This window comes from Microcebus murinus, chromosome 8, assembly GCF_040939455.1.
Source record: "Microcebus murinus isolate Inina chromosome 8, M.murinus_Inina_mat1.0, whole genome shotgun sequence".
NCBI classification, from domain to species: Eukaryota; Metazoa; Chordata; class Mammalia; order Primates; family Cheirogaleidae; genus Microcebus; species Microcebus murinus.
This window is the reverse complement of record NC_134111.1, coordinates 31,666,626-31,738,714: the sequence shown is the minus strand read 5'-3', so window position 1 is coordinate 31,738,714 and position 72,089 is coordinate 31,666,626. Positions and strand designations below refer to the sequence as shown.

General features: G+C 37.7%; 1 long non-coding RNA gene across 1 annotated transcript; it reads right to left on the bottom strand.

The window, feature by feature from the left end:
- Positions 1-16,438: 16,438 nt before the first annotated feature.
- On the bottom strand, positions 16,439-23,862 carry LOC105868165 (uncharacterized). The gene is made up of 4 exons (XR_012920496.1): positions 23,692-23,862; positions 23,289-23,355; positions 21,999-22,148; positions 16,439-16,655 (listed from the first exon to the last, which is right to left on the bottom strand). It is a non-coding gene; the product is annotated as an uncharacterized LOC105868165 (long non-coding RNA).
- Positions 23,863-72,089: the final 48,227 nt, after the last annotated feature.

Here is a 72,089-nt window from a genome sequence, read left to right as displayed (position 1 = left end):
AAATATTATTTATCTCAATTGCTGACTTTCTGGTGCCCCCTTCAATTTTGTTCTCAAGGTTAGTGCCTTGATTATTTCACCCCACTGTGGAGTCCATTCTGAATCACCCTTTCCTGAATTCTACTCCCCAGGATCAATGGTGGCAGGACAGTTTCTCCAGTGTAAAGCATCACTGGTTCTAGAGAATGTCACGGTGAAAAGGATAACACCCTCTGATTTTCATTCTTAACAACCTTTTTTGGCCGAGCGCAGTGGCTCATGTCTGCAATCCTAGCATTCAGGGAGGCCTAGGCTGAGCTCAGAAGTTCAAGATCAGCCTGAGCAAGAGTTAGACTCCATCTCTACTAAAAATAGAAAGAAATTAGCCGGACAACTAAAAATATATAGAAAAAATTAGTCAGGCATGGTGGCGCATGCCTGTAGTCCCAGCTACTAGGGAGGCTGAGGCAGAAGGATTGCTTGAGCCCAGGAGTTTGAGGTTGCTGTGAGCTAGGCTGCCGCCACAGCACTCTAGCCCGGGCCAAAGAGTAAGACTCTGTCTCAAGAAAAAAAAAAACAGCCTTTTTCTAAATTTCTCAGGCCAGATTCAACAGGAACAAAGGACTGCTATAATAAAGCAACTTCTCTGTCTTCAGTTGTAGAGGAAAGCTCTGTTTCAGACGTATGGTCTTATTATAACCTTAAATACATTCACATACTTCACAGCACATGCCTTGATTTTTAGTTAGGAAAACGTTTGCCATACTCAGAGCTTCTATTCTTATACAAGGGACATTAAGGCATGTTTTTTACAAACTTAAATCCTTCTACACTAAACCTGTGCTTAGGTGGGCAGAAGCAGAATGGTGCTGAGTAGTGTGCACACTCACTCTGCATTGGGCACTCATCCCCCTAGAGTTCCCACGCCTCTGCACCCCAAATTCTAAACACGCTGTCCCCTTCATGGGCCAAGTGAATAACCATATAAACACTAACACTCAATAACATACTAATTTCAAAATAGAGCTTTGAGATGCAGCTCTGCTGCTAAAGGTTGAACCCTTAATTATTACAACTGCAAAATGAAGGCATTAAGATTATAATAAATGAATTTTGGGGAATTGTCCAGTTCTACCATGCTGCTTGTAATATTGAATTTCTCAGGTGTTCCAGATTATTTATGGTTGTCTGTCCTCACTACCTTCTTGCAAGAATTTTATCCTTTAAATGGAGCAAAGTTTACTTAGGTCTGACTAATCATAGCTGGGGAAGAGTCCCTATAAAGTATGTGCTATTAACTGAGCACATTATGTTCAAATAAGAGTTTTGCCTAGCAAATAAAGGCTTCAAGTTTAAAAACTATTACATTGATGTCAGAGAAAACTCCAGGAGGGCCAGATAAGTGTATTGATCCAGATGCATATCGAGCCTCAGTGTCCCTTCTTCAATTTAAAAGGATAGAGAAACAATCCTGGCAAATAGCCCATTACTAAATATAGCCTTTGCATTTCCTCCTCTTTGCCTAATTGTTTTTGCTAATACGACCAAAGTAACAAAACTTACTGTTAGAATTCCTCCCATTTCTAGCACTTGCGTCCCTATGATTCTGCAGAGCATAATTGAAACTTCAAAATTAAAGTCACTTAATTTTAAGTCATTTAATTTGAGACTTAATCCCTTGCTAAATTATTTTTTTGTCAACATTAAAACCATCAGGGTGTACACTCGTACCCGTGACTACTTAAATGCAGGCTTTTGTAAATAAGGAACAATGCTTCCCAAGTGGTGAGTGGCTATTGCTTGCATACATATAATGCAAATACATCGTGAGGGCTTTGTTATTTGTCTCAGAAGAAAACATCTTCCTTTTCCTTCTAATTAAAACAATAAGACATATGATGCCATATTAAAATTTAAATAGAATGGTAGCAGGTGAGGTATGATCCCTAGATCTACCCATTTGGAAGCAGAAGATCCAGACACTCCATACTCAGCCCCAAGAGGAATGGTTCCAGGGACTTCGTGTTCTCAGAGCACAGCAGTGCATGCTCACTGTACCTTTCTAATTACTTGGACTCTCCCACACCTATGAGGGGAAGATTGCCAAAGAGCAGAGAAATAGCAACCAGCCACGCATAAGAAAATCATTACATTCCTAAGTAGAGTGCAATTTCTGTCACACCTGGGTTATATGACTGTAGAGGGAAACAAACACATGCACAGGTATTACCAGTGTCTAAAATGTGTTATCCTTTTAGACATTTATAAGAGCTCTTTACTTGAGAAAACACTTGCTGCCATATTACCATCCAAAGAGAAGCTAATAATCTATAAAATCTGTCATGTTAAATGCTGGGAACTGGAAGGTATACTTGGTAATTTCCTGGAATTTACTTTTCCAAAAATCACTTTAAGAACTAAACCTTCCCCAAGCTAATCTTCCTCGCTTGTGGGTGAGAGGATATTCAGTTAGGAAATACCATTCTCCTGTGGCATAACAAGGTCTCAGACTTGTCTTTATTACTTGAAACCTAAGAGCAGGTGACACCTTGTCTACTCATTTCAGTTGCATACAGTGGTGCTACTGTGTGATGACGTACAAAAACACCCTCTCCCCTTTCCCTCGGTGCATTAATGGAAGTAGCAAAATCCTCTAGGAAAAGGTTTTAATTTTTAAATCTGATATCCTGACCATAAAAATAGAAACCAGGCTATTAAAAGATATTAATAACTGAAAACTAGTAGAACAATCAACATATCTACTTCCTGAATCGTCTGTCTGGGAGAGCTCTGCTGAAGCTCTTATTCTGAGATATTTTTTTTTTCCGGCATATTATGGGGGTACAGATTTTAAGGTTTCAATAAATGCCCTTTCCCCCCTCCCCCCACAAGTCTGAGTTTCCAGCATGACCATCCCTCAGATGGTGCACCTGTCACTCGTTATGTATGTATATACCCGCCCCCTTCTCCCCTCCCCCCTCCCCAATACTCTATTACTGTAGTACCTATGTGTCCACTTAGGTGCTACTCAGTTAATACCAGTTTGCTGGTGAGTATATGTGGTGCTTGCTTTTCCATTCTTGGGATACTTCACTTAGTAATATGGGTTCCAGCTCTAGCCAGGAAAACATAAGATGTGCTATGTCACCATTGTTTCTTAGAGTTGTATTCTGAGATATTTTAATCGAAGGCCAACAATCTCTCCAAAGTTTAAGAATATAGGGTGATTAGAAGTCTTCTCATTTGACAAAGAAAAGTTAAGCATGAAGGGCACTTCCAGCTATTGATATGCCTTCTCCTCTTCTTAAGATTTGTGTCAAACCTCAGTATTATTTCTCAGATGAAAAGAGTAGAATCTGATTTGCAAATTAGTTTTTACTGTGAGATTTCAGTCAAGTAAATATATTCAAGCCTGTGTTATTGTCCATAAATGGGTGTAATAATATTTATCTAAGGGCTATTGTGAGTAGAAAGCAGTAAACATTGAATAAAAATTAATAACCCTCAGATGTGGGTCTATCCCCTCAACCCCCAGATGTGGTGAGCATTGTGGAGGGGAAGGGCATACCTCTAACCCTTGCTAGGGAGAGGCAAAGATATAAAATGTAACCAAAATGTTTAAAAAAAAAACAAAAACGTTTATCGGGCACTGGGCAGATGGGAGGGAGGAGGAGGGGATGGGTATATACATACATAATGAGTGTGATGCGCACTGTCTGGGGGATGGACACGCTTGAAGCTCTGACTCAAGGGGGGAGGGGAGGCAAGGGCAATATATGTAACCTTAAAATTTGTACCCCCATAATATGCTGAAATAAAATAAATAAATAAAATACATAAAATAAAACATTTGATGTTAAAAAAAGTTAATAACCATCTCTTATGTTGAATTTTTTCTTTGAGCTGATGCTATCATTTAAAAGCATATCACAAGATCTTGAAGAAAAGCCAAGGATATAATGTTCGTGAGCCTATCAGTCACCATACAGTCAGGAAAATACAAATACCCTGAATATTTCAAATAGAAGTGAGTTTAATACAACAGACCACTTACAAAGATTTTGGCTGGTTGAAGGAGTACAGAGAGAAAGAAAAGAGTCCAGAAATAAGCATTTGCCCTTGAGGTTGCTATCAATGCCATTGGAACTCATGGTCATGTGCCATGGCCACTCCTGTCTCTTGCTATTCCCAGATCTGTGGACACCACTGGAGGTCACAGTGACCTACAGTCACCTGCAAGTTTTAGCTACTGCCCCTGCTGGAGCCAGAAGTACAAACATGTCCTTCATTTTTTTGTCCTTGCAACCCCACCAAAATGCTTCCTCCTGGCAGAACTTAATAGGAACTAACCAGCATGAGAGTTTGGGAATGTAGTCTCCAGGCTGCCAGCCCCTCAATACAGAGAAGAGCACGGAAGGAAAGGAGGGAATGGGCTTAGCACCAACAGATATTATCCAGAAGAATAAATAATCATGTTAGTTACCACTTGAGCACCAACCAGGAAGCTGACAATAATTCTGGTTCAAAAGGATGAACTATGATTATTTCCCCTCCCTTCCAAAATCCCATGGAAATATCACAAAAGATATGATGGAACTGCAAATGAGAAAGGAATCTGTGATAGTTAATTTTATGTGTCATTTTGACCGGGCCACCGGGCGCCCAGGTATTTGATTAGACATTATTTTCTGTGTGCTTATTAGGGTATTCTGGGGAGAGATTAACATTTGAATCAGTAGACGAGTAAAGCAGATTGCCTTCCCTCATCTGGGTGGGCCTCATCCAATCTGTTGAAAGACCAACTGGAACAGTTAAGAGAGAATTGGCTCTCTCTGTCTGACCATTTTTGGATTGAGACATAGGCTTGTCCTGTCTTAGGACTCAGACTTAGACTGGGATTGGAACTTACACCATCAGCTCTCCTGGGTCTCCAAGTTGCTGATCTTGGCACTTCTCAGCCTTCATAATCACGTGAGGGCAATTCCTTTAATATATGATATTCTATTGGTTCTTTCTCGGAAGAATCCAGTCTAATTACAGGATCCATCAGCAGATTAGACATTTTGGTAAGTTCCTAGAAGAAAGAATGTAGCTAGTATCATACTGATGAATAGGTCCCAACGGAGAAGACTGTAACCCAAAGATGCACCCGAGCCCACCCCATTGGGAGAGGCAGCTGTCCTCTCTCCCAGGTGCCCAGCGGGTGCAGCTGATGCCAAAGCTGGAAAGCAGGGAGGGGCTGTAATCAGGACAATTGCTAATGCAGTGTCCGTCGAATAGTTTGGGTGAATTGTTCTACACCAACTTCTGTATGAAAGAAAACACATTGTTTTCCAAGAAAGGTATGGTCCAGATATGAAGCTAAATAAAATTTAACATGACTTTGTACCAGTTACAGAGTCTATAGCAAGAAACTCTCTATTTGACTTTGAAACATGAAACATTGTTTCTAGTGAAGAGCTTAATTACACCAGATCACATTTCTTTGTCTATGCATGTAAACACACTGCTCAGTTCTTGCAAACCAGTTCTTTACTGGTTTTCAATCAATTTAAAGTAGAAAACTACATTGCAGTTACAGAGCAGAATACGTGAAATAAATTTTGATGATGGAAAAACCAAGGTTGGGGGGGGAGAGATGAGGAGAAGCAGAAGAAAATACTTTTAAAGAAATTTTGAAATTTTTAAAATTTTAACACTCTTTTGCTATTTGATGTTTTCACTCTATGTACTTACTATAAGTTTTGGAATAAAAGTAAATGGATAGAAGGCTAATTTTCCTGTCAGTGGAGGAGGTGGGGAGGGATCTGTCTAGAAGCAGCCCCCTGCTACCCAGCTCAGTGCTCAGCTACAGTGATTTTAGGAAGGTAGAGCAGCTACAAATGCAAATTGATAATATAGGAAAATGCCACTGATCGATGAAATGGAACCAAAAGATAGATGCTACTAGGTGCACTGTACCTAAACAATCATTTGGGAGTGAAACTTTTACTAGGGAGTTAACTGTTAGAAGCAGCAAAGACTTTTCAGTCTATTTTAACCCTTTCCCCTTCTTTTTCCAATGTTTAATTATAATACTTAAATTTGAAAAGAATTATTGGAAAGACAAACATGAAATTTTCTCAATAGAAAGTACTTCTCAGTTCCTTATGGAAAAACATCACCATCCATCCATCCATCCATCCATCCATCCATCCATCCATCCATCCATCCATCAAAGGCATTATGCCTGACAAGGTTATATGGTCAAAGAGTTATATTGGTTTTATACTAAGGAATAAATCAACTTGGTAGCACTTTTATCACTTATAGTTGCACAATTTGGGGGGAAGTTCATTTGTGTTATATGTAAGTCTCCATTAGAAAGATACTTGAAATGAAGTCCTAACTTCTTGACCATGAGAAGCAGCCCTCAATGCATACTTAAGTTTCTGGCAATTGGACTTCTGCCAATTCCTAGGATCTTGTAATAACTCAAATTCCTAAGATATTCACTTCTTAACTAATGCATAAGAAAATGGGGAGCAATCTCTCTCAAATTCAGAATTGCCATGAGGCCAAAATGTCAGGGTCAAAATTTTCGTCAGGGCTCAAATGCCAAGCCAATGTATCCTTCTTGTTCACCTTCCTAATCCACTCGCCTTCACTTCCTTTAGTTAAATCTTAGCTCAGCAAGTTCTTTTGACAGTTTACAGTTCATCTAGATTATCCATAATCTTCATTTACAAAAATATTTTCAGTCCCTTCTTTAAGATAAAAAACCACTACCTCCAATCTCACCAAGTTATTTTTCCCTAGATGCATAATGACCTTAATATTTAGCTTTCCAACTAAAGCTCAGAGCCCAGAGGTCCTATTTAGAGTGGGTCCTGCTTGTCTGAAGTTCTCACACAAGTTTCTAAACATTTTAACAAAATTAACGTGGTCAGAGAACCCTTGGAAATTCATGTACCCTTTTGAAAAACAAAGCCTCTCTCTTTAAAAATGAAACAGCCCAAACCACAGCCTATGTTGACCCATAAGCAAAATAATCTAATTGCCTGTGTGTGGAGAATGTCCAACTTCTGAGATAGTTGGTGTTCCCACATGGTCAAGATTAATGTCAGTCCGTTCTGATTGGCTTCTCCTGTCCCCACGGGTGGAAGTGTGCTTGGAAACATGTTGGATGAAGAAATTTCCCAGTGTATCACAGTTACCAAGCCAGCTGTGCAAAGTCGTTTTTACCCGGATACAGTAGAAATATTACAGATTTCCAACAACCTTAACTATCGCATGTATCTTGTGAGCTCTGGGATCTGGGCCAGGCTACAGAAAATATGGCGAGTTTTCTGGACAGAGGAAATGGATGCTCCCGTGTGTCATAAAGAACTTTTTACTTTGAAACTCAACAGTTCCAGCTTCTCATCAGCACAAAGAGAAAACTCTTGGTCTTTGTTGTTTGTCAGAACATGCATGGCAATAACAATTAACCACAATGCTGAAGAATTAGGGGTTTGGGTTTCCATTTAATTTAATTTTCTGGTTGACTTGGGATTAAACAAACAAACAAACAAACAAAAACACTTTACTTATTTAAACATGGGGAAAAGAAGAAAATAAACTCAATTTATTGAATATTGTGGCAAATATCTTGCCAGATTTTTAAAAAAATGTTATTTGTCTTTACTACAAGCCTATAAAGTCTGAATTCTTTTTACAGCTTTTATAGAGAAAGAAACAGCCTCAGAAAGATGTACTAAGTTGCTCAAAACCACAAAGTTAGTGTTTGGAAAATGTAAAATTAAAACTCAAGTCAGTTTGCCTATAAAAGACTAGGTCCATCAAATACTTTTACAACGTGAAATTTTATGTTCTTTTACGTGTAGATTTAAAATAACTCGCGTATTTGAATTTTTCTTGAGTCATTATTTTTGAGCATCTCTTGAGTGCTAATCTCTGGGCTCACTGGGAAAGATGGAAAGGTAAGTTCTATGTATTATATTAATGCCTTTGAGAAACTCTCAGCAGAATAGTTATTATTTAATGATAAACATGTAGAATACAGAGTCTTTATCTCCATGAAATAGTTGTTTTCATGGTGCTATGGGGACTAGGTAGCAGACACTGCTACTAATAGCTGGAGGTGAGTGGGGGGTGTCAAAGCAAGCTTCAGCGAGAAGGGTTTCAGTTGAGTTTATCGGTGAGAAAGGCCCCCAGGTAGGGGACAGCACGTGCAACTGTGCAATCATAAAGACACAGGGAAGTATGTTGACATACTTGAGACTCTGCAATTCAGCACCATGAGAACCAAGGTGACATAGAGAACACTGATGAAAAGTGAGCTTAGAAATGAAAGGACAGACCCATAGCACATATGCAATATTAGATGATCTGAGTTGTACTGTGGGGGACATTGTGACAGAAAGCAGAAAGACGTTAGATTTGTGTTTTTAAATGATCTCCTCAAGATGGAGGAGGGGGGAGGATAATTTAAAGTAACTTAAGAAAGAGACTTCAAAAAAAGTGGTGAAGGATTCTCAGCCTCAGAGTGCGGGAGGCTCCTGGTTTAAATGAGGACATTGCACATCTTTGGAGTCATCTGGAGGAGTCTCAGTTATCTTTGGAAATGCTATACAGGTGTAGAAGACACATGATACTGGATTGAATCTCGTTGTCTCCCAGGCATACTCTGAAAGTTAAAATTAAAAATATATATATATATATGGTATTAGATGAGATATCTATACAATTTGCTTTTCTAATAAGTGAGGAGTGCAGAAAAGCTGTTGGAGTGCTTCCATTAATAAAGCTTTCACTGTACATTTCCAAAGGATCAGTTGCAGTTATTTCTCCTGATCCTGTCAGTCAAATCCCCCATGAAAGTGGATCTTACTCTTTATCTGCAACATGCCCCTAACAGGAGGGTGAGTGGCTACAGCACGATTTCTGTCAAGAAGCCCCCAAAAGCTTGACACAACTTGATATTTCTTTGAAGATCTATTTATTTATTTGTCATGTGAATCTTGTACTCTTCTTGATAGTACATTATTTTTAAAATTATAAAATACTATTATAAATTCCTTAATTCTCCCCCGCCCCAGTCCTTGAATACATTTGAAATGCCAGGAAAATGTTTATCAGGTGAATTCTTGTTGCTTTTCTGACAAAACTCCAGAAGTAAGAACACTTTGGTTAGAGACCCTGATACTATTCTATTTTGTTACCCAAAGGGAGAGTTTAGGACATGAAAAAATGAGTCTTCATTTGTCATGTCAATATGACACAGTTACTCATCCTCAAACTTTAATATTCACAAGAATCACATTAGTTGTTAAAAAGAAAAATCAGGTTCCCAGGATTCAACCATGGAGGCTATTTTAATTTAATGTGTCCATGGAATTGACATTAAAAACACAACAGAAATGTAAGTGATTCTGTTGGTGTTCTGTAATCCATGCACTGAGAAACTCAGCCCCAGTGAAACTCTAGACCAAGGGCAATACCACATGGGCCATAATCCCTGTTATCTTCCACTTTGTTGTGTAACACGCTAACCCTGCAGCTGCCCAGATCGTATATCCCTGCAACCTCCCATCCAACACAAATGGACCCCCCAGGTAAAGCAGCCAGAATTTTCACATCCTCTGGACTGTGAGTTGAATGACCTCAGACTAGAGCCACTGGACAGCAAATCATAAAAGCAAATTATACTATATCCAAGAATATTTTAAAAGCATATAAAAGTGTATATTCTAAAATAGTGCTGAAGTGAAAAAAGGCAAAGAAAATAAATTGAACCTAGCAATCTAAAAATAGTTATGAGGTACCTCTGAAAATCTGTTAAGCTGAACCTTCCAGAATTATTTCAGTCATTTAAAGAGTGTGATGGGAACTAATAGCTATTAAACACCCACTGTCTATCAGATAGAATCAGTAATGAGGTATGAACATTTTCCCATTTTGTACAAAGAGAAGGCAAGGCTTCTTGAGGTAAGTTAAACATAAAGTTGAATGAAAGAGTATTGGATCTCTTCCAGACTTATTATTAGGCTTTCATAAGAAGCACTGAAACCTGCTTGCAATGCTCAACTTGGCAACATTTACTTCCTTTGGGGCTGTCTATCTATTCACATTAGCCACAGCTTAGAACTCTGGAGCAAAGTCACCTCACACTTAGCTATCAAAGGTGAGCTGGCAGACATCTGAAGGCAGCCATTTGTCACTGGATATGCTAGCATAGTCCCAGAAGAGAAGGGCATCGTGCCACTCTCCCAGCTCACTTTCCTTGGCCTCAGCTAGGATGATCACACCACCTTGAACCTGCATGTCCCTTCTCTCCCCACCCCCCAGGCCCAGTGTTCTCACTCCCATTCAAGAGCCAGAGGTGCAAACACATGAAGTCAACCCAAGTGTGCCTGGGAAATGTCACTGGCTCTAGTGGAAGATCACCAACCAGTTATCAGAACACCAATCAGCTTTCAAAATGGAACGGGAGAATTGATTAAGCATCTATTTTCATGCCAAATTCTCAAAACCATGTCACTATTAGAATGGGCTGAAATGGAAGTGAAAGTGAACACCTGTTAGGTGTCTTCTCTCTTCATCAACAAGCAGACTTGGACATGAAGGTCTTCAAGAGAACATTTAGCCTCATGCTGCCCTGGCTTTCTGAGCACTGTGGTAAGTCCTATGGAGAGAAAAATCTCAAGACCTAGTAGGCAGAAGCTACATCCTCTAAAGGACTTGCAATGTGAGTGGTTTTATTCTGAGCAACCTTCTCAGCCCCAAAGGTATTTGCTCAGATTTACTAAAATGGCAAGTTGGGAAATGCCAAAGTAATGCCTGATTGGTCACACCCAAAGGCTCTTACTTCCTGAATCGGTAGTAAAATCTTGCTATTACATGACTAAGGAGCCTTGCAGTTCAGGGACATACTTGGGTTTCAAGTCATGCACCTTTTTTATAAAACTGACAGCTGGTTTCTTTCTCGGGCCCTCTTGCTGCTGGCAGGGACATGTTTGATGTTAAAGTCACATTCATTTCTCTTATTCCAGGAAAGAGATGTGGTAGTTGTTCTCTAAATGGCTAGTCTTGGTCCCCTCATCTTATAGCACTAACTGTCTGTCATGTGGGCAGGAAAAGTCTTCAGAAAAATGGAAAACTCATTTCTTTTACACTAGCATTTTACAGTATTTCAGAATCAATTACAGTTTGAACCTGAAAGTAGAGTTTTCTCAGTTTCTGATATGCTTTGCTGGGTTTTGCTGAGCTAAGTGGAAACATTTCAGTCCTAGAATGTCAAAAGAATGAAGAAAAATGAAACCTATCAGTTGTTCACTCCAACATAAGGAGGAACTTTCAGTAACTACAACAATGATTTCAGAGCACTCTAATACACACAGCCCCAAACCCAGAGATCTTTGGAGACTCAGTAGCAATTTTGCCACAGATAGAATCCAGGTTCTAGGTCCAGCAAGGTGACCGTGGACAAGCCACTGTCCGCTTTTCTGAAATAATGAGGAATGAACCACTTTGAACATATTTTTTTTTTTTTTTTTTTTTTTTGAGACAGAGTCTCACTTTGTTGCCCAGGCTAGAGTGAGTGCCGTGGCGTCAGCCTGGCTCACAGCAACCTCAATCTCCGGGGCTCAGCGATCCTCCTGCCTCAGCCTCCCGAGTAGCTGGGACTACAGGCATGCGCCACCATGCCCGGCTAATTTTTTGTATATATATTTTTAGTTGGTCAATTAATTTATTTCCATTTTTGGTAGAGACGGGGTCTCGCTCAGGCTGGTTTCGAACTCCTGACCTTGAGCAATCCGCCCGCCTCGGCCTCCCAAAGTGCTAGGATTACAGGCGTGAGCCACCACGCCCGGCCTGAACACATTTTTTCTATGAAAATTTCTAAGATATGGACAAAGTCTTGTGTGTTGGAAAGAAAACTGGACCAAGAACAAGGGGCACATAATAATAACTTGCAAATACACTGATTCATTGAATCTTCTCAATCGTTTTATGCTGCAAGTTTCGATGTACCCATTTTACAGATGAGGAAACAGAGACTTGCAGGTGTTGAGCAGGCAGCCCAATGTCACATTAAAGGGTAGCGAAGCAGAGAATCAAACTCATATCTGTCTTATTCCGAAGGCCACTGCACTTTACAGCCTCCTGACTGGCTCACAGCACAGCTGTGAGGCTGTGTGCACATTTCCTTCCTTGAATCTTAAACTTCTTTTATGCTGTGCTTTGAAGGGACTTTAAGAAGGCTTACCTCAAGCCCATCAGGTGCGGAGAGGGTCGGTGAGGAGGCAAATGAGAAAATGCTCAGCTCTCACTCTCCCTCATTTTCATTCCTCTCCTTCCAGAACTGTTCAACTGTCTGATATTTAATATTGCTCTTCTGAATGAGATTTTTTTTGGAGAAATGGTACCAGTGCTTTAACAAAGGAAGGAAGGGAAGGAGGGAAGGAAGGATAAATAAAGGAATAAAGAAAGAAAGTGAAGGAATAAAAGAAATTGAAAACCATTGCATGACTTGTCCTCTCTTAGGATTCTGAGAGCGTTAGCACTCTTTAATGGGGCAAATCTAGAAGAGGTTGCACATTTATAAACTATTGTGTAAAGCACTTCATAAACCAGGTTTCATTCATCAACTCTTATGCTGCAATTCTTAAATATCAGTGGCTTACAGTAACTAATGTTTATTTCTCTCATATGACTTGTCCTACACAGATTTGGCAATGAGTATGTGTCACACTGTCTTCATTTTGGAGCACATATTGGAGGAGTTCCTATCCAGGACAATCAGTTTTGTGCTGGGGGGGAAAAAAAGAGCAATGAAAGATCCATGAGCTACCATGTAAAGCTTCTGTGCAGCTGTGATTTATGTTAATCCCACTCCCATTTCATTGACTAAAACAAGACACATGGCCAACCTGATAGCCATGTATGGAGAGAAATTATCTTCCTGTATGGAGTGGCAGCAAAAAATCAGGAACAATAATGTTCTTTACATAACTTACCCATTCTGCCCTTGGTCACAAAGTTTTGTTTTTCTTCCTTCCTTAAATAAAATACATTCTCCCTCTGTCCAAAACAAAGAGACTTCAAAATACAATCCAACCCAATCATAGCATCAAGCTCAATATCTAAAATTTTATTATGTTATCTGTATCGGGGCCAGGTGGGGGTCCTTTGGATCCAGAGGCTTATGAATTTAAAACAAAAATTTAATGCAAGTGACCTGTCTTCCCCATCACACATACACAATAGTTAAATAAGAGAAAAACTAACCACAATAAATAGTGCCATTACAAAGAGAAAGATGAAGCTGGGCATGGTGGCTCATGCCTGTAATCCCAGCACTTTGGAAGGCCAGGGTGGGAGGATCCTTTGAGACTAGGAGTTTGAGACCAGCCTGGGAAAAAAGCAAGACCCTGTCTCTCCAAAAAATTTATCTGATTACGGTGGCACATCCCTATAGTCCTGGTTATTCAAGAGGTTGAAGTGGGAGGATTACCTGAGCCCAGGAGTTCGAGGCCACAGTGAGCTGTGATGATGCCACTGCACTCCAGCCCGGGTGAAAGAGTGAGCCCTGTCTCTAACAAAAAGAAAGAAATAAAGGTAAGAGGCACACAGCAGTCACTAGAAATTTTCAGTAATTTTGCTCAAACTTTGCAAAATCCTCCTTCCTGTGAACAAGGAATGCTCCTTGATTGAGCTCTGGTTTTGCTCCCTTGGAGTTGCTTGCTACATAGCAGGTTCTTGACTCCATGCTCCGAGAGGGCCTTCCTTCCCCATGGCCATTCCCAGTCACACATGAAGACAGTATTGGGAAATGTGCCTTTTGTGGGGTTATGTAGCTTTCTCAGCCTGCTTCCTGATAGAGGAATTTGCAAAGTTGTTTTAAATCTCAAATGGTCACAGTCTCTTCTAGTTCAGGTTGGTGGCTCTTTCGATAGTCCAATTTTCTCTAAAACTTAGTTGGCTGTTATGGATTCCAGACAGTACCATGTACAAATAGCCACACCTATAACTCCTTTTGGGACATCTCTCCCTCATGAGACTTAAATACAGCAAATAACTGGGGACAAGGATACCATGTACCATCCAGAATGAGACAGAACAATCCAACAAGTCAGATGGATGATTCAGGTACTACAGTGTTTTTACAGATGTAAATAAAGTTTAGAATAATTCTGAAATCTTGCATATATTTGTGACGTCGAATTTAGATTCCTTCACACTGGAATGACTCTTCTTAGGTTGTGTGCCAGCCTGGGTCTCTTTCACTTATGACTAACATTTAGCGGCCCTCATTTTATAGTCCTCTTAGAAATTTTGCTTCCAGTGTCCATAATGAGAGGGCAGCTGGCTGGGTGGGACTCTCTCCCCTGTTCAAAGTTTACTGGGCCAAAGGTAGATACCTGAACTGAGGACTTCAATTTCTTTCTGAGAATTTGGTTTGGGACTCAGACTACAGTTAGTCTCTGCTGGAGATTTGAACAAGGAAGCCATCACTTGAATCATGTTATCCTGGGCACTGAGAAGCCAACAGTCTGGGAAAAGAAAGAGAATAAATAATGAAACACATACTCAGCTGGCAGTAGAGATGTCTTATGGTCTATGATATATTCCTGTCCAGAAAGTTCTCCCTTTCCTTGAGCTATTTAATGTGGGATTTTATAACTTGTAATCAAATGATCATCCAGAGAACATTTTCAACCGAAATTCAGTATCTTTCAACAAACTCTTCTTGAATTTCAATGTACATGATACTAAGAAAGAATTTCCAAAGGATAAAAAGATGAATAAGACACAATAACAGTAATCAGGATATCTAAAACTTATTGGAAGGATACGTACAAATTCCCATGTGAAGATAATACTAGAGTTATGTAAAATACTGTGACAATTTGCAGGTTAGTGTGGTCACATCTTGAAAGATAAGAAAAAGTTTATGAAAAACATGTCATGGCAATTGAGGTAAAGTTATAGGATAGACAAAATTTGAGATGAAGAGATGACAGAAAGCTTCAGTTGGAGTAAATGACTGAACTAAGAAAATTTGAAGTTTATGATGGAACAGCATGGAATATTATAATAGAGTATAAGAAACATATTAGAAAGAGGAGGCAGATGCTTGGAAAGGTAGTTTGGGGTATTGTTACAAAGGATAGTGCATGCAAATATGTATCTGCTTAACTAGGTAGATAATAGGAACCCACTGGAGGAAATGATGTTGTCTTTCAGAGGTGTGGTCCAGCAGCAATCAATGCATATGGTAGGTTTAAATGGGAAAGAAACTACAGACAAAAAAAAAAAAAAAATTATAGTCCATTGAAGGAAGTCATAATGTCTTGAACTGTGTAGTCTCAGCATTAACAGGAAGGAAGCATATCACAGAAAAGAAAGAACAGCCATAAGAAGCTACAAGGCCATGCAATGGATGTGGAATAGGAAAAGGGGGAATTCAAAAGGAAAAGGCTTTCAATTCTATCAAAGGAAATAGAAGTAGGAAGAAGACAAGAAAAGGTTTAGTTTGAAATTGCTGAATTAAGTATGCCAATGGGACATGGGGCAGGGATAGATACTTGATAGGCCACTGGACATCGGGGACCCTAGAACTTCAATCTAGGAAAGTGCTTAGAAATCACTTTGTGTGACTCCCTCATTTCATAGACAAAAAAAAAACCCCAAAAACTGAGATCCTTAGTGCTTTGCCCAAAATGACAAAGCTTAGAAAGGTAATCTAGGAAATCTGTTGACAGATGTTTACGGAGTGAAAATTTGGGGTTGACTAGAACACACAACTGCCTGGACTGAGCAAGAAGCACAAAAAGAGGCTCTGTGACATCGATCCACATTTTGTCAGTCAGTGCAGGTAGTGTATAAATGCTGGCATTGGTATGCCTGCTGTGTGCTGAGTGCCACACTAAACACTGTGCAACGCTTCAAAACACAGGGACAATGCAGAGACCATGTGCCTGGGGGGAGCAGAGCGCTCTGACTTGGGAGGGCAGTCCAGCCACGCAAGCCAACCTTGCTCAGGGATTCCAACCCCCTGTGCACAGAGAGACCTGGAGCTCTTAGGATTAATTCTAAGTGTTCCCCATTCCAAAATCAGACAAAAGGAGAACTTGTACTACCTCTTAACGTCAAATCCAAGATTTATAATTTCATAAATTAAATTCTCACAAAGATCTTATTGTCAGGAATTGGGAATGACTTGATTTCCTCATTCAGAGTGGTTAGATTCCATTTCCTGAACTTACTTTCAGGAAAGTTGGTGGTATTAAATATGCTTTGGGAATAATGACAAATTTTTGAATTAACAAATTGAAATTAGTGTACTAAATGTCACATGTTACCTATCCATTTTTAGGTTTTAGGTGCTGCTACAACTATCTCAATATTTGTATTTTTAAGGTAGAAATAGAAGAAAGAGCATTTATTATAATTAAATTTTATTAATGTCTATATGTACATTACTTTAAAATAACAAAAATATATTCCTTTGAGAGACTTGGCTGTGATATATGATTGGCTTCAATATATGATTATTATGGAGAAATCTTATTTTACAAATGAAAAATCTTTTGAGTAATGAAGTAGTAGAAGCACCGGTGGAAGATTTGAGGCAGTTTCTAAAATAACATTCAGCCTTTTCATCCAGTCTCCTCTGCCCTTCATCACATCTGAAAGGAATAAAGGAGACAAGATAGATGAAACTGGAAAATAATTTTATTTTTCATTCTCATCAGCGACCATGTAGGCGCTCTTCCTGCCTTTTGATGTTTATTTTGACCTATTTACATGCAAATGAAGAAAGGCCCTGTCCACTTTACTTTGGAAATTTTGCTTTGACAGCTGGGATTTTTGCCTTCTGTAGCAGGCAGTATGTGCTTATTCCCAGGGTTTCTGCAACTCAATGCGGTTTGTCTCCTCTCAAGTCAGCTTCTCAGAAGGCCACACCAAAGGGCAAGAGGACAAACACCTCACCCGGACATCGCGGCAGTCAGGAGCCTGTGGAAGCCAAGTTCTCTCTCAGGGGACAAAGCTTTTCAGGGCGCCCACATTTTAGGAGACACGCAGATGGTGCCACTTAAGACCTGAATGGGGCATTCTTCAGGGTTCCACAATGCGTTTCTTTCAGAGGCAGCATTTCCCATCCTGCAGGTTATCAGAATGTCAAAAATGTTTGGGCCAGAAACACCTACACAAGCTCTCACACCAAAAGAAGAGCACACACAAGCACAGCTCATTGATCAAACATATTCTAAAGCACTTTTTTTTTTTTGCTGATACTAATGACTCATTTTTCTGCATTGGAAAAAAAAAGTTCATTCTTCCAAAGGTCAGGGTCAAAATATTGAGGTAGGCCTGCCAAATAGAAAATCTCCACTGTGAAACATCTTTATCTTCTTGCAGAAGGATTTGCAGCTACAGAATAACATGCACCACGCTCCAAGGTCACCTGGAGGGAAAGCAAAGAAAATGATTTTTTTCTACCAGCACAAAGAAATCACAATGACATATGTCCAAAAAGCAGTCAGTTCAGTTTACTGAGCGGTAACAAAGAACGTGGCAGTTGGATTTTGGCTGTAGAACACTGATACTGCTCTTCTGTCACTCAGCGTGGGGATAACTTCATTATGGATGAGTGGCTCACAAACTCCACGATATTAATAAAATAAAAAACATGTTTTTAAAATGGCTTTGTAGTATAAAATAAGGGAAAGGTTTTGAAGCCAGTTAACTGGAATTAAAATTCTGCTTAGACAGGCAATTTTTATCAGATTCTTTATTGAACTAGTAATATCAACTGGACCTGTCAAACAAACAGCACACACCAAATGCAGCAACTTAGGTCAAAAAATGGATTTGCTGGAAGGAAGGCAGATCACAAAATCGGCTGAGAGTCTAGAGACCCATGCTTGGAAACAAAAAGAAAGCAAGGCAGATGAGGTCTCAGAACACATATCGAGCCAAGGGACTGTCTGGTTAGAAGCTTGTCAGGATCACCACTGCCCCTGCACACTGGACATGAAATGCTGCCACCAAAATGAATTTCTACCCATCCCTTCTTTTTTTGAGGGAGTTTGGTCCTAAAGCCAAATTCCTGGCAGGAGAATCTGATTGGTCACATTTATATGACATGCTTCACGCAGCTTCCAGAGTTCTGCAAAAAGAACTTTCCAACTCTTCATAGCTATCTTGGAGGGAGACCTAGCCCATCTTCCAAAAAAAATCACACAAGGAGGATTTTGGAAACAGGTTCAGGTGCCCGAACCCCCTCCCAAACCACTACAGCCTTTTCACAAGATTGTTTTCATGATGACATTAGAAAATATAGCTAAATTTCATAAATTGCTGAAGCCAACCTGCTTTGATATGAAGGAAAGAAAACAACTATTTATTGCATGCTGTCTATGTTGTTAAGAACAATTATGTTTAGGTTACTAAGTATCAAATGTCTGATTTCCTTAAGTACTGAGTGTGACAGGTGATATCTCTGAAATTTTCACTTTGACATTTATTTGTTTATCTTTTTATTCATTGTGAAGGTACATCCTCATTCTTTCAAACATACATTTTGGCTTGCGATTATTTTTCCCCAAAAAAAATTTTAGGGTAATTTTTGTGAAACCATGGATAAGTCAAAAATTCGTGTTATTTTTTAATATGAGTTCGATTGTGGAACCAAGGCAGCACAGATAACTTGAAATATCAACAAAATGTTTGGAAAGATATGGCTAATGAATGCACAGTATGTTGATGGTTTGAGAAGTTCCATTCTGGTGATTTTAATCTTGAAAATGAGCCATGTTGGTGATCTGAGGCCAAGGTGGATAATGATGAGCTGAAAGCTGTAGTGGAAGTGAAGCCATCTAAATCTATACCTGAATCAGCAGCAAGGTTTGATGTTACTATTCTAACAATATTGGACCATTTGAAATAAACCGGCAAAGTGAAGAAGCTAGATAGATGGGTACCACATGAGTTAAACGAGCATCAGAAGAGAAATCGTCTCAAAGCTTGCCTTTCTTTGCTGTCATGACCTAAAGGTAAACCATTTCCACACCGTATTGTTACATGCGATGAAAAATGGATTCCTTTTGACAATCACCAGCATTCAGCACAATGGTTAGATAAAGATGAAGTGCTGAAACACAGTCCAAAATGAAAAGTTCATCAAAAATAGCTAATGGTGTCTGTCTGGTGGTCTGGCGCTGGTATTATCCACTACAGCTTCGTGAAACCTGGTCAGTCGATTACAGTGGATGTCTACTGTAGCCAATTGGATGAAATGATGAGGATGCTTGAAATTAAGCAGCTGAGATTGGTCAGTAGAGACAGGCCAATCCTTTTGCAAAACCACATATTGCAAAAGAACAACACTGCTCAAACTACAGAGGCTGGACTTGGAAACTCTCTGTCATCCACCATATTCACCAGACCTTGCACCAACTAACTACCACTTCTTCCAGACTTTGGACCACTTCTTGCAAGGAAAAATATTCAATTCTCAACAAGCTGTGGAAAACACCTTTTTATGATTTCATTACCACTCACTCTCTAGACTTCTTCCCTTCTGGCATAAAGGCAAGCTTCCTGAGTTAAGATGGCAAAACTGTGTTGATAGTTTAGGCACATACTTTGATTAACTGTACTGCTTCTTATTTGAGATATAATAAACTAGACTTTTGATTCAAAATTGGACATTTCATATTTAATGATCTAAATACTTAGGAAACAGTTGAAGGGAATATACACACATGTGTATATAGATAATATGTATAACAAATATATGATAATATGAATCCAAAGTTCCCATTGCATTGTTGGTTGCATGGTATTAATAAAGCTTTATTTTTTCCACTTTACTGGCAAAAAGGTAGTCAATATGGTATCACCTGTTACACATAGAGGTTAGGAATCTCCTAATATTGGAGAAATACAGAAGGAGTGTTGTGTGGAATAAAACAGGGAGTTGAAAAAGTTGGAGGCACCATGAGAAAGAAAAAGAAGTAGGGTAGCATCATGCAGGATTTGGAACCTGTAACTGCTTCCTCAGGGGGCAGGAATTTCTATCACAAAAGGGGAGTGGCATGGAGCAAGAGGAGGAAAGGTGGACCCAAGACAAGCCTGGACAGTGGAGAGGATGGTGGGAAAGTGCCAAAGAGCTCACAGAGGGAATGCCTGAGTGTGGGCAGGGGTGGGAACCAGGCAGAGGAACTTAATTATAATTCAGCAAAGCCAAAGACTAGCAAAGGACGAAGACGACCTTATCAAATTTTGTAAAAGCATCTTGTAACGAAGGTCAACTTGAGAGATGGTGATCAGAAAGTACCTACTTAAGAATCTGATTGTGGGGTGCTCATTGATGACAGCCTGAGTAGAGGCAAAGAGCAATATACTGCCTGACGTTTGGATGTTAAGAACAGGGATCTTTCGGAATCAGACAATTTTTAACATTTTTCAAGGAATATTGATTTTTCTTAAATTTGTGTCTGTCCCACCTTATAAAAAATTTTAGAAGGATATGAGACACTCTTACTTTTAACTTTTTATTTGGAAATAATATCAACTTTAAAAAGGGTTGAAAGAATAGTCCAAAGAACTGGTGTATCCCTTTACCTGAACTTACCAGTTATTACTACTTTGCCACATTTGTGCTATCTTCTATCTATCCATCTATCTATCATCTATGTATATATCTAACCATCTATCTACTGTTGCTATCTATGTATTTATCTATCTGTCTATCACCAACTATCCATTTATTTATCCATGTGTCTATGTATCCATCTATCTTATACTTTTCCTAAACCATTTCAGAGTAAGTTGCATGTGTCATGAGAATTTCAACAATATATCCTAAGAACAAATACATATTAAATATAATCACAGTATAATTATCAAATATAGAAAATTTTACATTGAGAAAATGCCATTATTTAATATACCATCCATATTTAAATTGCCAATTATCCCAATAGTGTCGTTTATAGCTATTTTTCTTGTCTTGTATTTCAGGTCCAATCCAGGATCATGCATTGTACTCAGTTATTAAGTCTCTTTCATTTCCTTTTATCTGGAAAAGTTCCTGTCTTTCTTGCTCTTTTATTATACTAACTTTTTGAGAACATGCTTTGATGAACCTCAATTTAGGTTCATCCGATGCTTCTCATGATTAGACTCACTTTGTGCATTTTTGCAGGGATGTGACATAGGTGGTATTTTGCCCTCAGCACATCACATAAGAAGGCATATAGGCTGGGTTTGGCCCATGATTGGTGAGGGGTAACCAATCACTTTGATCACTTAGTTGAATTTTTTCCTACAACAATTTTTTCTACAATGCCAGTTTTTTCTACAATAAAATTACTTTTTTCTGTCATCAATAGATATTCTGCAGGGAGATACTTTGAGACTATGAAAACACTTTCTCTAATTTTCACCCACTAAGTTTTAGCACCATTGATGAGTCTTAACTGAATCAATTGTTACTATAATGTGTGTGACACTCTGACATTTTTTTACCTTCATTATTATTTTTATATTTATTAATTGGTGTCCTCTTGTAGGGAAGAACTTTCCTTTCTCCTTCATTTATGTACTTATGTATGTATATTTGCATTACCTCTGTAGGTCTATACATTCTTATTTGATTCAATGGATTATAATCCTTTACTGTCATTATGGGGCAAGAGTTTTAATGCAATTGTTTCTTGAGATCAAATATCAAAATTAATTGTGGAGATATTGCCATGTTTTAAATTAACTGGGCAAAGAAAGACAGATCTAGGGTGTGGTCAGGGGACAATAATGATGGACAAGACTGTGCAGGGCGCTGGAAGTAACTGTCTGCCTGATGCCTTTCCCAGGGAGGAAGAGACTCTGCACATTGGGCTGCCATATGCCAGCCATGAATACAGCTCTAAGCTGTAATAGAGTGAGTCACGCCAGACTTAATGGCTCCAGATGTGATAAAAAGGAGGCCGTGCATGAGAATGCATAAATAGCACTTCACGTACTCTGCTAGATAAGGAAGTGACGTGCTCCTTAAGCCAGGAGTCTTCAGCTGCTGACTGGTCCACGTTCAACCACTCATGGGTGCCATTCATGGCGATATCTCAAATACTCTTGGTTACCATAGATGTGACTGCAGATGGAAAGGTGACAATCTACAAGGAAGAAAAATACAAGTAAAGCAAAAAAGATGAGAGACATCTCACAGTAGTCTAGGATAAAAAAAAGAAAGGGGAGGAACTGAAGAAGAGAAATCACTTTTTAAAAATTAGCAAATGGAGAGAAAACTAAAGCACAAAGTAAACGATCTTGGAACTGAATGTAATGGAAGCCAAGAAATGAGTGCAAAATGGGGCAATCAGAGAGAGATGACAGGCCATTTAGGCCACCTCCTCCTGTCCGGGGTCTTATGGAAAAGTACGTGAGGCAAGAGTTACTTCTGGGACTGAGATGCCCACTTGGGTGGGAGAGCCAGTGGCCTGCCAACAAGTGTTAAGAGGTTCCAAAACAAATAGTAGCCAGGACAGTCTTGAATCTTTAAAAAAAAAAAAAACTTTATGAAAATATAATATTCATGCAGCAAAGTGCTCAGTGAGCTTGCGTAGCTCAAGACACCTGGGAAACCAGCACCCAAATCAAGAAACAGAATATCACAGCACCCCAGAAACACTTTCTGTACCCCTTTTCCATCTCCACTCCTTCTCCATTAAGGGGAACTTCTTACAGCATGGACAAATTTGCCTTTATTTCAATTGTATGTAAATGGAATCAAACAATACATGCTTTCTGTGTCTGCCTCCTTTGGCTCAGCACTACGTTGGTGAGATCCATCATGCTGCTTTGGAGATGCAGTTTCTTTATTCTCAGTGCTGTGTAGGTTTCTATTGTGCGAATATGCCACAATTTATTCATCTATTCTATTGTTGATGGGCATTTGGATAATTTCCAGTTTAAAGTATTATGAATAAAGCTGCCAAGAACGTTCTAGTACATGTCTTTTGCTGAATAGATGTGTGCATTCCTGCTTAGCATATACCTGAGAATGAAACTATTAGGTCAGGGGAAGGTTTTACTAGACACTGACAAGCAGTTTTCAGAGTGATTATAAAATTTATATTCCCATCAGGCCTCTGCATTTTTAAAACACATGGGTTAATGATAATAGCTACCAGTGAAGTAAGTTGTAAGCAAAAAATGACATTAGGGGCAGCATTAATGCGCATGGATTATAATGGCAACACTCCCAGGCAAACATAAGAAGATGCTGTAAGAAAGCAACGATGAAAAATTCTTACCTCACCAGAAGGGTTTCCTTGAATTCAACCAATTTTTGAAATTCTCATTTTTGTATCTTCATAGTGCCTGGTGTAGAAAATGGGTTGAAGAAATGTTTGCTGTTTATAAAATGCTGTTTTAAAAATGTTGTGATTTATATCGTATATCATTTAAATTTCTTACCGAATAAATATATCTGGAGGAAGAGAGAGAAAGAGAGGGAAGCTGTGGTTTGGAAAACTTAAGCAACTTGCCCGTGATTAAAAGAAGTAAAAACTGGGAAGTCAAATCAATTAGGACCTATCATCAAAACTCTACAAGTCAGAAATGACATACTTGGCAAGTAAATGAATTTGATCCCTTTGATATAATATCATGTGATATTACAGAAGCAGTCAATTCTGAGAAATCAAAAAAATTTACCAAAGGAATATCTGAACATTTTTCTTTCTAGCCTGGCAGTGTGACCTAGCGTGGCTGCTTTTCAAACTCCATTTGCTGACCTCCTCTGTGTCCAAATCCATACGGAGTGCCCTGATCGACAGAAATTAGATTTTAAGGTACTTTCCAGATCCTAAAGAGTGAAACAGAAACGAACTTTTTTACAACTTAGCTGTGAACATAAACCATAACCACAAGAAAGGCCACATGAAAGCGCAAGAGTTAAGATAAACAAGTAATCAAGCAAACGAGGACTTTAGAGAACTGGCCGCAGGAACAGACCATAAATGTGGGTGTGGATTCCAGGAAGGCGAGACCCCTGCGGGTGGCGTGTTTAGGAAAGGACTCACGGAGGAAGTAGAACTAGAATTGGGGCTTGACAGGATGATAGCATGTGAGTGTAGAAGTGTGGGAGAACATTTCAGCCCAAGTGCCAAGGTGACCAGCAGTGGAGAGGGCAGTAGAGATGCACATGTCTACTCACAGGACGGGGAGTAGCCCTCTTTTGCTAGAGCAGATGATTGAGAGGCCAGCCGTGGGCAGCAATTGCACAATGCAAAGCCAGGGAAAGATGACAGGCCTCGGAATGTGTGGCATGTTCATTACCGTCCGGGTTTACGGCTCAGACAAGCCCGGGTTTCTATGAGCATGAGAACGGTGGCAGTGTGGCGGGCACACCCACGGCTTCCACCTTTGAAAACTGATCTTCAAATGAGAAAGTTAATCCCCGCTGCTGGAAGACTGCCATCGGGGTTGAAACTCTCAGATCTGTCAGATGACAGGTACACAGTCAGCCACCTCCGGATCACCCGCAGCTCTGGAAGCCTGACGCAATGTGGTGGGCGGGGTGTGCGCTCTGACAAGCATGATCTGTAGATGTAAGTATGGAAAGAGATTCGGCTGGGAAGATCCTCCACTGGGAGGGAAGGGCAAACGTGGCCATAGTACCCTGTGAGTGCCTCAAGGGGTGTCATGAAGATTTGGAGAAAGAGCCACTTCACGTAGGTGAGGGACTGAGAAAGGAAAAATAATAGATGCGCAAAGTCTGGTGGGAACAGGGCTCCACCACCGGGGCAAAGCATGATTATTCACTTTGGAAAGAAGTTTTCTTGAGCATTTAACAGAGGTCCATTCCAAAGTATAACCTTAAAAAAAGAATCTACCATTTGCAATTAAAAGGAAAATACAAGGCCGGGCGCGGTGGCTCACGCCTGTAATCCTAGCACTCTGGGAGGCCGAGGCAGGCGGATTGCTCGAGGTCAGGAGTTCGAAACCAGCCTGAGCAAGAGCGAGACCCCGTCTCTACTATAAATAGAAAGAAACTAATTGGCCAACTAATATATATAGAAAAAATTAGCCAGGCATGGTGGCACATGCCTGTAGTCCCAGCTACTTGGGAGGCTGAGACAGAAGGATCGCTTGAGCCCAGGAGTTTGAGGGTGCTGTGAGCTAGGCTGACGCCACGGCACTCACTCTAGCCTGGGCAACAAAGTGAGACTCTGTCTCAAAAAAAAAAAAAAAAAAAAAAAAAAAAGGAAAATACACAATATTATTTATTCACAGACACTTCTTATAGTGAATATTGTTCTGAATTGCCAGATTCGGGGAACTGAATGTTCTCGTATTGGCTGGACAAAACAGTGTTTCTCTATATTTTACTTAATTCCCTGTGCTACAAACCCCCATATACAAACCGTGTTGCTATTATTAATAGCACAAAGCTTTGGGGGTGGGAGTGTCTTAGAATGCAAATAAGGACAAGAACATTAAGCATGGGATATTTGCTATCCTGAACAGATGCATGAAAGCAGACAAAACACTTCCCTGAGATCGATTTCATAAAATATTTAAGTTTTAGTTTAATGGGTTTTTCTGTCTTTTGGTGGTTGCTTAACAATAGTATACGAATCACAATTTGCAGAAAGCTAAAGTTTCTATCTTATTTGGGGAGAGTGCTTTAAAATTCCTTTGGGGAGTTTAAAGCATAATATTGCCAAGTATAACCAAAACTTTCTGAGAATTCTATAGCCTATGGCTAAAAATGGGAACCTGATGATATTGATCCCCCAGCGTTGCTGGCTCCTCATCCCCAAGTGGATAAATACAGGCTGGCCTTGGGGCCCTCCCTTTCCCAAATTCCTTGTGCTCTGTCCCCAGCATAGCTCTCCTAAGGTCACAGGGACAGATCCACACTGTAGGTGCCCGCTGCCCAATGAGGTTCAGAACATGCTACCCCAAAATGTGGCACCTTGGCTTCTGAGAAAACAGCAGAAGCAGAAAGGCCACCCTCACCTTCCTCTTGCCCTTCTGCCCTGAAGCAGACCATAAGATCCTCATTGGAGAGTGCCCTCCCCTTCCCAGAGGAAACTAGCATACTTATCTCTGAAGACACAGGGACACAGAGAAGAATCTGAACAAACAGGCCTTGCTAAGATTCCCCTAGTTTTTTGCTATTAGATCATACCCTTTTTTCTGATTCTATTTCTCTATGGCAGTCCACTCTTCATCAAGTCTTGGGTTCCCTTGTTTCTTTGTGTCTTTATTTCTGAAGGTTCCTGGGTCACATAAAGTTTATAGTAAATAAATTTGTATGTTTTTCACTTGTTAATCTGTATTTTCTTATAGAAGTTTCTACCACGACCCTTAAATGGAAAGAAAAGACATTTCTCCTCCCCTACATGGCTTAAGCTTTGTTGAGTGGACACTTGGCAGCTGCCAACAGCTCTATGAGAAACAGCTCTCTTGCCCGCCTGCCATGTCCTAGGGCTGCCAAGGCCTGTACAACCCTCAAGGTGCCAAATTGCACCTTGTTCCCTTGAACTTTCACAATGCTGAAGGTAAAATGAGAGAAAGCCATTCTCCCCAATTCCAGACCTCAAGTTCACATTATCAGGAGCCCAAGTTTCATTAACGACTTGGAAAAAAATTCCTCTTGGCATCTGCTTGCAGAAAGCTCACACATTAGTCTCTGTGACCTCAGGAGAAGGAGAAAAATGCAAAAATGCAAACCTCTCCACTTCCTGTTTCTGCTCCAGGGACCTGCACTCACCACTGACTCTTCCCAAGCCCCGCACAGTGCCACCTCCTCACCATGCACATCGACGCATGCAGAAGGCGTACGGATCACTAGATGCACGGGCACTGCCAGACTTTCTCTCTCAATCTAGGTTTAGCCCAAATGCTCCTGCTACTTTAGAATGCATGTGTCCTAGCATCTAAGCCTTAACTATTTTCGAGATTATTTCATAATTTACAACACAGTAGAAACAAATGTGCTTGCAGTCTCTGATATTTCCCAGCTTGAGAAGTGTGTGTGTCGTGCGTGCTGAGAACAGAAGCCCAGCCAGAGAGCTGATAATGAACCTTCACAAGGTCTAGAATGTTAGCTCTGAGAATCTGTCCTCTGAACCACCTTCAGCATGACCCAGGAAACCTTACTTTCATGGCCTGTCACTGATCAGCTGGTATCCTGGACAAGATGTCTCATTGATCTTTTTAATGTATTTAGATTAGGTATCTTTATATTGCTTCCGGCACTAAAATTCTATCATTTTGTTCGCTTAGAGGCTTTTTATAAAGCTTTTTCACCTTTTTTACAGTTTCTTTTCTTTGATACTACAGGGGAATCAAAATCCTTGCACTGGAAAGGGTTAAAGATAAAAAAGAGTCACACAAAGTTAAAGCATCAATAAACAAAAACTTTGCCAGCATTAATCTAGTGAAATGGCCTTGGTATCTAAGGGACAATCACTTCTTTAAACATGAGCAACAAGGTCCTGCCAGAAATTCAGCATCCGCATTTTTGTGGTCCTCTTCTCATAGATTATTATCTTTGGATGCTCCTCTGGTGGGTGGTCCCTTGTGTATAATGGGGATTGTTGATTCTGCAATACGGCTTGACTTACAATAACCACGGGTTTGGTATTTTCTAGTACTTATTGCAGATTTCCTTTTCCAAGCACCTCCCTGTTTTACTTAACCTTCAAAAGGAAGTTTGGAGTCTTGCTGGTAAATCACCTTCCTTATTACCAGGAAATTCCTAGTTGGCCATTTGGGGAGAATGAAAGCAAAATATCAAGGCAATGGGGACACTTATCTATACCTTGTTCTCTCAGTTGCAGAGGGCAGACAAGTTCTGGACCTTCTCTGAGGATTCCAGTGTGTCTTGCTTGTTATTACCATGAGATGGATTTTAGATCCTGACCGAAGTGAACTAAGCTCCAATCTCCTGACAACTAAAGTAGACCAGGCTTGGCTGCAGAACAAAATCACAATGACCTTTTATTTTTCACCTTACATGTACTCTTAAAATATTAAATAACCAAATTGTAAATGAGGGGTGGTTACCCCACTCCAAAACTGACTTTTGTAAACTATAGCCCATGGCTCAAATTGAGTCTTTGGCCTGTTTTTATAAATAAAATTTTATTGGAACACAGGCACACCCCTTTGTTTACCTATTATGGGTGGCTAATTCCACACTACAATAGCAGAGTTAAGTAGTTTCAACAGAGACCATATGTCCTACAGTCTAAAATATTTACTATATGTCCCTTTACAGAAAATAGTTTGGAGACCCCTGCTCCCCTGCTCTAAAACAATCCCATTTTGGAATTAGCAAAAAACCAAAAGATGTCATTTTGAGGACTCTAACTCTGAACAACATGTAGTTGTGTTTATTGTATTTTGAGGGCTGTTATCCAAGCTGAGTTTCCTACAATACTTGCTAGTTCTGTAGAGTGTTACTAGATTTAACAAAAGAAAACAGGAATTATAGTTAAATAAATTTGGCAAATTCTGGGATAAACCAAGTGAAACAGTCTTATTTTCAGCAGTCATTTTCAGGTCACTTAATGTGCTAATATATGTGACAACTCTGCAAAAGGATATTATAGAATTTCTAGCATCATTTGGTCTAGGAAACCTTCCTTTTCATAAGACATCTCATAGAGTTAATGTTCAAGGAACATATTAGGGGAAAAATGACTTGTTTGTAGCTGGCAAATCTAATAATACTATATTATATCAGAGAATTTGTGTGTCTTCAGGAATGTTTAACTTTAAGAATAAGCAGGTTAACAGTGGATAGGCAATTACCACAAGTTACATATTAATAATTACTCTGGGTTTACATAAAATTTGAACCTTTCAGTAGCAATTATCTCCCAATCCAGAATGCACTAGAGACAACGTTGTACTGACACTGCTATGAAGACAGAGTAGAATTGAACTCCATGCACAAAACTTCCACTCAATGCAGAGAAATTCTCAGGCCCTTTCTTCACCCCCGGAATTTTAGAAAAGCAAAACGTCTGTGAAATAAGTGTTCAAATCATAGTTCCCAGTGAGTGCTGCTTATTTCTGACCTGCCAGAACTTCGTATGTGAAGGTTATGTGGGCGTCAAGAGGTCTAGGAAACCCTAATGTGTCCTTTTGGGAAAGTTGCAAGGAACAATGGAAACGTTCCTGAATATCGGGAAATGTTTTCTCAAGATCAAGAGATTTATTGGTATGTGGGACAGATTCCAAAGCTGCTCCACTGCCCGAAACATTTCAAATTTGACTGCTAGCTGCCAGTGCCAATTTTGTTGAAGGGCAACTTCAGTGCAGTGGCACACAATGTCCTAGTCTGCCTAAGCAACTTAGAACCAGAGAAACTGTGATTATGTTTCCAAAGGCAGAATTCCTATTAGCACACATATTTTTGAAATTCCTACTGACATTGTCACCTATTTACCCAACTAAGAATGTTATTGATAATAAGCCAGGTGTTTGTTTGCTGTAGCCAAGCAGTACTTGGAAAACAAAGCAATTACACCCCAGTTCAGAGAAGATTCGTCAGTTCTCCCGAGTGACTTCCACCTCAGAGAGTACCAGGTCTAGGAACCTGCCTGCTTGCCTACAGACAGACTGCTCTCTCATCTGGGGATATTTTTGCAGCCTTCTAGGTCTGAGAATGAAAGCAACTCTTGCTCAGCATGGGGCAAGTAAGTAGCTGAAAAGGATCAGAATGTGCTACCCCAAAATATGCCACTTTGGCATAAGGATTATTTTGAGCTAAAGGCAATTGATAAACAGCAAGCACAGGAAGAACTCTCTGCCCTCTCCCTTTCTGTCTGAAAGCAGGGCATAAAGTTCTCTTTCTAAAGGTAATTATAGCAAGAGGAGAACAAGCCTTATCACAGGAGACAGAAAGTCAGGGTGAGATGAGTCTGCATAAACAAGCCTTATTAAACAGCCTGTATCTACTATACATTTTCTAGTCATATTTTTACAATTAATCACCCTAGAAACCCACCCTCTCTTTTCCTGTATCTAGTCACTTCTCCACAATTTATCACCCTTTGTTAAAATGGTAGATAAGCCTCAAATTCTAGCCACCCCTTTGAGTTACTTATCACTGAGATCTGCATGTATGTACATTGCACAGGTAAATAAGCCCTGATTTTCCCCTGTTATCTGTCTTTTGTCAGTTTAATTCATACTCCATAGCCACTAAACATAAGAGGGTAGGAGAGAAGATCTGAAATTGATCTATAATTGATCTAAAATTGATCTACAGTTTTAAGATTTCCCAATGTTGTACTTTCCAAGCATTCAAAAACATTCACTGGGGACAGTCCCTGCTCAGTAATCCTCTGTCTAAAGTCCTTGTCATGGTGCTCATTGTACTTTTATCATTATAGTCCTTGACTGGGTACTAGAAGGAGCCTTCCCGATGACTAGCACCACTCAGTCTTTACAGAAGGAATAAACCCTGTCATGAAAGACTTCAAAAACCAACAAAAGGGATTGTTTGGGAAGAACCAAAATAATAACATAAACAAGTGATTCTTAGCTAGATGTAGATTCATTATTGACATTAATCATAATAATGATCTAAAATTTTTGAGTTGCAAGCAGGCCATGATTGACAATGCATCTTTTATCCCATTAATCCTCACAGTAACCTATGAGATAAGGATGATTAAATGTATTTTACAGACGAGGAAACCAAGGCTCAAAGAATGTGTGTTTCACCTTAAATTATATACATTTAAACCCAAAGCCTGTCTCTTCCAAGAGCTAACATCTGTTGCCTGTGTTTTGCATGCTGAATCTTATTGAAGTCTAAATACCTTCCCACTAAGAACACTCTGATGCACTGAAGTTCACCATCAAATAATAGATACTTGCTGGTTAGTACATGGCTTTAGCAATTATTTCCTGAGGGGCTGCCATATGTTGGGCAATGTGCTTGGTGCTAGGAATACAGCATTGAACGTGACAGGCAAACATCCCTGTCTTCATGGGGCTTCAATCATGTTGGAAGGCACAGATGTTTAAAAATAAATATAGTATATTCTATCATATATAATAAGCCAGATAAGGACAGGGGATGCCAGAGGGATACAAGGTCAAATAAGACCCTGGGAGAAGTTTCCATTTCAGTAAAGATTTGTAGTAGGCAAGAAAAGGAACCCTGAAACTACCTACAGGGAGAGAGATCCGGGCAGTAGTACCAGCAAAGACAGAGGCCCTGCCGTGGGAGCGAGGTTAACATATCTGATCCAGAACAAGGAGGCCCCAGGAAGGGAAGAAAAGCAGATGGATGAGTCTGGACAATGAGATGGGTGAAGCAACTGGTTTCCTCTCACTCTGCTATCCATCTTTCCTCAAAACCCCACTGGGCTGTTGAGCCCCTCTCCTTCTGCTTCCCCCACCAAACACAAGCTATGGAGAAAGCGTCTCTTCCTGGCGAAGCCATGAGGCTTGCTGAAGAACTCAAATACTCAAAGCCTCCACCTACCTTCCCTCACCTCAAAAACCCAAACAGATGGTTTCTTTTTTTTTTTTTTTTAACTCAACCTTCAAAATTTCAGCTGATTACCATTTTCACAGTTATAATCTGGTAGGCAAATATAGGTCCCTGAAATTAGCACATGAAAAAAAAATAATTTCCTTTAGCAGCAGCAGCTGTCCTTGCTCTGCCCTCATCCTTCAGAACTCCCAGCTAAGGCCAACTGCCACTATCCACCTCCCTGCACCCAAGGGACCCCCCTCTCAGAAAGGCCGAAGGCATGCTGCCCATATGCAGGCACAGGGCAGGCTGGACTTACCAAGGAATTAGTTCCCCCAGGAATGGCCCACCACCTGTGTCTCTCAAGAGCTGGTGTGTAAGGTTGGGCGTGGTGGCTCACTCCTGCAATCCTAGAACTTTGGGAGGCCGAGGCGGGAGGATCACTTGAGCTCAGGAGTTCGAGACCAGCCTGAGCAAGAGCAAGACCACATCTCTATAAAAAAAAAAATAGAAAACTTAGCCAGGAATGATGGCATATACCTGTAGTCCCATCTACTCAGGAGGCTGAAGCAGGTAGGATCACTTGAGCACAGGAGTTCAAGGTTGTCGTGAACTATGATGATGCCACTGCAGTCTAGTTTGGGCAACACAGTGAGAGCCTGTCTCACAAAAAAAAAAAAAAAATGTGTATGAAAATGCTGGCTCCACTGTCCCTCAGTAGGGATAAATTTGAGGCTTGGGTTTTGCAGCATTTCTCTGCAGGACTAAACCCCAGTCACTCACTGTGGCAGATGGCTTAATACTTCACCCTTTATTGGTCCCTTCTCTTCCTGGTATCACTTCCTCATTCCCTTCCTGGTGTTCCCCACACTTTCTAAATTAATCACCTGCACTTGACTGCTTGCATCAGGTTTTCCTCTGGAGGAATCCAAACTAACAAATTAAGTCATCTTCCTACTATTATTTAAATTATAAAAAGTCCTATTTATTACTTGTAAAAAGATACTTTTCATTTGTTGGGAAAATTAACTAATACTTTTCATTATCTAAGCTATTTGTCTCCCACATAAATAACTGAAACTTAACCATAAAAATAAAAGTGAAAAAAGTTAGAATAAACCAGTGATGCTTGAATCTTGGTTCACTGTACCTATTTAGGAGATGCTGGTCAGAATACACGTAAGTTAGAATGTGTGCTCTTAAAAATGTTGGAAAGTAGAATTAAAAAAAAAAATTAAATGAGTGATCTCAGCAAAAGACAAAGCTATATAGAGCAAAATAATGAAGGGAAAATACTTTGGAGCAGATATGCATTTCTTGGATCCACAACTTTCTAGATCGGTCATTCATTCTGTTCTCATTTTCCAAGTTTTTTGAGCTCATTTCTTTTTCCAGTGGTTAAATCAGATGACATGCATGAAGTTTTATCACAGGCCTTGGCATTATAAGTGTTCAATAAACTTAGATTTCCTAAAATAGTCAGGCAGGTATTTTCCAGGCAAGCTAAGATTCCAGAATCATTTCCCAACTCGCGCCATAATCACGATTTGCCTGATGTCGCTGCAGTCACCCATGATGGTTGCTGGTTGCAGTCTGTGGTTACTCTGCATTGGATATGTGTATATAAACAGACAATTCACATCATTTCTGGTAGCACAGGAGTGCCTTGGCTATGGTAAACAGTTCATTATTCCAAAAGTAATTTATTAGCCATGTTTCTCTAATTTCCTCATTCCTTCTCTACTTTGAACTCGGTCAAGGTCTTTGAAACCATTTGTAAGCATTTGCACCAGGGCTCCTGGACATGTCCTTCATCTAAAATGGACTTAGAGAGAACTGGGACAAGTAATCTTCAATGCAAACCTTCTTAAGCAGCTGACTGAATCCTGTTATGTGGTCCCACTTCATGGGTTAACCCAGGTACAGCTTCTATTTCAGTCTTCTACTCACAGTCTCCTTTCTAAGTAATCTGTTCTCCTCTTAATTTTATAGACGATTAAGGTTCTAGTATTTGGGAGCAAACAGCTATTCAAAGGGGATTGATATATTCAAAATCTGCCAGGATTATGATGAATGAGGTCATTTAATACAATGAAAATGTTGATCTGGTTTTAACTTTGAACTTGAGAATGTCAGATACCAAAGCTATAAGCTGCTTAGGAACAGGCTAGATGAGAAAACATGAGTCTTATTTCTCAGATGCTTTCTGTGAGTTTTAAACCTCAGACCTTGAAGCTGTATGCAGCATTCATGTTGGAAATGATAATTAGAAAGTATCATGATAAAGGGCCTTTGCTGAGTTCTTTATACATTTGTGACTGTTGGAATTATTGGCTCTGGCGTTCTCCGTGGAGGTGCCTGGGCTTAGCCTTCTCTCGGTGCAGCTGCTACGGGCATGAGGGGGCCCAGGACACTGGGGTCTGCAAGGTGAGGGGACCCTGTCCCCATCCCCTCAAGCTCCACTCCTCACAATGGATGGCTTCCCTCCCTCTCAGGAGGACCCTGGGTACCCAGTCAGGCTTGTTTTCTTATCATCTGCACTGCCTTGAAGGTTTTCTTCTAAAATACATTTTATTCTCAGGCATTTACAAAGAAATACATCCCACCCTCCAACCCTCAACTAGAATTCTTCCTCAGGACCCTGAAGTCTCTGTTACTGTATTAGTTTGCTCTGGCTGCCACAACAAAATACCGCAGACTGGGTGGCATAAGCAACTGAAGTTTATTTTCTCACACTTTTGGAGGCAAGAAGTGCAAGAACAAGGTGCCAGTGGGCTGGGTTCATTCTGAGGCCTCTTTCCTTGCCTGGCAGATGGCCGCTTTCTCCCTGTCCTCACATGGCCTTTTTTGGTACACGTGCCTCTGTTGTCTCTATATTTCTTTATGTCCTTTTCTTAAAAGGACACCGGTCAGATTGCACTAAGTCCTTCCCCAACAGCCTCTTTGGAACCTAATTATCCCTTTAAAGGCCCTGTTTCTGAATACAGTCACATTCTAAGGTACCGAATACAGTCAACATTCTAAGGGATACAGTTCAGGCCATTGCCATGACATTTTCACATCCTCAGCTTTGTTAGTTGCTACTGTAACTTGAAAAGGTGTATTTCTCTGAAAATAAGTGGCAAGAAACAAAAAAGGAAGGGAAATTGGTAGCTATTGCATATTTCTGAAAGTATTAATATTTATTTACAGGTATTTGTTGTTTTTTAAATGTTGGCATTGATTTTACCTACACATTCCCACTTTTTGTGTCACTGCAGCACATGCAGTGTTTGCTGTCTTAGAAGCAGTGTGCAGGCTCCACCTGGAATCATTTCAGTTTCAGCACCTGTCTCGAGTACTTCCAGAACTCAGTGAGGAATTCTGGTTGCAACCGGCAGGATTTTTAAATGTTTGCTCTGTTTTTGTGTTTGCTATTCACTGAAATGATGTGAGTTCGTTGTTTTGAATATTTTGTTTGTTTGTTTTTAAGGAACTCATTAACTCCAAGATCATTATAACCTCTCACCTTTGGCTGATTTCTGTTATAATTGGTGTCGATGGAAGTGGCAGCACAGAAAATCAAGAATGAAATCCATCGCACTCATCTGAAAAGCAGAAATTAGTGAAACCTTGTACATTTAAGCATCATAAAAAATACATGAGCAAACCAGATGCCAAACAGATGACTGATTGATATGGTCTCAAATGTGTTTAATAGGATTACATTTTTTTTAATGTTTGTATAAACAGATTTCCTAAATCTATTTTCTAAAACATACTCTGTACTGAATTCTTTTGCATCAATATTTGATTAGACTTATCAAACCTGATGATCTGCCTATTAAGCCATTCATCTACCAATCTTCAAATGTTTTCTGAATCCTAGAAATGAAGAGTCTGATTAGGGGTATTGCCACAGATAATAGTAGGAGCTTCTCAAAAAAGGTGAAAGAGTTAGTCCCAGCAGCTAGAAAGATACTGCAAGTTTTGAGAATATTGTCCCAATATCATTTTAACATTCTGAGCTTTGATATACATTTTATTAGTATCAGAATATGAATTCTAAGCACAATTTAACTTCTTTTAAAAGTTAAAAGTAGATTGCTTTGGGGACTGATAACTAGAATATACTTAGAACTCACGAAAATTAGGAAGAAAAAATCAAATAACCCCATTAAAAAGTGGGCAAAGGACTTGAACAGAAATTTTTCTAAAGAAGACAGAAGAATGGCCAACAAACATATGAAGAAATGCTCAACATCTCTAATCATCAGGGAAATGCAAATCAAAACCACAATGAGATATCACTTAACCCCAGTGAGAATGGCCTTTATCAAAAAATCTCCAAACAATAAATGCTGGCGTGGTTGCGGAGAGAGAGGAACACTCCTACACTGCTGGTGGGACTGCAAACTAGTTCAACCTCTGTGGAAAGCAATATGGAGATACCTTAAAGCGATACAAGTGAATCTACCATTTGATCCAGCAATCCCATTGCTGGGCATCTACCCAAATGATCCAGTGACACTCTACAAAAAAGACACCTGCACTCGAATGTTTATAGCAGCACAATTCATAATTGCAAGGCTGTGGAAACAGCCCAAGTGCCCATCAATCAAAGAATGGATTAATAAAATGTGGTATATGTATACCATGGAGTACTATTCAGCTCTAAGAAACAATGGTGATATAGCACACCTTATATTTTCCTGGTTAGAGCTGGAACCCATACTACTAAGTGAAGTATCCCAAGAATGGAAAAACAAGCACCAGATATATTCTCCAGCAAACTGGTATTAACTGAGTAGCACCTAAGTGGACACATAGGTGCTACAGTAATAGGGTATTGGGCAGGTGGGAGGGGGGAGGGGGGCGGGAATATACATACATAGTGAGTGAGATGTGCACCATCTGGGGGATGGTCATGATGGAGACTCAGACTTTTGGGGGGAGGGGGGGAAATGGGCATTTATTGAAACCTTAAAATCTGTACCCCCATAATATACCAAAATAAAAAAAATAATTAAAAAAAAAAAAAAAAAAAAAAAAAAAAAAGAAGCCAGAACACTTTGGGAAATATTCTGAATCCACATCAAAAAAAAAAAAAAAAAAAAAAAAAAAAAAGTAGATTGCTTTGAAATAATCTAGATCCATATTTTTCAGATCATCCACCAGATCATCTTTAAATTTTTTTAAACTCTAAATTTATGCTGTATATGAGCCCATTCTATTCAAGAGCTCATTCGAACCTGACAACAATTCTAGCAATGGCTGTGAATTAGTCTTAGGTTAAATATGAGAAAATTTATTTTAGTTAATTTGAATAATTTGCCCAAAGCTCTTATAGTAAATGGTGGCAGTGAAATTTCAACCTAGTCCTAAGTCTAGCTCCCTAGAGAATTTCTCATGATTCATATGTCTTTGTATTATTTAGTATTCTAAATAATAATACCACACTAAAATTCTTCTTTGTAATTTATTTTAATTCGGAATTTAAGTTTCTTGCTTATTGTTGAAGTATTAATAGATACAGAAATTCTAGCAAACTTATGTAGAATAAATAGGAATAAAATGAACCCTTGTCACCCTAACAGGACTTTTTAAAAAAATAAGATTGCATATTCTTTAGAGACACAGCATGTGATATTCTGACTGCATTCCCTTACCAATAGCCTGACTTTGAGTTAATATTTATTTTTATTTATATTTTTACCACTTGTTTAATGTTACTATTTTCCAAATTTAGATGAATGGATTCATAATGTGTGTATTTTTCTTGCTTTTGAGGTTTATGAACGTTAATGCGTGTAATGTAGCTCATTCCTTTTCACAGCTGTGTAATTTTCTTTGAAATGAATATATTATAATTTGTCTTTGTCAAATTTTATTTTAATGTACATTGCTGTTATTTTCAGTTTGGAATTTTTTTAAGTTATTTCTTTGGTTGCTTGTTTTTTATTCTATCATGAACTATGAAGATTCTTTCACATGTAATGGAGTATGCAGATACAAGAGTTTTTCTAGGATTTCTAGAGTACCAGTTGAAGAATATGCTCAAAGTTCTCACTAAAGAGCACAGAAAATAATAATAGCATTTATAAATATGACTAAACAAGTTCTTTTATTTGGTGTATAGAAATAAGGACTAGATGAGACAATTGTAACAATCCTATAACAGGATATACAGCACCATTCAAGCAAGTCTCTCATTGGACTTTTCTGCATTCATTAATTACACATTGTGTACAGCTAAGAGTGATTTTGGCATTGCTAGAGAGAGAGTATGTATATATTAATGAGTGTGAGCATCAGCTTCTTCTCTTCTTGAAGAAGATCCTACTGTGTTTTCTTATAATTTCAATATCCAGAATCATTTATAATAGTAATAAAACCTAATTTCAGATTTTACTTGCATTAGCAAGAATGTGAGCAAAAATCTTCTTTCCCACTAGCAAAAGTTTACTTTTGGTAAATTTTAAAAATGGAACCACAGGGAGCTATTCTGTCAAGGCCATTAAAAATTGAAGCTTGTGGCTATTTCTGTCATGGAAGAATAATAACCACTATAAACTTATCCCACTTGAGAAATGAGTAATTTTTTATTTCATTGCCTTCCTAACAGAATCTCTGATCCACCAATACTTACATATTTTTGGTTCATATAATTTCTGTAATTGGAACAAAAGATCCAAAATATATGTTTTATTGATAGAATTATTTTTTACCATGATAGGTTTTGGTACTCTAATATTCTAGCATCAATTGTACTTTTGAACAGGATGGTCTCTGAAATAAATCATACATACACATAAGGTGGCCCCAAACAAAATAATGAGGCAAACCCATGATAGCTGGCCCTCTGAGTATTATCAAAATACCAGACTTCTGCTATGTTATGTCCAAGGACAATGTAAATCCCATCTAGTACAAAAATGATGAATTGCTACAAATATACATCATTGGTAATACTTCTTTATAAAAAGATATTTGAATATGTATATATTATGATTCTTTTTGGAGCACAAATATGACCAGAACAATTGCCATTGATAATACTCTAGTGAAAACTAGTGGAACAACATTTTATCTGCCTCTCTGTACACAGAAAGGTAATTTATAACAAATAAATATGCATGTCATTTTATGGTCATTTTGTAATGATGCTTATATTTAGGGAGCTGTGCAAGAGATCTGATTCTTGACTTCAAAGATCTAAAAGTAATGTGGGAAAATGAGTCACGTACACACAAAACATATATTAAAATATAACAAATGATGAACTAAGAAAGCAAAGATAACTCTCTGATTTGATTTCCTGAGAAACTAAAATGTAGAAAATGAAGTCAGACTTGAAATATTCAGAATCCTTAGCATTGTAGATTTCCCATCCTCATAGTACATGTATGTTTCAAAACCTCAGGGGAAAAGATAGAATAATTTAACAGAGTAAACTCAGTCTCCCATTCTCCAGAGAGCTCCTGAACCAGTATGCAAATTACTTGTTGCCACAAATAATTCTTCCTTCCCTAGGATCAGGATTGCCCTTGGTCATAGGACAGGATTTGGAAGACTAAAGGACATCTTTAGGGAAATAGAAGACTAGGGCTGCTCCCAGAGAAGTAGGAAGGCCATCAGAACCCACTGGAAGTAAAGGTTTGCTGATAATTAAACTATACTATTGACTTTTTCAAGAAGATAAATAATAAGTATTCTCTTCTTTAAACATATCCAATCTAAAGAAGCAGGGTAGTGTGGTGAAATAAGAACTGGATTAGGAGTCAAAAGGCAAACTCATTATTAGTCCTTGAATTTTACTCACTACTGGCTCTATTAGTTGCTTTATCTATTAAATTAGAATTAAAATATTTACCCAGGACAGTAGTTGTGAATGTTAAAGAAAGATTTGTGAATGTTAATGCTTTATATAATGCCTAAAATAAACTGTTTAATACTTAATAACTATTTAACAATATATTCTACTCATGTATCAAGAAACTTTAATAAACATGTTACTCCCTTTGATGCAGAAAGTCTACTTCTGGGAATATTTTCCAAGAATATAGTCCTAAAAGCAGAAGAAACTTTCCTTACAAAGTTGTCTATTGATTCTTTATTTATATTAACAGAAAAATTGAAAGCAACACAAGGCCCAAAGAGAGAGAGATTATTTTGTAAGCTAAGGTGCATTTACTTGATATACCCTTTATATTGTTTAAAAAAATGACGTTAGCAAAGTATTTATTCTAACATGGAGATATAATTACAATGTAGCATATTTTTAAAAAGCAATATCAAAATCTAGAAATAGATTAGATTAGATCTAGAAATGCCATAAATAGATCATAAATACATGAATCAAATAAATAGCAGCATTGAAAAACCAACACACACACACACATGCATATGCGCACATACACGCACACACAGGAGATTAATACCCCCAAAGTATTAGTAGGACTATTTTTTGTGATGAGGCTATTTTATATCATTCACATTTCTGTGTTTTCCCAATCTCTATTCCAGTTATTATAATTTCCTAAATCTATTTTCAGAAGAAGTATTGCAATATTTTATAATGGAAGAAGAAATGTTGGCATTTTAGATATGTGTTTTATTTCCCCAACAAACTTGTAAGTTTCTTGAGGGCAAGAATTATGTAATTTACTCCTTTGAATCATAATGTACCATTATGTCTAAATTAGGTGCCCAATAAAAACTTTCCAACTGGTCAATGATTGATAGCCTTTTCCCTCTCAAGTCAAGTACTTTGTGGAACATCAAAAGGGGGAAAAATGTGACTGAATCTGTTTTGTCTCTACTAAATCACATCCAAAAGCTTCCATACATGTACCAAATTATGAGGCTAAAAACTAGCCTATTGTAAGCTGTTTTGAAAGAGTAATTTAAAAACATAAAAATGAAGAGTCAGTTTGCTAAAGCTGTGTGAATAATGTACCATGTGCAAGATTTGGCATCGACCCATTTTCTGATAGCACCAGAAACCCAAGAGAAAATCTTTTCATGTCTTTTCCTCACTCGAAAGAAGAAACATCATTTCCTTTGACAGAGGGACTAAAAGATGAGGTGAAAAAGAGTCAGATGAGTATTTCTACTGAAAACTCTGTCCAACACCATAGTTGATAGTAGTACATAGTCTCAGGGCCTCCAATACTCAATCCCATCTGTTAAAATGGCACCGTGCCTAACTTCCAGATGGTGTACTGGCTTCCCAGGGACAGAGGCGCCAAAGAGATGGCTTTAGAAGACATTTTTAATACCACCCCCTTGGGCCTCCTGCCTTGGTAACAACTCACCCATGTTGGCGACCCTGTCACAGCTCACACTGCTTTCATAATTTCTAGAAATAAGCGGTTCCAAACACTGAGCCACTTCCTTTAGCTGCCTACTGGTTTCTGATCTTTCAAAAGTTGAAAAAGAATACCAAAGTGGGAGAAAGAAAGCTTGAGAATGTCCAACACTTGAAATTGGCAACACCCATAGCTTGTGCCCAAGGGCCATTAGGATTACATGATGCGTCGAACACTATTATGTAAGGGTGGAATGTGTAGACATAGGTTGTGCAACTTAACCATTTTCAATGACAAGACAGCAGCTCTGTTACGTGGAAGAACCAGTTTATAAGGTCCACTCACCCTAAAGAATAAAAGTAGCTCTAGTTATTTTTTTAAAAGCAAACTTTTTCTCACTTAGTAAAAAGAAGAGAATTCCAATATGCATCTATTAATAGCTTAAATAGTTCTGAAAACTGCTGTGCTAGATAAACAAGAATGAGGATAGACTTTCTAGAAAGATAAGTTAGAGAAATATAGAATGAAGACCTATCACCAATTTGTTAACTCATTAATTGCATAGGATGACAAAGCTGTTTCAAAGAACATTTTAGGAACCAGTTATATGACGTTTAAAACATGAATATTAGTTATCTAGGGAAGAGCCAAAGCTTGCTCAGATTCATCAGGACAATAAGATCACAATTGTGAGGGTGATGTTTTCTACAGGAATAAAATATCTTCAGGTTATCATATAGCTTTAGAGCTTCTGGGTTCTAATAATTCAGTAAATAGCAAAGTCACACATAGTTACATACTCCAAAGAATTAAGTAATCCCATGTTGGGCCTATTAACAAAATGCTCCAGAGTATCATTTAAAGAATATATTCTGTTTTGTCGTATTAGTCTTATCTCCAAGTTACGAGTAATTTTTCTTAACTACTGTGACTACACCAGAATAAAACCTTTTTTTTTTTTTCTTTTCAAGGAGGAGGGTCAATTTTGGCAAATAACAGGAACTTTATTAAGTTATAACAAAGGTCAGATGGGTTCCCACTTCCCTGGATTACTGTCAGGTTCTTTCCAGCCAGTTACTATCTCTTTCTATGTCTCCAATTTCTGTGATAGCCACATTCACCAAGAAGATCAGTTTTATTACCTAGTTTAAAAACTGAATCCTTCTACTCTGGGATCTTTCATGATTTATTCTCAAATGTTTAGCAATCTCTATCACGTATTATTCTAAGCTGGCATAAGCATTTTCTTGTATAATCTGTGAAGAAATAAAATATTTAAACATAAAATAAAAGATATTTACTGATTGCATTCAGTGCATACATTTCTCTCTTTCTGTCAATGACTCCATTAACTCTTCCACTGTAAGATCAAGAGGGGTTTGAAGGGGATCTTAAGTCCTGTGGCTGTGATTATACATGAGTCTTGGGCTTAAATAAATCTGCCCTTGAACATATATGTGTGTGTGTGTACACATATATACACACAAATATGTATATATACTCGTGAACATACACACATATTTATAAACACACATATATATGCATATATATGTAAATATGTATACACACATATAAATATGTACTTGTTTAGAGAGAAATTCTAAGAATCTGCTTTTTCATATTCATGTGAATTCAGTCATTATTCGTTCCACTATTTCCGCAGTCAAGGAATATTCTTTCCATGCCAGGTATTGGGCTAGATGCTAGGTATATAACTTTGAAAATAAAAGTAGACACAAAGCCTCCTTCATAGAGATTAAAGTATTACATTATTATTACATTACATTATTATCTATCAATTTTCTATCTTTCTTAGCTATATATATATATAAGAAATACATGGTGCTATGAGAATGCAAATCAGGGAAAATAAACTACTCAAAACCAGAAAAATTTTTACTGGGGCAGTGACAAGAAAGCTAAGAAATTAAGAGTAAGTAAGATTTATTCAGGTTCTCATGGGCCAAGTGTGACATAACATTGGAAATTAAATAAAATTTTTATATCAGAAAGCACAAAGCTATCTCTTTCGTTGCCTTTAAGATGGCAATGATGCATATGCATCTTTGCTGTCTGTTGTGGGTGATAGAAATTCCAACTGCAACTTGTTTAAGCAAAAGGGAAATTTGTTGCCTCATGTCATGGACCAGTGGTTTCAGATATGGTTTATTCTAGAGTCAAATAATTTCTCTTTTAATTTTTAGGCATTGCCCCTTTGGTATTGGATCCATTACCCAATTCCACATGTTTGCAAGAAAGTAGCTTATCCCTTATATTCTTCCAAATTTAAATCCAGCAAAAATGTCCCATCGTTATCATAACTGCTTAGATTCAAATTAGAACAGCACAGGTCACTTGCCAATTTCTGAGAAAGTATCACAAAATACTAGAAAACACAAAACATAATATTTATGCTCAATCACATCTCTCTCAATCTCTTACATTTTTGGCTGCATATTCTTTGGTCACTTCACATAATAATCCTTTAATATTGTCTATACAGAAAATAGATAAGTATTTATCATAATTGCCACTTTTTTTGCTACTGATGGATTAGAAATGTGTCTTTCAGTGATATAATTTATCTGTAGTAGTCTTTTATTTTTTAGGATTGTTGTCAAATATGTGAAAACCTCTATAGAATTTCTTTTATATGTAATTTGGAAGAAATTTCTACAGATCAAGTTCTCATTTGGTATCTTTCATTCCTGTTTCTCCTCTGCCACCCATGAGGTAATGGCAATGCAGGACATTTTCATGTCACAGCTCAACCTCTGGTCCTGCATCTTTGTGTCATGGCTCCCAGGGATTCAATATAGTAGATGGCAAGAGTGTCCACAGAAACCCTTTCCACACCAGGATGATTTACAATAACTATTAATATTTATGGACAGACTCAAGAACCATGTAAGTGTACCTCACTTAAAAAAGTAAATTATCTTAGCTCAACTCAGCAATTTAAAGTAGCAGGAACAGATATTAGGAAGTATAAGAGTTCTCTTGAGAGGGTATATCTCAGGTGATGTTTTTGCAGTATCTTTAAGCATCTTTCTGGTAGCTAGAATCAAGACGCTTCTCATTGGGGCTTGGAGGATTCAGGGAAATGTGTGGTTTCAAACATCTCAGCTTGTAATGTCTCCATCTCAGGACAAAGAGTCTTGTTCTTTTTCTTTCAGGAGGTGGCCTGGCTTCTACATAGGTGGCCTCTGAGATTGTACAGTGATTCTTCTGTGCAGCTCCTCCATCCTTACAATTAAATCACTGGTACGTATGGTTTATGGCACAGTCTGCCCCATAGCAATAGGAGACGGTTTCCAAACTAGATAACAAAAGTAATGAATTTTTACAATTACTATTGGCTCTGTTCCATTCAAGTACCACAGCTCCAAGGTAAGCCCATGCTTCCCTTCCATTAGGATCTCTGCAGTCAAACCCAGGTGAGACTCTTGGTCACTACTGTGGACCAGGCTACTGTGGACTTGAAGTTATGTCTGCTTCACTTATCATCAGCAATTGGTCCTTGGAGCTGGTTCCAAAACACTACCCAGATAGCTTTCTAGGGTTGCGCTTGGTACCTCCATTTTAACCTAATTTCCCCGAAAATAGAGCCTGATACAAACGGTTGTTTGAAAATATTTTAGGTGGGAAGTGATCACAGAGTGCAAGAGTGAGAGAAAGGTAGAGTGAAAAAGGAGAGTATTGAACATATTGGACACCACTGCAAGTGGTTAGCGCTAATGCTGATTGAACCCCTTGGGGAGTATAATTAAATGAGTGTCTGAACTGCCCTCCATAAAGAAGAAGGAACAATGCATTTATCCTTTGGATTCCATATTCCATTGGTCAAGGATAGCCCTTGGATATTAAATTCCATCGCACATGCCTGTTAGGTGAGTCCCACAGGTATCCTTCATCACTGTGCTGAAGAAGCTTTGGGGCAGAAAGAAATAGGCAGGTACATGGTATAGGCCCAGGAGAGGTTTTATCAGGTTACACCTGTGCGAGGTTGGTCCAAGCAGGTGCAGAACTGGGCTAGCAATGGCTGGAGCAAAAAACAAGGTCTAGAGTATTGGAAGAGGAACACATAAACCCTATTTTTTTGTTTCTTTGTTTGTTTTTTATTTTATTTTATCAAATTATGGGGGTACAAATATTGTTAGGGCTACATATATTGCCCCTGCCATTCCTCCGCCCACCCCCTGCCTTACCAAAACATCAAGCGTGTCCTACACCCAGGTGGTGCCCATTGCACCTATTTTGTAAGTATAAATTCTTCCCCTCCTCCCCCTTCCTATCTGCCCACCACCCGATAAAAGTTTGTTTGTTTGTTGACCTTTGGGTTACATTGTATATCTTTGTCTTTCCCTAGGAAGGGTTAGAGGTATTCCCTCCCCGCCACACACAATGCTCGCCACAACCTTAAGATGTGTATCTCCCCCTCCCCCAAACCCTGGCGAGCACTATCACCATTTGATCACCATAGGTTTAATCAGTCAGTACCAATTTGAGCCCGTTTTCTTGATCTTGTGTCACCTCACTTTGGATAACGGGCTTAAGCTTAATGCAGGATAGCATAAACTGTGCTAGCTCACTGTCATTTCTTAGAATTGAGTAGTAGCAAACCCCATTTTGGTGGGGAAAAATATTCAGCCTTGAGTTAATGGAGTTACCAATTTTTAAGTATTAAAAGGCAGATAATATGCATATAGGTTTATATTTAAATATATGTCATATTCCAAGAATACAGTTTATCTGTGGGAAGGAATATTACAGATATAAAGTGTTCTTTCCCACATGTCTGTGATGCATTTCTGTATTATTGCTCCTAGTCACAGGTGAGGAAAGTCAGGTCCTCACCGGGTGGATCTATCTGACTCGACACAATAGCATGTAGAATAAATAAATCCATAAGAAATACCCAAATAAAGCTTTTCAAGAAGAAAATAAAAACAAGTTCTGAATAGAATCTAGCTGGCTAGTATATGTGTCTATAGGTCTTCTTGCAGTAGGGTTCTCTTATCAATTCCAATTCTTTAAACCAAGCTAGACTGAAATATTCATGCAATCACTCTAAGCACTTCCCCTTTTGTATGTCTCTTCTAAATCTTGTAAATCTAAAATAAAAGAAAATATAATCATCCCCACTGAGTTAGCTTTTTCTTACACCTAAAAGGCCAACAAATTTCTGGTTGAAAACATGGTTTCCTGCCCTTGACTTACTTCTCAGCTGTTATAATCATTTGTAAAGCAGATTAAGAAACACCTCTGACATTCTCCTGTGGTTTTGAGATTGCTACATATTCACTCTCCACACACAGATTGAATAAATGAATTACTAGCATTTGAGAAGAAAGAAATCCTCACTTTTATTTAAAAAAAAAAAGAGCTGGGAAAAAGTTGAAAAGAACAGCAGACTGTAATCTAGTTAATAAATAATAATGTAAACCACAGTGCAATATAAGTGAAAAGGAGAACAAATAGGTTGGCCTGATGAGATTTCATAAAATTTGAGGCACTGAACCAGCTGGGAAAATTTCCTTGCTTATTCATATCAGCTAAAGTATTTCTTACAATAAAAAAGAGAAAAGGATAAAGAAAATGGAAACTTTCTGCAAAGAGTTCTAATGGTTTTATTTGTTATGCGATTTTTTCCTTTGTCCTTTGTACAAGCATTATTTTAGGACACCAGGGAACCAGGAAAATTACCTAATTTACCTTAGTAAGTTTTTATGTGCAAAGTAGGAGCACTTCTTAAAAACCATAAAATTTCTCTCAACCTATTTAGAAATATAAATTGATGCATTTGTTCTTTTAAAAGATATTTTAATTGGGTAAGTAATTCATGTTAATTTGAAAAATTGGGGAAAACAAATGAGAAAAAATACTCTTTGCCTCTAACAATAACAACTAGAAAGAACCACTTAACATTTTAATAGCCTTCCAAAAGATTTAATGCCTATATATGTATATAAAAGAGCCTCCCACTCACACTTCACACACATCTGTATACACAAAACCCCTAAATAGATGATATTGTAACTACTGTTCTATATATTGCTCTTTTGCTCCGAAAATCGTTTACCATCAGTAAATAATCTATCCATTTATATGTGTTTGTATATGGTATATGTGTCATATATACATACACGTGTATACACTTTGTGTTTGAATTTATAAGTCCAAAATTAGAAATCTACATTAACATTTCTGAGAAAATAATGGCTTTGTTTTTGAAGTAAAATATTTCATTCCCATTAAAAAAAAATCATTCCAAGCAAACTGCAAAGGACTAAGAAGAAAAAATTTTAAATTTCATGACCTGAAAATAACCATTGTTAACTTTAGAAAAATCAAACATTTTCCTTAAAATTTATTCACATATATGGAAAGATGTATAAATATATATAAAGAAATAATTTTAGAAAATTAGATGATAAAACAAATATTATTTTAAATATATATATATATATATATTATCCTTAATTTTCCTAGAATTTAAAATGAAAGCATGAAGCAATTTACCCTGAAGGAAATGTTGACATTTCTTATAAAAGCTTTTTCACTGTAATAGATATTGGCTTTGAAAATACCTCTAAATTAAAATAAAATGACAATGTTAAACAGTTGGAATTATTTACGGTTTTATATGTTCCAACTTTATACATTATTTTTTCCTGGTAAACATATTAGCACACTTCTATATTGTGATAGGTAATGTTATATGTCAACTTGACTGGGCTACAGGATGCCTACATAGCTGGTAAAACATTATTTTTAGATGTTTTGGTGAGAGTGTTGTCAGAAGAGTTCAGCATTTGAATCAATGGAATGAGTAAAGAAGATCCACCCTCCCCAGTGTGGGCAGGCATCATCCAATACATTGAGACCTTGATCAAAATACCAAAAAGGCTCAGGAAGAATGAATGCACTTTCTCTGTGTGAGCTGGGACATTCATCTTATCCTGACCCTGAACATTGGTGCTCTTGGTTCTCAGGCCTTCAGACAGACTAGGACTTGTACCACTGGTTTCCCTGATTCTTGGGTCTTTGGGCTTGGACCAGAGCTACTACACCAGCTTTCTTGCACCTCCATCTTGCAGAAAGAAGACTGTGGGACTTCTTAGCCTTCATAATAATGTGAGTCAATCCCTTATAATAAATCTCCTTTTATATATTTCCAGATATCCTATTGGCTCTGTTTCTCTAAAGAACCCTGACTAATATAGATAGTCTTCTAATTCTTGTTTGTTATATTTTTACGAGAATTGTATTTTCTTCTCGTGCCATAATTCCTAGTTATTTTTTAGATGTATTTTTAGATAAATTCTGTGCTCACCAACTGTGGAAGAGATAGTAATGCCACCAAATATTTCATTTATATGCCTTTATTTCCCAGTCTTTTTGCAGGACCCTATCTACTATTTCTGGCCAAGGACTATGAGCAAAGTAACATGCGCCAGTCCTGAGCTAAGGCAATGAAAACACTGTATACAATTCTTCAGTCTCCCTTCTCATGCCACAGTAATTAAGGAGACTGTGTGTTCATAGATAAGCTATAAGCTGATGCTGCTTCTCTTACCCGAGGTCATGCTGACTTACAGAGGCGTATTTTGTGGGAGAAAAATAGATTTTGTTTTGCTAAGCCCCTGACATTTAAATATTGCTTATTACTGCAGCACAGGCTAGTTTATCTTGATTAATACAACATCAGTCTTGAAAACACAGCTTCTTTGCTTCTTAATTTTAATATATCTCTTGCTAGGATGGATGTTATCATCATTTTTTTTTCAAGAGAACTTCACGGTTATCTAATTTCCTGATTTTGGCCATGCTTGGGAATGTCTTTCTGTTGCCTTTATACATTTAGTTAAGTAAAAAGTTACTGGGTCATGCTTTCTCTCATATTTTTTTAGACATTGATATCTGTCTTCTGGTAGAGAGTGTGGCTCTGCAGAAGTCTGAAGAAAACCTACATTTCTTCCTTGTGTGCTATGGTTTGAATGTTTGTCCCTTTAAAAACTCATATTGGAATGTAATTGCCATTGTAACAGTATTAAGAGGTGAAACCCTTAAGAGGTGATTAGGCCATGGGGTAATCATGGAGTAAAACCATTATTGTGGAAGTGAGTCTGTTATCACACGAGTCAATTTCCTCTCTTCCTCCCCACTAAGGAGCCATGTGATGTCTTCTGCCATGTTATATTGCAACAAGAAGGCTCTTGCAATATTTCTGTTTATTATAAATGATTCGGTTTGCAGTATTCCAGGATAACAGCATTAAACAGACTAAGACAGAAATTGATACCAAAGGAGTGGAGTGTTGCTATAACAAATATCTTAAAATGTGGCGGTGGCTTTGAAACTCAGAAATGGGGAGTGGGTAGAAGAATCCAGAGGAGCAGGCTAGAAAAAGCCTAGATTGTCCAGAATGTAGCATTAAGGGTGATTCTGGGGAGGGCTCAGAAATAGAGGAGAGCTGTAGGGAAAGTCGGAAACTTCTTAGAGATTACTTAAGTGGTTGTGATCAAAATGTTGATAGAAGTATCCCAGTAAAGGCAATTCTGATGAGGTCTCAGATGAAAATGAGGAACACAGTTTTGAAAACTGGAGTGGGCCATCCTGGTTATAAAGTGGCAAAAAAAAAATTGGCTGAATTGTCCCTGTGTCCTTACGGCTTTGTGGAAGGAAGAACTTAAGAGCAATGAACTAGCATAACTGGCAGAAGAAATTTCTAAGCAGCAAATCATTTAAGGTGCTCTGTGGCTTCTCTTATTAATAACTGCATATAATAAAATGAAAGAAGAGAGAAACCATTTAAAGATGAAATTTCTAATTAAAAGAGAAGTAGAACACAGAGATTTAGAAAATCTCCAGCCTAGCTATGTAATGAATGAAAAGACATGTTTAGGAGAGAAAAATTAGAGTGTGGCCAAGGGATGATTTAATAAAGAGCTTAGTATAGACAGAAGAAAGCCAGGTTTTAATCCTAAAGATAATGGGGAAAAGACCCCAAAAGCATTTCAAATAACTTCAAGATTGCCCCACCAGTCACAGACATGGAATTCTAGGGCCTTGAGGGCAGAAAGGCTTCCAGAAAGGATCTCAGAGTGCTTGTGGGACCTCAGTATTCACTGTTCTGCTACATGCCAAGTTTCTGCTCCTTGCATTCTGGCTCAGTATTTCTCAGCCTTTCCAGCTGTGGCTTAAGCAACCTCATCACCATCATGTGAACAACCGCAAGGTAGCCCACTGAAGGACGTGCATCAGAGAGAAATCATCTCTCCTGAGGGCAAGCTTACAATCCTCAACTTATTGATGGCAAACATGTGAGCAACTCTAGAGAAGAGCAGCCAAGCCTAGCCCAGGTCAACAAAACTACCTGGCCGACCTAAAGATGCTTGAGCAAAGATTAAATGCTTACTGTTTTAAGTCTCTAAGTTTAGGGGTGGTTTGTTAATGCAGCAAGAGCCCACTGATGCAGATATTACTAGAATGGAACAACCATAGGCCAGGCACAATGAATATAAACATATTTATACCCAAGTGAAAGTATAGACAAAGTAAAAGAAAAAATTCAAGAAGTAAGCAGATAGAATAAGGAGAAGGACACAGAGGGAGGAGAGGAGAGGAGGAGAAAGTATGATGTAATGATGATAAAATTAGGTGACCCCACATTTCTCCTCTGAAAGATGAAATGCTGAAAAAAATTCAAAATTAAAAAAACATATGCTACAAATCCATTACATTTAATTTAAATTGTGCATTTAGATGACACAAAAACATTTTACGTATGCAAGGATACAGGAATTTCACTCTGCATTTTTCTTGAAAAAAATTACTAAAGATGTATTTTTTGATGTGATGAATTATAAATAATGTCATCAGTAGCTTTTGAATTATAACTGTTTTACTTATTTAAAATTTTCTCTCTTTGCATTCCAAAATAGTGAGAAAATCAATAAAATTATTATTTTTATTAAATGATTACACCATGTCAAGTGCTATGTTAGTATCTCACATAAAGAATCTCTAATGCTTGCAATAACCCTGAAAATCAATATTAGTATCTCAATTTAATATGAATATCAAGAATGGAAAAATCATGGCATAAAACAATTGGCAATCAACACTTATACCAGCTAAAAACTGACATGATCAAATAATTGTAATTTTGGATCCAAATAGAATATCAATACTAAAAATTGCTTCTCAAGGAAAAGATATAGAATGTAACAAGTATTAGTGGTTTGAATCCAAAGTTCACATTATATTAAAAATCTTGTGAAATTGAGGGGTTGAAAGAATAATTATATGCTAAGCTTCTCATAGTTTTCACCTTCATTTAATAGGGAAATATTTATTTAAAGATTCACAATTAATTAAAAGTATAATATATAATTTTAAAATTACTGAATCACTGGCAAATAAAAAAGTCTATATGGCAAAAGAAAACAAAATGACCATACAATATAAACAAAATCAAGAAAATATGGTAAAAGTAAAATTAAGCACATTACATGTTAGTAAATATAGAGGGTTTAAACTCCTCCATAAAAGTGAAAGATTATCTAATTTCTTTAAAAATATTTAATCCATATGTGCAATATATCTTAAAAATGAAATAGAAATATAACATAAAGGAAAATGGGAAACAATTCAATAGACAAATATTACTATAAATATAATCACAATATTAAATTTAAAGTTTAATATTATACATAGATAATATTTAAAAATACTCCATAAGGTCATAAACATTTAAGCAAAGCATGTCAAAGCACCTAAATATATGAAGGAAAAACTAGAACTATATAAGAAATTGATAGCAGTATAATTTTATAAAAGTTATAATCTGTTTTTTTTGCCTGGGCAAGCTATCACAAGGGTTTACATCCTTCTGAAAATAAAGCAATCTGAGAGAAGGTACTTAGAAATCATCCAGAGAAAGAATGGGAGTTTCCTGAAGGTTGAAAACTAACTGTTGATGGTGCTTATGGACAAATTACTTCAATGCATTTGTTGCTAAATGGCACTGATAGTATAGATTCTAGATTGCTAGGGATGGTTTAATAAAGAATGACTGTGAAGGCTGTTGTCTTGCCTCATCTAACTGACAGTGGAGGTGCTAGAGCACAGAAAGGGAGGCTGAAGCATCTCAAAATCCTATTCAGTAAGTACTCAGGAAAGAGTAAGCCCTAGGGGGTGGGGCAGTACAGTAGGTGGAGGACAGTGGGCTGAATGCCAGTGGGGGGAGGGCAAGAAGAAAGTATTCTAGTTGCATCCATTTCTTTACCCGGGCTAGGCCTGCACTACTGCCTCAAAATCCAAAGTTCTAGATTATTTGCCACCTATTTGGTGCCGAACAGCAAAGCAACAGCAGCAGCTGAGAGTGGCAAGGAATATCAAGAGAGTGCCATCCATGACTGTGCTTAAGGTGGAGCCATGCACAAGGAGCCCTGATTGCCTGGCTGGGCTCTCAACAGCCCCACTCCCTGGCCGTTACAAGTAGCTGCCCTGACAAGAACAGAGCCCGGGTACTGGGAAGAGTTTTGGTGATCAGGACAGGTTGAAGGGCAGGGAACTAGAGAGTGCTCGTGGATGAGGAACAGTGAATGGTTGAATGAACTCAGATGGCAATATTATAGGTCTTGAGGTATACACCCTCCATGCGCATCCGGAATATTTTTTACAGCACAAAGGACCTAGACTTTTGCTCTTTTTTTCTCTGCTTCCCCAAAGCAATATTACCACTCAACACACTCACAAAGTCAGAGCACAGTAGTGGGGAATTAAGCCACACTACAAACAACTTATACTGGGAAACCAACGAATGGAATACACAGAACAGATATTCAAAATTAGCATATTATTCTCAGAGACATAGGAGGGGATATTGGAAACACAATGTAACAACAAGCAGTTTTGGAGATGATCTGATTGGAGATATTAAGATGAACTATATTGTTATTGAAATAGAAAACTCAATGGATGGTTTGAATAGAAGAATATAAAGTATTGAAAAATGAGTTATTAAGCTATAGGATTGGATTGAAGAACTCTGACAATACATCAGGGATGAAATGATGAAAAGAATGAGGGAGATATTAGAAGCAAATATACTCATCTATCATGAATATTTGTTTAAATATGTATATATGTTTTATATACCTTTATAAAACAATTATATATGCTTAAAAACAAACATATGCACTATTTAATTAAGAGTCTTACAAGAAGGAGGAGGAAAGAGTTGAAAGAATAATGAACCAGAATTTTCTAGAATTAAAGAAACATATTTCAGACCTCGGGCTGAACAAATGCATAGAGTACCACACAGAATAAATAAGAAAAAAAATCATATAAAATAAAAAATTTAAAACTTCAACTCAGCACATTATAGTGTGATTTGAAAGCATAACTAAGAGACTATTCTGGGAAGTTTCTGGAGAGAAAAAGGGAATACCCTAAAAATGAACATGAAAGATGACTGTTCAACAGGAATAATGATTTTCAACAGCAACACTGGATGCATAAAGATAATGGAGTAATGTCTCCCTGATAAATTCATTAGGAATTTTTTAAATAATTATTTTATTTTATTTCATTAGTACTCTAGCTATCTTGTCATTTCCTCCACTTGTAGACTATTCTATAGCCTACAGATTCTCTCTGCATCCACTACATCATGAATTAATAAATTCCCCGCATAGTAGTTTAAATGATATTCTCAACCCTCAAATCTGAGTTTGTTACCTTCTAATTAAAACACACATCACCCTTGGAAAAATGATTAGAATCCTAACACGATTGAGGGTGCCCCGGACCTAGTCAAACATCTCTGAACACTGGCTGGACTTGGGAACCCAAAAGGAGCTTTGTGCTGCTACCTGGATTCTGCCCGGGAAGTTGTCACTGAATGGGTCTGAGGCAGCCCCCAGCTTCCAGGTGACTCCCAAAGCAGCCTGGTTCAGAAGCCCTGGTCTTGTCCCTGTGGCCGCTCCAGCCCCAGCCCTTCCGTGTTTCTCTTCACACGCAGTGCTTCTGTGCCTTGAACCTGTCATGCTCCTTTCTGCCCCAGGGCTTTACACTGGTCTCTTCTCCATTCTGGATCACTCCCCACACCCTTTCACCTTCAGTCAGCTCACTCCTCACTTTCTCAAGGAAGCCCAGTCCTACCTTGCTAAGTCTCTCCCACATGTCAACTTAGAACAACAGATATATCTTCTTAATAGCACTTAGGATATTGGGTAGAGCTTAATTATTTGTGTGATTCTTCCATAAAACTCTTTCTACTCTCCTATACTGTGAGCTTCATGGGATTAAGGAAATGTTTTTTGCTTACTCACTATTTCATAGTTTTCAACTAATATAGTGTTGCCTAACATTTGTTGAATGACAGAATGATTGACACGTACAAACCTAAAACCACCATACGTCTTAAAGTCACATATGCCTTGGTTGCAAGTTATATATACGCTTATGACATTATTTCACATATATATGACTGTAAAGGTGTGGCAAAGCTTGTGGATATATGAACTAATGTGCTATATTCTGACTAGCACAAATATCATTTCAATGCTATTGAAGAATCATATAATTATTTTTCCATGTTTGCTAAAAAAATAACATATACACTCTCTTTTTCCATTTCCAGAGAGAAGTCATGATTGCAAACCTAGTGATCTGTGAACTCAAAAGCTAGAAACCTATTACAAAAAAATGTTTTCATTTTATTGAGACCCTTTCTTAGCTTTTTCCTACTGTGATTTTCCTAGAATTGCTTTGATATGAAATGTCATTTCAAGATCATTTATAAAACAGAGTAAAAAAATGCTAATTCCTTTGTAAAAGAAGAATTAAGTGAACGGCCTATTCATAAAGTGCCTTCAAGGGTGATAAATAAGAAACAACACAGGTTATCAAAATGAATCATTAACTTCTCCAAATCCAAGGAATTAAAATTAAACAAAAAATTCACAATTCAATCACCATCTTACTTTGAAAAATAACAGTAACTGACAGCCTGTTTAAATGGCATCTGTCTTAGATTGCAAGTGTCGTTAATGACAGGGAAAGCACAAGGGGAATGAGTAGAGGATCAACTTGAGCAACCAAGAGAAGAATGGTATTTAATGGAGCACATTTTATCAAAGAAAATGGAGGAGAGTGAAGCCATAGTGTTGTGTCACACCCAAACCCTGAAATACCACTGAATCTTCCGGGTATGGAATGAGTCCTTCACAGAAAACGCTCATCATGCATGAAACCAGAGATCTGCTTGCAAAGGCAGAACATCTGTGCTGTAAAAAGCTAAAAATCATGGAGCCAAGGAACTCATAGTAATTTATATATTCATTTACCCACATTTACAATTTTGGTGTTCTTGATATTCAGTTTGATTATATTTAATGAAAATGAATTGTATATATTCATTACCACACAGCCTGCTTTTCACTTAATATATTTTTCCAATTACAAATGCATATGTGTCATTTTAACACAAATGGGACTCTGTAAAAACATTTTCATGAGGTCTTGTCTTTTCTTTCTTGCCTCTCTCTCTTTCCCTCTCTTCCTCCTGTCCTTCCAGGGCTGCTATGCATGGTTGTGCGAATTGCTAACTGCAAACATCAGATCATGTTGAGATCCGTGCATTAGTTATCTCTTGCTGATAACAATATCACCACAAACTTGGCAGCCTAGAACAATAGAAATTAATTATCTCACAGCTCCTGTGGGTGAGGAGTCTGGGCGTGGCTTAGCTGGATCCTCCTTAGGGTTTCACAAGCCTGTAATCAAAAGTGTCACCCAGGACTGCCTTATCTTCTTGAGCTTGACTGGGCAATAGGCCACTTCCCTGCTTGTGTGGTTGTTGGCAGCATTCAGTTCCCTGCTATTGTAGGACAGAGAGCTTTTACGCGGAGGCCATCCTTAGCTCCTAGAGGTCACCTGCAGTTGCTTGCCATGTGGGTTCCCCAACATAGCTGCTTCTTTCCTCCTCTTTGTCAGCAGGGGGAAGAGAGAGTGCAGGAAGGTGGGCTCTATGATCTCAGGTAACATAATCCCATGCATCTCATTGTCTTTGCTGTGTTCTACTGGTTAGGAGCAAATCACAGGCTCCACCCACACATGAGGAGAAGGAATAACAAACACTAAGAGCATGGGATGATGGGAGCCACTTACAAATCTGTCCACCACAGTCTATCTGGATAAAGGCCCTATAATTATACAGTGCGTAATCTGCATGGCCACATGAGCTTTCCTGCCATCAGGACCAGCGTCCCCTCACTGCCCTCACTGATGACAAGGACCTCAAGTGCATCTCACCCCACTTTTTCCATGCTTATATAATGGAGTACACACGTGTAATAGAAATTTTTTGTCATTGCTTATTTTACAAAATAGAGATTGTATGAGTCAGTGTTTTCTCTATCTTGCTTTTCTCTCTTAGCAATATTTCATAGAAATAGCTACAAGTGAACTGGTACAGTTTTACCATGTTTTTCTAATGGTTGTGCAATATCCAAAATGTGGGTATGTAATAGTTTATTTACTCCATCCGTGGTTGAAAAATATTAATTTTGCTTTAATTTTTCCCCTCAGGTGAATGCATGTATATATTCATTGCATATTTATTGTGTATATACATTCATGTGTGCATATGAATATATATTCTTAGGGGTAGTGCCTCTATTCCTAGGACATGGAGTCTCAGGCATTGGATTGTTAAAGATATATGTATTATATTTTGATATATGGAGCCAGGTTCCTTCCAAGTTGGCTTGAACAATTCACATTTTCTCAAAGAATACATGGAACTACCTCCTTTCAACATCTTCTGTAACAAAAAACATTTTAGCCCTTTTAAATATTATTACCAGTTTAATGGATATAAAACTATATCTCATTTTTACTTTAATTTGTTTTGCCTAGGCTATTCTGAATCGAAGTATGTTGTATATGTATTCTTCCATTTACTTAAGAAATATATATTGAATGTCTATTATATTCCCATGTACTGCTGTTCTACAACAGGGAATGCAGCAGTGAGCATAGCAGTCAACAATCTATCCCTGTTCCTAGGGAATAGACATTCCATTGCTTACATTCTAGCTCTTCCAAAAAGGTACATATATATTTATTGGCCATTTGCACTTACGTGAATTACTTATTCATACTATGTGCCCACTTTTTATTAGCTTGCACATCTTTTTTCAATTATTCTTTAAATATTATTTATTTATATAAAACCTAGTGTGCCATCTACACTGGAATATTTTTGCTACACATTGTTTGTCTATTGCCTTCATTTATGACAATACATTCCTTATAAAATTTTTAGATTTCAATGTAGTTAGACCACCTGCAGATATATTATAGCCTCTGGATTTTCTAACATGGTTAGCAAGATATCATGTAGTCCCCTAAATCTTCTTAAAATTTCTAACAATTTATTTTTATATACCTTTCAAAAATAAATCTATCATTTATTGAAAAATAAACATGTACAACCTTACTCTTCTGACACATTATGTAAATACACACACGCATATGCACACACTCATATATACTGGGATCTACTTCTGTATTCTTCATTCTATTTCTCATAAATATCTGTGTAATGTACACCAACATCACATTGTTTTTACTATAATTTTATATTTTGATAACTTAACAAGTGAATCTACCTACTACTACTTTTTGTAATTTCTTAGCTAAGGCAGATATCTTTCCATTTGAACTTTAAGAATTTTTTATCCAGTTAAAAACACTATGGAGGTTGGGCACGGTGGCTCATACCTATAATCCTAGCACTCTGGGAGGCCGAGGCAGGAGGATAGCTTGAGCTCAGGAGTTCGAGACTGGCCTGAGCAACAGTGAGACCCCATCTATACTAAAATAGAAAAATTAGCCAGGCACAGTGGCACGCACATGTAGTCATAGCTACTCAGGAGGCCGAGGCAGGAGGATGGCTTGAGCCTAGGAGTTTGAGCTTGCTGTGAGCTAGGCTGATGCCAAGGCACTCTAACCCAGGTGACAGACTGAGACTTCCTCTAAAAAATAAAAAAATAAATAACTATTGAAATTCTAATAGAAATTTCATTAAAATTAAATATTTGTTTGATATCTACATTGTTATGATATTTTAGCTTCTCTTCCAAAAATAGGGTATGTATATCCATTTTTTTCTGCCTTGTTTTATATAGTTCAGTACAATTTAACAGTTTTTTTTCAGGTAGGTCTTATGCTTTTCTTACCCATTTTTTTCCTATGTATTTAAGGCATGTTGCTTGTTAAGTGGAATATTTTTCCCTGTTGCCAGTTTAGGGGTTTACTGTTATTTGACAGCTTAGGACTCTGAAATTTTTCAGTTTTCCAACTAGGATCCTTTTTGTTACAGTTTTCCTCTATTATCTATTTAATTATTTTCTGAACCATCAAAGTTTCTTTTTCATTCTCGAAATCCATTGCTCACACATATTCCTGAGGTTACTGGCACTGTCTGCAAATGCCCTTGATTGCTGTCTCTTTGTAACTTCATTGTGCTTTAAGATTTCCCCTACTTGACCTCAATGTTAATAATTCAGATCATGACACTGACCATCCTCTTGAATTTTGTTAGTGAATCTTTTCTTTTTGTAGGTTCGAAAGGTTTTTCTTTTCTTTTAGATTTCAAAATATTAATTGGTGTGGGTACAAATGTTTTTCTTACATGGATTTCTTTTACAATGCTTAAGTCAGGGCTTTTGGTGTGCCCATCACCAGAATAGTGTTCATTGTACCCAATAAGTAAGTTTTTATCCCACACCCACCCTCCCCCTTCTTGGTTTCTCATGTTTTTTATATCACTTTGTGCCTCTGTGTACCCATCTATTAGCTCCCACTTTTTAGTGAGAACATGTGATGTTTGGTTTTTCATTCCTGAGACATTTCACTTAAAATAATGGTCTCCAGTTCACTCCACGTTGCTGCAAATGACATTATTTCATTTCTTCTTATGGCTGAGTAGTACTCCATGGTATGTATGTGTGTGTGTGTATATATATATCACATTTTCTTTATCCACTCATGAATTGAAGGGCACTTAGATTGATTCCATAGCTTTGAAATTGTGAATTGTGCTATGATAAGCATTCATGTGCAGGCGTTTTTTTGATTAAATAACTTCATCTCTTTCGGGTAGATACCCAGCAGTGAAATTGCTGGATCGAATGGTAGGTCTACATTTGTTTATTTGAGGAATTTTCATGCTGCTTTCTATAGAGGTTATAATAAATTACAGTCCCACCAACAGTATATAAGCATTCCTTTCTCTCTGCATCCACACCAGCATCTACTGTTTTTTGACTTTTTGATAATGACCATTCTGATGAGCTAATAGTATCTTATTATAGTTTTAATTTGCATTTCCCTGATGATTGGTGATGTTAAGCATTTTTTCATGTTTGTCAGCCATTTGTCTATCTTCTTTCAAAAAACTTCTGTTCATGTCATTTGCCCAGTTTTTGATGGGGTTGTTTGGTTTTTTCTTAGTGATTTGTTTGAGTTCTTAGTAGATTCTGGATATCAGTCCTTTGTTGGATATGTAGTTTGTGAATATTTTCTCCCATTCTGTAGGTTGTCTATTCACTTTGTTGATTATTTCTTTTGCTGTGCACATGCCTTTTAATTTAATCAAGTCCCGTTTATTTATTTTATTATTGCTATAATTGTCTTTGGGCCTTAGCTATCAATTTTTGCCTAGGCCAATGTCTAAAAGAGTTTTCCTATATTTTATTCTAGAACTTTTATGGTTTCATGCCTTAAGTTTAAGTCTTTAATCCATCTCGAATTAACTTTTGTATAATGCCAGAAATAGGGGTCCTGTTTAGTTCTTCTGCTTGTGGCTATCCAATTTTCCCAGCACCATTTATTGAATAGAGTATCACTTTCCCCAGTGTATATTGTTGTCTGCTTTATGGAATATCACTTGGAAGAGTATATATATTAATTATACACATGAGGAAATTTCCCATAAGGACAGTTTGACTCTAATCTTGAAATAGTGAAAATAAAATTTCATTTAAATGAGGTTTTCATACATTCACAGTAAACATAAATTGTTAAGGGAGGTTATAGTATTGTAAAAGACATTCAGAATCTTTTAGAGGTTCACTTAGGAATTTAATCATTATCACATTTTGTGATGAGAATAAGCTCTCTTATCCCCAAAACTTGATAGTCTTAGATGGGTTGTAAGTTTGTCAGCCTATTTGAATCTAGGAGAATTAAAATATCTGGAGGGGATGGGTATACTACATACATAATAAGTGCAATGCACACTGTCTGGGGGATGGACACCCCTGAAGCTCTAACTCGAGGGGGGAGGGGGAAAGGGCAATGTATGTAACCTTAACATTTGTACCCCCATAATATGCTGAAATAAAAAAGAAAAGAAAAAAAAATCTGGTAGACATAAGCCATACTTCAATGATAGGATGGGAAATGGTGGCAATATTTCCTTATAGAGAAAGGTTGCATTCCAAGTCATGGAAGTGAGTTAGTTGGATTCGGTGCCAGAGTTGTAAAGAAAAAGAAAAGGGGTGTGGATGTGTTATGGAAAGTGGTGCATGGAATGCATGAATGCTTCTTAAGAATCTTGAATATAAACTTTGCAGAATGTTTAATACAACAGTGGGTATAAGAAAAAGAGTATACAGGATAAGCTGAATGAGAGAGAAGGGATTTAGGTGATAAGCATGTTAGAAAAAGGCATCCCTATAAAAATTGGAAGGATATAAGGACTAGCACACAGAAAAAAAAAAAAAAAAAGAAAAAATCAAAAAAAAAAAAAAAAAAAAAAAAATTGGAAGGAAATGAGGTAGAGATGATCAAAGATGGTGAAATGTTATTATTATACATATAAGATAAATAAGGAGATGAGGGTGTCAACTGAGGACCAAGCTGGCCAGATATGTGTGGTTGGCAGTGCCCTGATATTGGCCCTGGTGGGAAAGACAGTGGAAAAATTTCAAACTGGATGAGACAGGAAGTGGTGAGGAGAGTTAAGGATTGTGGGGCAAGAAAACCTAAATTGAAGCAAAAAATACAAAGCTTTCCCTTCCAAGGAAGCTGGAAGCTGAGGGTGAGATACAACAGATTAGGGAGAAATAGCCTGAGGAAGAGAAGCAGAGGGAAGTACAAACTGGGAGCTACTAGAATAAACCAATCACCTCTTGAAGTCTGTGCCATCTTACCTGAGTCGAATGAGACTGTGACTCTCCTAGGCTGATAGATGTCCCCATGAGCTCGAGCATCTGTACCTTGTCCAGGTGCTGTAGGTGCTCTGCTACCAGGGGCACAGCAGGGGGGCGGTGGTTACAGGAGCACTATATGTGACAAAACAGACCCCACCCAGTGCTTCCTGGTGGCATGAAGTCTCTGTGGCCTGGTGCAGAGAAAACATCATCTGAGCAACAAAGACTTGGGATCCTTTCTACAACATTTCTTAAAAGTGATTTTATTTTGCCTGAAAGCTCCTTTTGACAAAGTGATGATGTGATAGCCTCAAGAAAATATTAGTAAATAGAAAAAACATCTCTAGAGTGTGTGTAATGTGCTATTGAAATTAAGACTTAAAAGCAAATTTTATTCTGCTTGTAATAAGACTTAAAGACTTTATAATTTGAAAAATGTGAAATAACATAGTTCAATTTTACTTGTAAATAGAGAAGCATAATTCTGAAAATAAAGAAAGAGATGGTCAGTCTGTAAGCCTTCATGGACTCTGAATTATAACAGCTAAGACAGTATGGACATGGGGAAATATTACAAAATGTTGCAGTTGAGTTTATCCTCTCAGCCATCTGTAATTGATTAGATGATATCTGTCTTTGCTCTCACAATATGTTTTTCAATCACTGAATTACATACCTGGTGGGGAGGGGTATTTTATCCCAACATTAGTCATAATTCTTGATTAAATTGGGAGAGACCTAATAGTTACATACTGGTAGAGTGGCTTGCTTTTTTTCTATACATGTTTCATGTCGTATTTTTTTTATGTTTTAGCAATTTTTAAAATATATAAAAGTTCCTTTAAAAATAAAATGCTTTTGTAGATATGAAATGAGTACATAGATTCAATCTTCCTCCTATTTTCTCTATATCAAGGAGATTCTGACCTACCCAAAAGGTCAAATGGACACAGGAGCCAATCTAAAAGAGCCCCCAAACACCAAAATTGTAATAATTTTTGTAAAATATTAAAATAATAATAGTATGTTATCAACTAAAGAATAAAATAAGTATCTATGAATCTATACTTATATAAATGATTGAATAAATTGACAAACAAATAAATGAGAGATACAGGGAAAATCTTCCTTAGGAAAGATTTCTAATTGGTAAGTATAGAAGGAATAAGAGAAATAGAAAATCATCCTTAGAATACCACAAAAAATTTATTTCTGAAAATAAATTTCACCACTGAATACTAAAATCAGTGGGTAAAAATTTAAGAAAGAACAAGATCTTTGCAGATTCAAAGTAGCTCCCAAAATATTTATTATTAATTACAACGGGAAATATAGCAACTTTACAATGGAGAAAACTGGCAGACATCACTTTAACCATGTAATCAAGGTCAACATCACCAGAAAGAAGATATATTGGTAGCATGCACCTTCCTAATGTCATGGATGAACTGTGGAGGCCACATGACTTTTGAGTATTTTTCCTTACAATGCATAACCTCAATCTAATTATGAGAAAACATCACAAAAACAACATTGAGAGATATTCTGCAAAATATGCGGCCAGTACTCTTTAAATGGTCAAGATCATGAAAGACAAGGAAACACCAGAACTGTCACAGATTGGAGAAGACTCAGGGGACATGACAAATAAATGCTGTATGGGATCCTGGAGCAGAAATAAAACAGACATTAGTGGACAAACTTGTGAAATCCAAATAAAACCTGCAGTATAGTTAATAGTATTGTACCAGAGTTAATTTCTTAGCTTTATAATTATACTTTGGTTATGTAAGAAGTTTGCATTCAAGAAAGCCAGATAAAGGGTACATGGGACATCTCTACTGTTTTTATAACTTTTTTGTTATTCTAATATTGCCATAGAATTAAAAGTTAGCAAAATAGGTGTTCATAAACTCATATCAAAAGGCTTTCATAGAGTCCAGAAGGGGATCCAGTAATCTGTGTCTTTTAAAAGCTCCCATTCAAATGTGATTCAATAAATGCCATGATTATGAAAAGCAATTAATGGCATATAAATCTGCTAAAATCTCCATTAGAGAAGTATTTTTTTTCCTATCTTATTGACTGTTATGTCCCAAACACATGGAAAAGTGTTTTTTGTTTAATAAATGTGGGTCAAATAGATGAATAATCAAGATTACAAATGAAATCCAAGACAGTGGCGTGGAATGGCAGCTTCTGAGTCCAGGGAGCCTGGCCATGCCCAAGCAGCCATGCCAGGTGGATTGTCTGATGGGCAGGCTACAAATAACTGCAGGGAAGATCACAGGTTAAGGGAAGCAGAGAGGGCAGAAGTACATGATGCCAGCACCAAGCAAGGGATCTTTAGCTGCTTTGATATGCCTTTGACACTGAAAAGAGGTGACAGGAGGTAGCCTGGCCTAGCAGCTGGCAGAAATGATAACTACCCACAGCTGGTTGGCAGCCTGGTAGATGAGGAAATTTGCTTGACAAAGTAGTTTTCAGACAAAGTCTTAGGTAATTGTTGCACATGGCTGGGCTCTTACAATGAAGTAGAAGTGATCTTGGGTTCTGTTAATGTAAATTTTAGAGTCCACCAGAGGCTGTGCATTTATTCCAGTGAGGTTATCAAAATTTCCTACCCTGGAACATGCCATCAATATCAACTGCCAATTCTGAGAAAAGGTCACTCTGTTGTTTTATAACACACTTCAAATGAAGAACTGTGGCAGTCATGGCAAGTCATGTCACACTCAGACAGACACATGCATTTTGCTTAGGAAATTCTGTGCTCAGTAACTCAAAGGCTAGGCTAGCCAAGAAATAATAGTAACAACTATTTCTTCTATGGCAAGTATGTAGAATCCTCCCCCTGGGAGAGAAGTCTACAAGGAGAGCACTTTGGTGCCTTGACATTCTCTACATCTTACCTTTTGCAACATTACTATGTTCTTCAAAAGTATACTTAAATCGGATTAATTAGTTACATCCCTGCTATAGTTTGGATATTTGTCCTTCAAACTTCATGTTGAAATTTGATTCCCAACATTGTAGGTGGGATCTAATAGGAAGTGATTTGGTCATGGGGGTGGATCTGTCATGAATGTCTTGGTACCATCCTCTTGGTAGTGAGTGAGTTCTTTCTCTATTAGTTCCCATGAAAGCTGGTTGTTAAAAGGCACCTGGCATCTGCCCCTATCTCTCTTGCTTTCTCTCTCACCCTGTGATCTCTGTACACACCAGCTCCCCTTTCCCTTCCACCATGAGTGGTAGTACTCTGAGGCACTACCCACAGACAGATGCCAGTTTGTACAGCCTGCAGAACCTTGAGCCAAATAAGCATCTTTTCTTTATAAATTACCCAGCCTCATGTATTCCTTTACAGCAACACAAATGGACTAAGACAATCACAGATAATTATTTAATTCCCTTTCTTGGAAACAAAAGCCACTTTTTAAAAAAAAAGTCGGAGTAACTTCCTGCTTTGTCCCATAGACAATGGTGATATAAACAAGCCATTTTAAAGAAGATTGAAAAATTGATGGGGACATGATTTGTTTTCACCCATTATAGTGGAACTTAGAGGCATTTTTCTTTCTATGTTTCTATATGGAGTTGGCAAGTAAAGCAGAACAATGACTATGAGATATTCCAAGTGACTGAAAAATAAAGTCAATGTTTCACATGCAGACTCGGAAAGTGAATATTATGTCAAAGACTATGTCAAATAGGATATGTTCTGGGAAGAAACATCTAAACTACACTGAGGACATACAAATCTAAAGCATTTTTGGAAAGAAAGTAAACATTTGTGAATGAAAACTAATCATTTTTTATGCTTAGAAAGGTGAAAAACTGCATAAGATGGTATAATGCAAGCTTGTGTTATGTTTGGACCTCATTACTTCTGATAAAAATTGGTGCAGTCTCAAACCTAATTTAAAGCTTGGGCTTTTCTTTTCAACCCCCAAAATGTTCTAGAAGGAGAAAATGGAGGCCATAATATTTCTATACCATGGCATTTTCTTTGCTGTGTACAGTAAGTATGAATCACTTAACTGTTTCTAATTGAGTAAAGAGAACATAAATCAGAAAACAATAATGCAAACATATTTATAGTTTATTTTACTCTTTGTGAATTTAACAGGGATGACTGATCTGCTTAAACAAGGGGGAGAGAAAGCCTACATTTTCCTAAGTTCTTAAACAGCTTCCTAAACACAGTTTGAACCTGTATGCCTATTTGACATTTAAGAAAGATACCACAGGGTTCTAACAGATCAAGAAAAAAAGTGAACCTTTATGGAGCTTATCTTAGTTCGTAAGCTAGTTTGATTGTGTGGGCTAGCTGTGTATTAATTTATTGAATCTACATCAAGTGCCTGCTTCGTAGCACATATGTTCAAGACACTGGGGACTATAATGAGGTTAAATGCACATTAAAGCCATTACTCATTCACCCAGTTGTAAAAATTAAAGTCTGAAAACACCAAGGACTGTGAAAATGCAGAACAAAGGAACTAACTTGCACTGTGAAAAGAAGAGTCCATGGGCAAACAGTTTAGCACAATCAATCCTCACTATTCACAGATTCAGTCCCTGCAAATTCACCTTCTCACTAAAATTTATTTGTCACTCCCAAATCAATATTTGCAATGCTTTTGCAGTCTTCCAGGAACTTGCACAGAGCTGTGAAAATTTGAGTTGCCTGACATATATTACCCACTGAAGAGTGACACTCTGTCATCTGTTGGCCCTCATACTTGTTCTTCTTGCAAACTATTTAATACTACTTTTTTCACATTTTGTGCCCTTTCGTTGGTGATTTTGCTTTTCACATGTCCCCCAAAGATAATGCTGAAGTGCTGCTTGATGTTTCTATGTGCAAGGCAGTAATGTGCCTTACAGAGAAAAATATGTGTTAGATAAGCTTTATTTAGGCATGAGTTACAGCACTGTTGGCTGTGAGTTTAATGTTTATAAATGGATATTTATTAAATAAGCTGTCTTCCAATAGAAGTACATGTAAAGTAAGGTTGTTTGTTGATTGGTTGACAAAAATGTTGAGACTATAGGCCAACAGGAGCCTAGCCCTCTATTTCCCCTAGGAGTGATGGCTCAGTATTTGCTAATTCAGTGTTCATAGCAACTTTATAGAACATCATCAACACAAGTAACAAGAATCTTCTGTATTTTCTTATTCCTAGATATAATATCACTTATTGGCAATGCCTATTTCTGCTAGAGAAGCAAAGGTTATCATTTGATGGTGCGATCCCTTATGTATGATAAAAATATCATTCAAAGAAGAGTATGAGTATTTTGCCTTTGCTTCCCTTACCTCCCAAAAAAGAACAGCGCTATCTACTCTGAGCATTCGTAGACATTCTAACACTTGGCCTTTGCTTTTTGTGGGGAGGGAGATACCTTTGACTTGAACTTAAATAAGTAAGGAGAACCAGAAAAACACAGATTAACAGGGCAATTCCCACTCCCAGTAAAACTTGGGCCCTGTGGCCTAATTCCAATGAATGGAGAGATACTCCTACTTCTAACCTTTGGCTTTCTTCTCTTCTACACCCCACCGGAGCTCAAACCCCAAGTTCCCACAGCACCATTCTCAGTGACACCATTCCATGATTCTGACTTTCCATGTTCAAAATTTAAGGAAAGAGTGACTTGGAAAGGGAGGCAGATTTTTTTTATTTTTTGGAATGGTTAAATCATCCCTGGACCCTGAGCATAAAAATAAAAATCCCATTGCCAAGTTGAAAATAATAATAGCAACTAAAATATTGAGTTTCTCATATGTGCCCAGTACTGTGCTAAAGATCTTACATAAACTATTTTATTTAATTCTCATATGAATGCTAAGAGACAAGCACTAAGAGTATCTACATTTTAGAGGGGAGGAAACTGAGGTTAAGTAAATATTCCAGGTCAAATAACTAGGATGTGGTAGGGCTTGGATTTGAACCTGGTCAGTCTAATTTTAGAGTGCTCTCTTAAGTCACTACAGTTTGCTTCCTCCCATGGGATTACACATTTCCTAGTCAAACCTAAGACTTGAAACTCCTTTAATAGAAATGCTCATCTGAGGCCCAGTGCAGCAAAGCTAAGCAAAGCACAAAAGGGCAGGACTCAACTACTTGCCTGCTTCATCACATCACAGGAGAGTAGGATTCTTTTCTTCTTTTTTGGAAGGGACATCTAATCTAATGAACTCTTTCTGTTATATAAACAGAGGCTAGAATTATTGTTCTCATTTTCAGAAATTAAGTGAGTGAAATTGGACTACATGTCCCCCACTGAGGACAATAACTTGGAGACACTGTGACATCCAGGCAATGCAGGCAAGGGGTGGGGAAAGCTAGTGTCTTTCTAAGATGGCATTCATTGATCATAAGCATGGAACCAGAGAAAAGAGCAAGCTTCCCATAGGTCACTTATGGAGAATGAACTTGAGCTTCTGTTTGCCCTAGTCTTGAGTCCTTGGAGCATCTCTGCGTTTTCACTGGTCACATTTCAGCCAGGATTTAGGCTTTCTTCTGTTTAACATATATGCCTAGCAGAAACCTTCTACCTTATCTGAACAGGAAGATCATGGCGATGGCCACATACTGGTTATTTGAGAAGCCTGGCACCCAGACACCAGGAACCCCGTCAAGGTGGGGTACTAAGCCTGCCCACCTGAGAGTGAATTTTTTGTTGGTCACATATGAAGGGGTGGCCTAGGAAGATTTCAGTAATTTGCAATACACTATCAAGTTAAGCATTATAAAATTGCAGTTGTTTTTAATTGTTTACAATATTGTTCTACAACATGTAATTCCGTATGCAAGCTCATGTTGCCTTACAATGTATAGTGCTACCCATATATACACATTCACATACCATATAGGCCCATGGCAACATGTTTACTAAAACCTCTGCATTTGTAGAAATAATTTATTACTGACTTCCTTTTTCAACTAGATATTGGAAACAAGTAGGATAGGTTGGTCATCAGATATACTAGATATTTGTCTCCTCTAGGTGAGATATTATCAAGATATTTATCCCTTTTTAAAAGAGACCTGGTAGATGAGACTTGTTGCAGCATGCTTAGTGTTTTGAGAGTATAATAACAGAAAAGAAATCTATGAAACACAAATGGAAGCTATAACTTTTCTAGTAGTAATAAGTCAGTATATTGTGCTTTTTATCTGAATTGGCTTTTTGGGGGGTGCTAGAATCTTAACCCCACTAATCAGGCAGACTTCATTATGACCAAGCTAGGAGGTATCTAAACCACACCTCTAAGGAATTTTTATCCTAGGGAATCTCCATGAAGATGGTCAAGTGTTTGCTGAGTGCAACTTAACAGAAATTTTGCACTAAGAGCTGTTCATAGTTCACATGGGCTACACAGAGACATGTGGGTACTTTAGACAGACCAACACTTTGGTATAACTTAATGTAGATATTTTAAAAATATCTGTTCAACATTTTATTGACCATTAAGGCAGAGTAGAAAAGGAAAACCACTGGTGATACCTTCCCTTTAATCCCTGTAATTTATCTCTGAAGCACATTCCTTGTTTTCCAAAACTAGATAAGAACATGTTTAGAGCATTTATTAATACCCAGGCATGCTCACCGGTGTGTCTCACCTATAAACAAAACTCCAAGGAGCTCATTCAAGAATTTCTGCCACTAAATGCAGATGTCTTTCTTGATTTGAGCCACAGTTCTAGAAATTTCCTTCCCCAGTGAGACCCCTGACTACCTCTCCATCTTACTATTCATTAACTTTGTCACAATCACCCTGACTAAAGGTCCAATGCAATACATTAGTACTAACCTTTTCTTGCTCCACAGTGGGTGAGGGGAGCTACTCTATGTGAGGACATCCAAACCCAATGTCACCTTGTTTCCCTTGTTGCTGATTCTCTTCTGTGACTCCCATAATGTCTGCAGTGTTTCATTTGTGATAGGCTGTTGTTTTCACATGTCAAGTCCCCAGTGATAATATTTATATAATCCTTAATCTTTGCATCTGCAAGTGCTCAAAACCCACTGTAAGAGCTCTTTTCTGAAGGCTTCATTGCTTTCTGTCATGCTTATACAAAATACGGACTTCCTGATTTTCCTGTTGATCTTTGAGAAAGCTTTTGTCATTTTATTTGACCCCATAGATACTTTTATTACTCAAATTTTGTTTCTTCCTATCAGCTACATTCTCCTTTGCAAAGTTGATGATGAAAGGAGTATTTTGAATCCCTTTCTTTCCTTTCTTGAGGTCAAGCCAAGAAAGATTTCTCCCACTGTTCTGTGTGCTACATTGTTTCCCATGCATCATTATAAGCATTATTAAGCCCTAGTAGCTAATTAATAGCACAATGATGTTACTATGTTATTATGTTATATCCAGTATTGGTTCTGGTACACATCACCACATACCTCTAGGAGGCTTTCCTCAGCCAACTTTCTGTGAACACAATGACAAAAAAACTTCCACTGAGAGGAAGACCAGGACTTTTTTTTTCTTATTTTGAGTCTATAATAGCAGCAGGCACTCCTGAAACAGAGAAACCGTGGGTTTTGAAATTTCCTCACATCAGGTGTTCTTTGCTATGTTCCACACTCTCAGCAAATTCTCTTGGCTGTTAGAGAGAACTACACTGATACCTAATCTTTAGGTAAAGCTTTTAAAGACAAGTGACTAATTCCCTAAGCAGTAAAAGCATAGCTCTGAGTTGGGGTTCTGCAGACTGTCCTTTGCAAAGTCCAGGGAAGTTGGATTTGAACGCGCTGTAGCTCACAGCCCCCGCTGGGGAGCTCTGATGGTTTGCAGATCCCGGCTGAATCCTGGGAAGGGGCTTTTGGTCACGTAAGTTCATTCCTGAGACTTGACTGCCTTTTGCAGAGGAGCTCAGCAAAGCAGCGGGTCGTGTAAGCTAACCTGTTCTGAAGACTTCAAGGCAACTAGGCTGAGAAATATTATGAAATGAGAAAGAAAAGAAGAAAGCAAAAGGACTCTTATTGACTGGGCTCTGTGTTTTAGATCCAAAAGAAGTCTTACATAACTATGTAAAACGTCTCCTCCGTGAGTTCTGCCTTCATTAAAAGGAATTGGTTTAAGCCAAACTGATCCAATGTACTTTCTTCCACCCTGCTTTATGGAGGTCAAATTGACAAATACGTATTCAATGTATTTATGGTATACAACATGATATTTTGCTATACATATACACTGAAATGATTTCCACAATCAAATTGATTAGCATATCCATCACTTCATGTACTTTTTGTGTGCATGTTGAGAATACTTAAGATCTACTCTTTCAACACATTTGAAGTGTACAGTATATTATCAACTGTAGTCACCATGCTGTACAATAGGTCTCCAGAACTTACTCATCTTATTACTGGAAGTGTGTAGCCTTTCACTAGCATCTTTCCGTTTCCCTTTCCTGCCAGGCCCCGCCAACCACCATTCTACTCTGTTTCTCTACGTTTGACTATTTTAGATTCTACCTATAAATGAGATCATGCAGTATTTTTCTTTCTGAGCCTGGCTTATTTCACTTAGCATCATGTCCTTCAGGTTCATCTATGAGTCACAAATGACAAGATTTCTTTCCTCTTTTAGGCTAGATAATATTCCATTGTGCACGTATGTTATGTGTTTGTGTGTACACAATATTTTCGTTATACATTTCTCTGTTGATGGGCATGTAGGTTGTTTCCACATCTTGGCTATTATGAATAATGTTGCAATGAACATGGGAGCGCAGATATCTCTTTGAGAAAGTGATTTTACTTCCTTGGGACCCAGAAGTGAGATTCCTGGGTCATATGGCAGGTCTATTTTTAATTTTTTGAGGAATCTCCATACTGTTTTCCATAATGGCTGCACCAATTTAAATTCCTACTCCCAACGTATAAGTTCCCCTTTCTCCACATTTTTGCCAATACTTGTCTCTTGACTTTTTGATAATAGTCATCTTAACAGATGTGAGATGATGTCTCAGTGTAGTTTTGATTTTGATTTTACTGATCATTAGTGATGTTCCGCAGTTTTTCATATATCTGTTGACCATGTGCATTATCATTTTTGGAAAAATGTCTATTCAAGTCCTTTCCATATTTTAGAAATAGTCACATTTGCATATTTTTGCTTTTGTTGTCTGTGCTTTTGGTGTCATATGGAAAAAAAATATTGCCAAGACCAATATCATAGAGCTTTTCCCCTGTATTTTCTTCTAGAGAAGTTTCAGATCCTATGTTTAAGTCTTTAATCCATTTTGAGCTGATTGTTGTGTATGAAAGACAAGAATCTAATTTTATTCATTTATTTTTGTGCATAGATATCTAGTTTTTCCACCACCATTTATTGAAGATCTTATCCTTTTCCTATTGTGTATTCTCAGAGGCTTTGTCAAAGAGTAGTTGACTATACATGTGAGAGTTTATGTGCTTTTCTATTATGTTCCATTGGCCCCTATGCCTGGTCTTATGCCAGTACTATACTATTTTGATTGCTATAGTTTTGTAATGTAATTTAAATAAGGAATTGGGATATCTCCAGCTTTGTTCTTCTTGCTCAGTATTGCTTTAGCTATTCAGGGTCTTTTGTGGTTACATAAAAATTTCAGCATTTCTATTTCTGTGAAAAATGGCATTAGAATTTTAATAGGGATTCCATCAAATCTATAGATCACTTTTGGTAGTATGGACACTTTGATAATATTTATTCTTCTGATATTTTTTCATTTATTTGTGTCTTCTTCAATTTCTTTCATCAATGTTTTATTATTTTCAGTGTACAAATAATTTGCCTACTTGGCTAAATTTATTTCTAAGAATTTTGTTCTTTTTGATGTTATTATAAATGGATTGTTTTCTTAATTTCTTATTTGGATATTTGTTGTCATCTATAGAAATGCTACTGATTTTTGTATGTTGACTTTTTATCTTACAACTATACTAAATTCATTTATTACTTCTAACAGTTTTTTTGGTGAGGTTTTAGAGTTTTCTGCATATCAGATCATATCTGTTATAAGATTTAGCTTTTTACTATTGATATGACATCAGCTGTGG